Genomic DNA, 66,973 nt, shown 5'->3' with positions numbered 1-66,973 from the left:
TTTTAGGTATAAAGAAAGGCTAACAACTTTAAATGTATATTTTGATAAATAATTGAATTAAGAAAATAAAAGAGTTTGTTTGGTTATGTTTTTTATACTTGTTTTTAAAAATTGTTTTATGTTAAAAAACATCAAATTTTTTTTAAAAATATTTTAAGTCAAGTTTTTCATTATATGCCCACATTTAGTACTCAATTACAAGCACAATATTCTAAAATACTTTGATTAACTTGAAATTAATTGGATCAATTTTTTGAATTTCAAATTATTCTTAAAAATTAAAATATTTATTAAGTAATTTAAATTATTAATTATGTTAGACTTAATTTAGAATCTATTTACATAGTAAGAAAAATTTTAAAATATAGTTCTGTGTATAGGAGATGTGAAATATGGCTAATTAAGTTAAGCAAATCACTAGGGGAGAGGGTTAAACAGATATAAAGAGGCAAGTAAGATGATAAAAAGAGTTAATAGTAGAGAGTAAATATATCCATAAAAAGAAAAAAACAAAAAAAAGAAATAAGAAACATGTCTAGGACATATATCTAGCAAAATGGCATATCAAGCTAACCATCATATAACAAACAACCATGTCCAAGATATCCTTATCCAAAATGCTCCTAACTCCCTAGATATGCCTTTGTAAATATATCCTCATCCCCTCCCCTCCCCTCCCCTCAAGAACAATAAAACAAAAAAAAAAAAAAAAAAAGAGAAAATACAATATGACACTTAAGGTTGAGAAGATGGAGGTGGAAATATTGAATGGAGATATGTCATCATCTCCTCATGTTGTGAGGTGGATGCGGCATGATACTAATCAAGTTTGGTGGCGAGTTCATCATATTGACTAGTAAAGTCGATTTGATACTAGTCTATATGGTCCTTGATAGAGTAAAAACGACGATCACTGACCATTGCAAGCCCCTTAAAGTAAAAATACCTCAATTGCACAAAATTGATATCGTGATTCAAAACCATTTTTCAGGTGGAGATCAGCCGATGATACCTTTGGTATTCCTCAGTAGTGGCAAAATTCTAGATTTCATACTAGCTTTTCTCTATGCCTTAGCTTTAAAAGCTTTTTTTTGGATGCTTTCCTTATGCCTTATAGAGGTAGTCACTCATTGAGGTGCCATGGAACTAGCTAAACAATCACATAGAAGAGAGAAAACCAATGAGTAGAGAGAGAGCGCGAAGGTAGGAAGGAGATTGAAGATTTCCAAGGGAAGATCACTAAAAAGTGCTTGCACAATCATTAAAGAGCAAAATTCTAAAGAGAACAAGTGATTTGGAGCTAAAACGAACCATTGTAGGAGGGTTTTAGACTTTAGCCTTAATGAACCGACTTAATTGGTTGAACTCTAGCTCAATTAGTTGAGTCAACATCTATTAAACTTCCCTAAATCTTGGAATTTTACTCCTAATGCCTCATCATGCCTATTTTCAAGCATTTCCTATTTTTTTTTTATGTCCATTGCCTTGGGGATTTTGAATTTTAGTAAAAAAATGTTCTTTCAAAGATATGACTAAGTGATATGCAATGTTTTGAAGATTAAAGACATCAAAATGCACTATATGACATGTAATAAATATGACATGAGACATTATAAATCACATGACATATGAGCACAAACAATATCATTTCAAAGCAAAATTATCCTTAATTCTCTTTCTATTTTAATAAAGCAATCTTCATTAAGGGGTTTTGTGAAAATATTGCCTAGTTGATCTTTAGTGCCTACAAATTCTAGTGTAATGTGTCCATTTTGTGCATGGTCTCTAAGAAAATGATGCCTAATTTCAATATGTTTAATCCTAAAGTGTTGTACTAGATTTTTAGAGATAATAATATCACTTGTATTATCATGTTTAATTAGTACATGTTTAAAAGACAAACCAAAATCATTCAAACTTTGTTTCATTTAAAGAATTTACATAAATTGATGACAATGTATTTGTCTTTTGTAGTAGTCAATGCAACCAAATTTTGCTTCTTACCATGCCATGAAATTAATGAGTGTCCTAGAAAGTGACAAGTACCACTAGTGCTTTATCTATCAATTTTACATTCAACAAAGTTGGCATCCAAAAAAACTAATCAAATCAAAATCTCACACTTTAGATACCATAAGCTTAGGTCAATTGTTCCTTTTAAGTATCTTAAAATTCTTTTTACTGCACTTTAGTATGATTCCTTAAGAGAAGACTAAAATCTAACACACAACCATACGCTTAATATGATATTTGGTCTACTAGCAGTTAAGTAGAGTAAAGAACCCATCATGCCTTTACACATAGTTGTGTTAATGGATTTACCTTGCTCCTCATTAATAAGCTTGATCGATGAACTCATTAGCATAGCCATGGTCTTTGCATCCTCCATTTTGAATCTTTTAAGTAAGTCTTTAATGTACTTGTCTTGATTAATGAAGATGTCATCCTTTAATTGTTTGATTTGAAGTCTAAGGAAATAGTTGAACTCTCCCATCATGCTCATCTCAAACTCACTATGCATACATTTAGCAGATTCAATATATAGAGAAATATTAATAGCACCAAATATAATGTCATTACTATATATTTGTACAATAAGCATATCCTTGTCCTTGGTTTTAATATATAAAAAAAAAGTAATATCAATATTTCCTATTTTAAAACCATTTTCTAGAATAAATTTGTTTAATCTTTCATATCAAGTTTTAGGTGCTTGCTTTAAATCATAAATGTCTTTTTGAGTTTAAAAACATAGTTAGGAAAATTGTAAACATTAAAACCGAGTAGTTGTTCAACATAAACTTCTCCGAAATATAACCATTTAAGAAAACACTCTTTACATCCATTTGATATAAAATAAAGTTCTTAAAACAAACAAAAGTATGTGGCATTCTAATAGCTTCCAATCTAGCAACAAGTGTAAAAGTTTATTCATAATCAATTCCTTCTTCTTGATTAAATCCTTAGACTATTAACTTAACTTTGTTTCTAAAAATCCATTTAGTTTCAATTATGGTTTGCTTTGTGGGCCTTGGAACTAATTCTCAAACTTCATTTATTTCAAGTTGATTTAATTTGTTTTGCATGATAATCATCTAATTTTCATCATTTTTTCCTTTATGAATATTTTTAGGTTCAAATTGAGAAATGAGGGCCAAATTATTACAAATAATTTGGTCTTGTGGATGATTGATAACAAACTTTCAATCTCTTGGAAGATCTTGGTTTGATTCTCTTTGCTATTGTTGAGGAGATGGAAGTGCCAAGCAATAGCATGACTATAATATATAGTTGCATAATAAAGTGATTTGTCACAAAGTGTGACCATAGGTGATGTAGCTATATCTTATAGTCATAGTTGTTTTTATTTTTGTGACTATAGGTTCTCTTATAGCCACAATAAATGTTGACTGTAACCACAAGTGATAAGGAATATGGTAGTAATTAAGTACTGGTCATGACTAAATGCATGTTTTGAACATTGTAACTTCCTTTCCATGACCAAAAGTCATTTTAGGCTTTTTTCCCTTTTTTTTTTTAAAAAAAAATTCTTAAATATAAATTTTGATTTTCTTTTAAATACTCTCAATCATTTTTTTTTATATACCTACGATTCCATTAACACTTTTGATATTATCTCTAATAAAAATTCTTGTAATTTATATTTCATATTTTGTAATTTATAAAAGATTTATCTAATTATTTATATTTTTTATCCAATCTAAAAAAAATAAAATTATCTACAAGTCAAAAGACATTTTCTCTTATATCAAATATAAAACACAATTTCCTTCTTTGTGTATCTTCATTAAGTTGTTTTATATATTGATATTTATAGTAAAACCTTGATAAAAGTTGTTTGTCTTTTCTTTGTGTCAACTTTATTCTTAATAACCCTACTTAAATAATAAAATCTTTTGTCCTAATTCAAGCTACCCTAATTTAGGCTATTATTTACCTCACTAAAATTTTAAGATAAGAGTTTTATTTTTAGAAATCCTTAGGAAATATAAATTAATAACTAAATTAATAAGTGAGGAAGTACATAAAAAAAAATAACAAACAAGATTTCACAATAGTAATTTTTTACAACTTCTATTTTCTCAAAATATGCATATAAAATTTGTTTGTCTTTTAATTTTGTTTCCATTGTCGAGCATTGAACCTGGGTCTCCTAGGTGAAAGCTAGACATCCCAATCACCGGACGACAATGAACTTTTGGTATTACTCTCTCTCTCTCTCTCTCTCTCTCTCTCTCTCTCTCTCTCTCTTTTTCTGTTCCTTGTATATATTCAATCATCTATAGTGAAATTTAGTAAAATTTTTATTAAGCAAAAATACTAGAATTTGATCTTTTGATATTGAAAAAAAAAATCATGAAAATGTACTTACCTTGAAGCTTCTAATGATGAATTTTGGAATTCTTATTTGATCCTCATGACACTTCAAGAACATAAGTTTTATAGGAAACTAGTTTAAAGCTCCACTTTAGAGATTTTCTTGTATACATCATTACCATGGATCTATGTAAATAAGTTGTAGCTACATTTAGAAAATATATATATATAAAGTCCTTCTAGGATTACTACATAAATGAGTTATTACAAGAGCTAATACATGGTTTCTTCTAGAACCTCCATGCTATAAGTTATGTTTAATGTCTCATGATCTCATTTTTCATATCACTTTAATACAAATACTCATTTTATCCAACAAAATTTAGACTTCAAATTCTTTTATTTGTACGTCTTCAAGCGTTGGATTTCAAGTCCTAATATTTCTCATTTTGTTAACGAGTTTAGATCTATTTGGATTACTTTTTTCCATTTTGACTTATGGTTTTGTACCTTTTTTTTTTCAGTTGGGATCTTCATCATTTTTAATGATGTTAAGTCACTTTGGAAAGAAGACATTATTTTGATCCGATTTTATATGACATATGGAGACCTTGCTATTTTTAGATACCTATGCCTCTTTAGAGGCATTGCCTTTTTAGGAACCATCTTCCATTTTAAAGGATGTTGTATAACTTGTTAATTTTTTTCAGGGCTATTTATTTATGCTTCTTCAATGGCTATTTATTTATAATAATTTTGGATTGATCAACCATTTTATTACCCTTTTTATGATTGTACTCTCTTCAGTATGACTAATTATAGTCTTTTTAGGAGTAACCCCTATTTCAATGTGATTTTCCTTATGTCAGTCTCTTTTGGAGGATTACGACCCTTTGAATATACAGATCTATCATGCTTCAAGACTTTGAACATAAAGATCTATCATGTTTCAGACATGTTTTAGATTCATTTACCACTATAATCACTGATTATCTTACTAGGACATCAATCTATCACACTTTGATGAGTTTTAGATTTATTTGTTGTAGGATCAGTTAATTATCCTTCAAGGACATTAACTCATATTCAAAATTTCATGTCATTCTTCTGAAGGGATACTAACTCATATTCAAAATTTCATGTCATTCTTTTAGAATTAGCTTGTCTCTCCCTAATGGTAGGAAAATTATGTCATGAAATTAGAAATTTGCATTACATGTAACAATACCTTTTAAGGATTTAAATATACTAGTCACTAGTTGAGAAAACTTCTTGTTCTTTAATGGATATCCATATGACATTCCAAGAGTTAATGCATCATTGTTCACCCCAAGGAACCAAGTTGGTCATATCAATTTTTTCTGAATTTGATAGAACGTTGAATATCATTCATATGAATTTGTGTGCCACTAGTGACAGTATGAGCTCTTTTGGAGCTTTCAATCAGATCTCCATAACTTGATATACATAGTAATAACATTAGTTATTACCAATGTTATACAATTAATGAGACAAACATCTTGAAATATATTTATTAAGCAACTGATAAAACATAGACATGTATTTGCAAATATGATACGTACTATATTATTAAATAAAAAGCCACAACATAATAAAGTAAATATCCTACATGAGAATTTACTAATATTTTTCTTCTAATTTTATTAAAAGTCAGTGAAACATTTGATCGTACGACTGGTACACATCAAGTGTCATTATATGTTACATCTTTAACAATCATTTTCTTATCAACTAGGGTAGGTTTATTCTACAAACCTAACTTTCTTTTTTATCATTTCACCACTTCTGGTGGTAAGGCATGAACTTTTTTTTCTTGGGAAAACAGTTACCCTCGTAGATTAAGAAGTTATTGTATACTAGATTTAGATCATATCCTAGCCTATGATCTCATTTCTAATCGATTACATTCACTTTAGGGAATGATTCTGATATGATTAATAAGATTGATGATTATTCATGAAAAAATTACTATTCCCAATTACATCTAGTTATAGTGAACTTAGAGGAGGATCATAGTCTTTTAGTGGGCATATCTTTCTTTTACATTATTCTAAATAATTAAACAACTATTATATTTTAATTACATAGAAATTAAATACGGTAACAAGCTAAATAGAGAATTAAAAATATTTAAGTAAATTTATAAATGTGAAACACTTATAACTATGTCTTTTCATGAAATATGAACACTATTATAGAAATAAAGCATGAAATTTATAATTCTAGATATTTCAACTATTACACTTAATAGAAAAAAAATACTATTCATATAAATCCAAATCATAGAAAATTAAGGATTTCAATAATTCGATTCTTAAAAATGAGAAAAATTCATATTTCAAAACTTTAGGCTACAAAAATATATAAAAATCTTATAGCTTTAGGTTAGAAGTGAAACAACAATTTTTATATCACAATACTTATAATAATCTCTATTTATTTATAATATATTTTGTTTCACATATATGACTTTAGGCCATAAATTTTATATATGGCTTCTAGCCATGAAAGATTATAAAATTACTTGTTTTACATAGTTCCTAGCTATGAGAAATTATACATTATTATTATTATTATTATTATTATTATTATTATTATTATTATTATTATTATTATTATATAGCTTTAGATTGTAATAATATACAATTTATTTTTCATGTAGCTTCAGGCCACCAAAATAGATATTATACAACTTTTAATTATAAGATGTAGAAATATATACTTTCCTTCTCTATATAGATTGATCATGATAAACAATATTTTTTGATTATCATAAAATAAAATAATTACCATAAACTCAAGAAACTAACATAATAAGTAGGTGACATTAACTAAATAGTAAAAATGAAAGAATGAATTTGTCATAACTTCTAACCATGAATAATTTTATTATGATAAAACAAAATTTTTTTGCATAGCATCAGCCTATGAAATATTTTCTATATAGCTTCTGGCTTTAAAATTTTCTATATAGCTTCCAACTATATATTTTATTTAACAATTTAATCATAACAAAAATGTGCAAATTTTTAGCCTAGTGTGAAGATCAAGTATGTGTTTGGGCTTTGTAATGTTGTTTCTTATTATAGTGTTATAAGGGTGAGGCTCGACTATGATAGGTAAGGAAGAAGATAGTGAAGGTGAGAGACTTACCTATGAAGGATTGGATGCATTTCGAGATTGAGACTTGGAAGTTGAGAGTAAGATGTCTTGGTTCAAAAACTCAAACCTGTAAAAGGAAGATTACCAATGCGAATTAAACTAATGTCTATAAGGGGGAAGTGACAAATTCTTAACGTAGGATGTAAAAGTGATGGGCAAATTGGTAGTATTTGGAGTACCCAAAATTAATAGTGAAGAACTAGTAGTGATAGCAGGAGAAGATATGGAGTTTGAGAATTTGGAAGATGTAGGAATTGGTTTGTGCAACCAAGTGCTTAAAGACGGAAAGATGTAAGAGAACTTGTTATGGGAAGTTTTGTTATAAAAGGTAAGGATGTTTTCCACAAAATCACGTGTCTAGAAGTAAAGATTTTATTTATGGAGAGATCAAGACAAATATATGCATGAAGAGTAGTTGTATAGCCAATGAACACACAAGGGACAAGATTGTGGTTCGAGTTTGTGAGAAGTGAAGGGTTGTACCCATGAATAACAAAGACAATAAAATATTTTAAGGGATAAGTAATTTGGTGATTGCTTAAAGATGCAAGAGAAAGGAGATTTGTTACGTGTAATAGGAGAAAACATCCAGTTGATGGGATAAACTGGAACTTTAAAGGCGAAGGGCCAATATTTGAGTGGCATGGAAGCATGATGAAGCAAAGTAAGAGTAGTTTCATTAATATGACAGTGTTTCACTCAGTCGTACCAACATGTTCAAGAGCATTTTTGAAGCCTAGCCAACTGGGAGCGGTGCTTCTCCCTTCTTCCCTACCAAAGATGTCAGAACAGGTTGTCCGGACACACCCTCCGAAGCCCAAGTCAGATGATTAATTTCAACTCGAGAGATTGCCCCATTTTTTTAGCTAAAGAAGGAGTCTGTATTGCGTGCATACCTTGATTTTGGGTTGGAGGAGGGCTTTTATAGTGTCTAGAATGGTGTCACATCTGTGCTGAGATGGCTTCTTGGCTTTCACAGTCATGATGACAACACAGTTGATGACAAAGCAATCATCACCCTTTAGGCGATTGACAGGGATTGCTAGTGGGGGTGACCTGATGGTTCACTTGTCACTTCAGCCTGTAGGTAGTATGGTGCAGCCTGCGGAGACATGGTGACGTCCCATCGAGCGTACCTCTGGCATGAGGAGAATGATTGCTCATGGGAGTGGGTCAGGAAACCTATTTGAAATGCATCGTGCAGTCTTAGAGGAACACAATGTAACCGACTACTGATATTCATAGGCCGGATTGGACATTCCGATCTGGTTATGCTTGTCCTGTCAGAGATAAAAGGATGCCACGTGTAGCAAAGGTGGCCTGCCACGTGGCCACACGGGGAAACCCCTACAAGTATGAGGAAGGGATTTAAGATGTTGTATTCCAACTCGAGAGAAGAAATGGCCAAGACTGGTGGCTTCGCCACTTCCATTCGTATAGACAGTTTGAATCCTTGTAGAAAAGTAACATTCAACAAGAGATTAAAATTGTTCAAAGATAGAAGTAACATTCAACATAAACATGCATTACAAGAATTAGGAGAAAAGTTAGATTTAGACAATGGTAGTTTGTAAGAAGCAATGATTTGAAGAAGAATTTTAGAGGATGGGTGGCCAAGTTGATTGTGTTAGAGGTTAAAATTTAGAGAAAGAGGACTTTTCATGGTTGTCCTATGAGCTAGGTTGTGGCAAAGAGATTGATCCGCTCACTAAAGTTGGCCATTTATTCACGTTTCCTCTACCCTGGCCTTGCACCAAGGATGCATCTATAGTTAGATCCTTCACAAGAAAGAAATCAAGGAAAAAATTAATGAAGGTGTTATTATGAGAGCAAAATTGAGAAATAGTGAGAAGATTTTTCTTGATGTTAAGAGCACACAAAATATTATTAAGTTTAAAAGTGGAATCACAAGATTTAAGAGTAGTGAATCCTATATGAGTAATGCGGACGTTATTACCATCTCCAACCATGATATCTTCATTATTGCCATACTAAAAATGAATTGAAAGATTTTGTAAGTCCGAAGTGACATGGTGAGAGGCCTTGGAGTCAATTATCTAGTCTGTCTAATTACCTGAATTCTCACGAGTTGTGTAGTTGACTTGTAGCCAAGAGGAAAGTGAAAGGTGTGATTAACACACTTTGGCAACATGACCAGGTTTGTCACATAACTAGCAAACCACTCGAGAATCTTTGTTGAAGGAAGACCATCAATTATGATGTTATTGGTTAGACGAAAATTCTTCTTTGTGTGAGTTGTTGGAGTAATTTTTGTTTCCATAATTTCCATAAGAATTCTCTTGAAATTGATTGTTGTTGTTCTAATTGTAGCCATTGTTGTTTCCTTCATAGTTTGGCCTATTTTGAATGGTATTGACAATGTCGTTTTTGCCTTTCTTGTTGTGTTGTTTATGCAAATATTGAGTCATAATCGGTGTCAACTTTTGTTGGATTTGGGTGCTTGAGACTAGATGCATAGTTTAGGAGCCTCTCAACTAATTCTTTGAACAAGATGGGTGACTCTAGCATGTAAGACGACTTTAAGCTCTTTGTAGTGATTAATTAGACCATTGAGTATGTGAACTATGATTTCTCCATCGCTCAAATTATGCCTAATCATGGCAAGATCATCAATAATGGTTTTAACGAACTACATGAACTCATAAATGTTTTTCCTTTCTTGACTAACCTTGGTGAGAGAGTTAATGAGACCAACCATCCAAGTATTGGATTTGTTGGCATAGGTAGTTTTGACTTTGTTCCATGGCCTCCTTAGTGTTTTTGCACCATGACACAAGTAGCCCCACTAATCCAGTAACAACAATTTAGATGGCAAGGAGTAGTACTTGATCTTGACAAATCCAATTTTTGTACTCTTGGTTGCCAATTGGTGGGCATGGATAAGTTCCATCCATAAATCTGATGAAATCATATTTGATGAAGAGATTCATCATTTATGAGCTCCTAATTGAATGGTTTCCTTATGTTAATAGTTTTTGGGGAATGAGTGTGGTTGTGTCAATCGAGATAACTTGTGAAGAGAAAGGGGTTGAATAAGGATTTGCACTATTGGACATAGCCATGACTTTGCTTGATTCAGTCATGGTTGAGAGTTTAGATGAGATGAGGATGAAGCTTAAAGATTGTTTCCATGTATTCAATGAGGAGATTGTGGCTTAATAGAAGAAGCAATGGAAGGTGTTGACTTACTAGAATTTACCATGGAGTAATCATGAAAATTGTTCAGGATACAGAGTTCTCAATCTACATAACCAAGTTCATCAAGTTCTCATAAGATGCAATATCAACCTAGCTCAGTCAGTCCAAGCTTAATCATCTAACTCATCCTCAAATTTGAAGAGCGTAATTTAGAATCTTATCAAAGAGCAAGGAATATGTAATGAGGGTAAGAGAAGTGTAGAAAAATAGAAGAAGTAGAACGAAGAGTAGTGAAAATTCAATGCTCAAACCTCTCAAGCAACAACACATTGATATCGGACCATATACACTCCTAAAAGCTTAAGATAATTGGGGATGGGGTAAAGATAACTTTTTATATAAAGGCTTAATCAACATTGGTAATTGGTTTATGTACCGACATTGAACTTTCATTTGTTCTACATCAAACAATCGTATTCAATTGTTAATGCCCACCACATCAACAAACAAATGATGGGTTAGGGCAAACCTCACTATTAAATGATGTGCAACCACATACACCCTCAAAATCCAAAATAATAGGGTGTAAAGGTAAACCCACATATAAGGCCTAGTCAATATTAATAATCAACCGATGTGGGATATTAGAATTCCATTCCGTCACAAATATTCAAACTTCACTCAATAAACTGAATAATCAAGAGAAAAGATGGTTCCTTGCTCAACCATACCCAAATCTAAGGGGAGTATGTAAAGTTAAGAAAGGAATGTTTTGGTTGCCAATCCGTCTCGACCCAATCTCGATCCACCTTTGTCATCCCTATTTCTAGGGAAGGCTTTACATACTTCGAAGGTCTTGATATTGGTACCAGTTTTCAATTTTCCTAATGTAGTTTACCAATATTAAAATGTTAAATTAATTTCCTATATATATATATATATATATATATATATATATATATATATATATAATCTCCCAAGAGAGAGAGGAGAGGAGAGGGCAGAGAGAGAGACAGATGATGTTTGTGAGACAAAGGGCAGTGGCAACCCTGCCAACTCTGATGAGAGCTCTGCGGAAGGAGCCTCCAAAACCCACTACTCAGCCGCTGCCTTCCCTCCGACGCGCTTTCTCTCTCTACGATCAGATCAATCTCATCGATAACGTCCCCGAAGATCAACTCCGCTTTCAAGGGTACCTATTCACTTTCTCTATTTCTTTCCTTCCCCCTATTTCTTCATTATCCCATGTGGAGGCTCAAGGCCAAGGCCCTTTGCTGTATTGATTTTCAATTTCCTTCTTCCAATTTCAATCCTTGTATGTCCAGAAATGAAATATCTATGAATATAAGCTGTTTGTTTATATACCGTTGTTGAAGAGATACATTGAATTACGAAAATTTCGTTTTAGGCAAATTGGCCTTTTCTTGGTTTGGGTTTTATCCAAAAATTGTTTTGGGCACCATCTCTGAAATTGAGTTTCGGCCAACTTTGTCTGACTTGCTTTTAACTGGTTTGAATGTTTTCATCTGAGATTGATGGAGGCATCATGCCCAAAATTTGAATTTTCCTGATAACTCGGTTTGAATTTTGAAGCTGAAATTGATTTAGGTACCATTACCAAAGTCGGATTTGACCTGATTGCATGTGAGTAGCTGTTAAGTTGTTTGAAATTTTGAGCTTTAATTCATTTGGGCACCATTTCTAGAACTTAAATCTGGACCGATTATATGTAACTGGCCTGTTAATGTTAAACTGGAATTCAGGTAGGCTCTATGTTAGAATCCGACTTTGGACAGACTATAATTGACTAGTCCATAACTCCTGATTGAATTTGTACGCTCAAACTGATTTAGGCACCATCTCCGAAAATTAAAGTTATCCTGGCTATGTATGACTAGTTGATTGATTCATTTGAATTTCAAAGCTGAAATTGGTTTAGGTAACATGCCAAGAACCAAAACTGGACCAACTATATTTCGTGCATTACTAAGAGTGCATTTGGGAGTGATTCTGAAGGGTTAAAATTGTTTTTAATCCTTAGAAGCGTTTTTTTAATTAAGTGTTTAATTTCCAAAATCACTTTTAAAAATCAAGAGAATGACTTTGGTTTGGCACTTGGTAGGTGTTTCTTTTAAAAATTCGCTTTTTGGTCATATATCCTGCTATAAAAAACACTTCCGAAACTTTTTTTAATTTATTTTTTATTTATATCCAAGCACTAACTGATTCTTCATAAAATTGTTTTTGATGGAAGTGCTACCAACAGAGGCACTACTGGCCAAAAGTGTTTTACAAGAATCACTTCCAAGTGGCCTCTAAATCATAAGATAACACTTAGTACATATGTTTCTGGATGCTAATGTTTACATTAAGTTCATCACTTTTGTTTCATAGGTATACTGACACTGGATTCACTGTAAGTGGAGTACAGTATGAAGGGAGCTTGCTTTGTGTTGGAAATGTTTTATTGTCTTGGGGTCCAAAGAAATTATCGGAAATCACTGCAGATAGGTACATTACTATTTTTTTCTTAATATGTATAAATACTTTGTTTTGCAATTTCCATGTCTAATCATAAATAACTACTGTGAAATACATGCATTTGGCTGCTAAAACTTATCCCTGAGGTATATATATATGTTGTATCCTGGATGGCAAGAGTTAGCTGAATCATTTTTACATGAGGTTATATATATTCGAAGACTAATCATCTTTGATTGAATGGCCTTGGTTGATGAGTTTTGGACTATGCATAAGGCATGGAAAATATTTTAACCTTTCACATAAACTTCGCATAGTCAAAATTGGCAAAAAGATATGACAAGAATATTTTAATTTTTCATGGTAGTTTGGAATTTGTTGTGCGTGCAAGCTATTTCTACAAACCAAAACTTTTATGTTATTTTATGTTGGTTATAGTATGTTGTGATTTGTGTTTTTTAAGGCTAATGTTCCAAAAATGTCAAGTGTTTTTGGCATGTGTGTCTGTGTCCATGTGTAAAAATGGAAATCTATTAAAAAATTTGGAGAAATATGAATGTATTAAATCAAAATTCATGAAATATGGAATAATATTACAACAGCAAAAAAGGCTTATAATTGTAAGGAAAGTTGTGGATAACTTGTTGTCTAGCTTAGATGCAAAGATACTCATTGACCTACTTATATATAATATGTTCACTAGTTAAACACAATTGATATATTAATTATGAGGTCAACTATAAACATGATTTATAATGGTGAAGTACAGAGTCAGGTTCTAGATAATTGGAAAGTCAAAGCATAGTGTTGGTCCTTGGCCATTAGGAGACTCAATAGTAATGAAAATTTGCAAGTAAGATACCAACAAAGTTCCTAACCTCTAATTGGTGCATCCTATGTAAGGAGAATAGTAATACCATTAATCATTTTTTTATCATTGCCCTGTTGCTTATCTTTGTGGCAAAGGTTATTTTATATAGGAAATGAGATGGGTTGCATCAGCATATCCAATGGACGTGATGGAGATTTGTCATAGGATCAGGGAGGTGGGAATGAGGTAGGATGCTTTGGGACTTCTCTATTCTTTGCACTTTTTGGACTCTGTGTTTCCATACAATACTAAAATCTTTTAAGGAAAGAATTATGATGTCAGAATTTTTTGGGATAGGGGTCCCTTTCTCTTTTTCATATGGGTTTCAGTTATTTGAAAGTTTGAGCAGTTCCTTTGTTCCTCATAATGTTGGATTAGGTGTAGATAAGGGATAATTCTTGTCCTTGTGGGAGCACCTTTTGAGGGAAAAGCAAACCTCTTCTTTGATGGCTCTTATCTTGGTTACTCAGTCGACATTGCAGATGTTTTGGAGATGCCCACCATTGTACTTTCCTGGCTTATCCTTGGCTAAATGGCAACAACTTATGCTTGCAGATCAAGAAATTGGCAAGTTTGGGGGTTAAAAAAGCTTCCTCAAAGGGGATTACGAATTCACATGTAGAAGGAGATGCCTCCTTGTCCCTTAAAAGCTTGGCTCAAGAGGCAGGGAGTTGTTATGGGGATTTGGGAGGTTCCAGGCTCCATTCCCAATGTGAAAAAAAAAATAGTTACCTCTGAACAAAAAGGAAAAAAGAAAAGAAAAGAAAAAACAAGCAAACAAACAAACAAACAAACAAAAGAACTAAAATACAAAAACAAAAATAAAAGTAAAAAGGAAGGTGATTTCTCCTTGTCACTAATTGGATAAAAAGGTGAAGCATAGTCTCCTAGGACTACAGTTAGAGTAAGGACATTATACTTCCTTGGAGTTAGAGATTAGGTGGCTGTGGAGGATGCAAAAAGGAGACCGACTACTGGCTAAAAAAATAAGTGCTTTAGAAGCTTTTTGGGTTCACTATTTCTCTTCCTTTTGGGATGTTTGTATTTTGGGAGTGATTGGTTCCTCCTTATTTATGCTGGATGTTTCTTCTGGTTTCCTTCCTTCTGAAGGACGTCTCATTCCACTTGAATTTGATTTCTCATTCTAATAAAATTTTAATTAGTCATTTCTTCTTAAAATAAATCCTGTAGAAAACTTTGCTGCATCTTGATCAATACTGTAGAAAAAATTTCTCTTGATTTTATTTTAAATTAGGGAAAAATTGTTTTCTATACTTTCAATAAGTTTTTTTTTAATGAGTAAAGCAAGCATGTATTATCAATAAAAAAGCACCAAAACAGTGCTCTGAAGTACATAGGAAGTATATAATGACCTGCTTAAAAGCACAAACAAGAGGAGAGGGACCAACAAAAAACTACACCCCCCTAATAAAGAACCCACCCAATCCACAAGATCTACAATCGAAGAAGGACCATAACTTAAAAACAACCTAGACCAATCCCATAGGTCACAAAGGAAAGTGTATTTTAGTCCTAGAACGGATTGTTCCTCATTCTTGAAAGCTCTTTTGTTTTTTATCTTCCTTATAGTCCAAAATAAGCAAAGAGGAGCTGCCCTCCACACCTTTTTTCTGCCTTTTACCCACAAAAGAACCACGTCATCCGAAGAGCATGTCTCTAACTAAAGAAGGAAGAACCTAAAGCACACTAAACAGGGAGAACAAAAGATTCCATGACACCCTTGTCTTGACACAATGGATAAGATTGTGGTTAATGGTCTTTTCCTCTTCAAGCCAAAGGAAACGTCTGTTTGCCAAAAAACACCCTCTCCTCTTTAAATAGTCCAACGTGCCCAAGAAGCCTCCTAAATGAAAAAGCCTACCTTCGGCGGAACCCACAATTTAAAAATCATAGTAGCAAGAAATGGCATTGTACTTTCTATCTCCAAAGTCGAGTATAGGGCTTTAATAGAGAACTTTCCATTCTTCGATCCTGTCCAAATCACTTTATCTTCCTCTTCCCCACACACGCTCCTCCCTTGCAAACTTTAAAAAAACTATTCCACCAAATCTACCTCCCAATCATTTAAGGCCCCAGAAAAACGAGGGGCCTAACATCCCCCTTCGACTATTGGGTGCCAAACATACACCACCCAATCCTCTCTGATCCAAAAAAAAAAAAAAAATCCTCCTTAAAATTAGCAATAGCATAAACAATAAGGAAAGAAGTACATAGTGACACATCACCACACCAATTGTCCTTCCAAAATTTCACTCCCCGCCCATTACCTACTAAGAAAGTAACCCTATTTGCTAAGAGTTCCCAATCCTTTCTAATGGCTTTCCATAACCCTACCCCATAACTTTCTCTCACCACCTTGGAGCACCACCCTCCCTCTTCTATCGCGTTCTTACCACTTATAACTTGCTTCCATAAAGCTCCTCTATCCTCTACAAACCGCCAATTCCATTTACCTAGAAGGACTTTGTTTAGCTTTGCAAGATTCCTTATCCCCTAGTCCACCCTTGCTTTTGTCTGTACAAACAATAGACCACCTTACTAAGTGTGGCTTCTGCTCAAGAGCTCCTCCTCTTCAAAGGAAATCTCTTTGAATTTATTTGAACCTCATCCTAATTGTCCTTGGAATATTGAACAAAGACCTGAAATAGATGAGCATGCTAGATAGAGTACTCCGGATTAGGGTAATCCTCCCACCCTTTGATAAGTATTGCCTTTTCCACATGGCTAACTTTCTGTGAGACCTTTCCTCCACCCCATCCCATACCGCCACAGACTTGAAAGGAGCACCTAGGGGGAGACCCAAGTAAGGTGACGAAAGCTTGAAAAGTAATAACAAGCATATGTAATGTTTAAATTTACAAAGAGAGTAATCTAAGCTGTTCCTAGTTTAAACTCAGAAAGTTTCAGAGAAGTGATTAATAACAAGGTATATGCAAACCCTTATCATGTCGGAACATTAACCCATAAATTCCATATCAAATCTTTGACAAATCATTTGTTTTCCTTTAAATTTCCAGAATTAGGTTTTGAAATTATGAATTTCCTGAGCTTAATAGGTTGACTCTTTGCATTTAAGCAAATTCCTTGCCTTCTTCTTCCCCTCAGTAGTTTCTCCTTACAGCTCCCGAGTAGCTGCATTCCTTCTCCTGGAGAAACTGCACTGAAACAACCCAAACAAAACTCAAATACCTGATTTCATCGTTTTAGATGGTACTGCCAGTTCACTCCACTGACCGAATTTTAGGTATTTATCTTTGATCCCACAGTTCTCTATAATTTTTCATCTAACCCAAACTGACATGCAATTTTATTTCACAACAGATCCAATTTCAAACTAGCCCCGTTCTTTACATAACTCCATTGCCTAATGATTAATAATCTCAAAGGATGTCCTAAGGCCCCTTTAAATTCACTTATTCAACTATTAACTTTGTAAATATTATAAACATCCTTCTAAAAAACAAAACATATACAGAGAAAAAGTAATGTACAAAGCATTGACCATAAGGCTCAAAACACTCAAGAAAGATAGAACTACCTCTCTAAAGACCTGGCAACCCTTTTAGACAAAACATCAGCCACCTGGTTGACGATCTATATCTCCACGTAAAAGATTATTAAATGCTTCCATTAAGAGCATTAATCCTCCTCATCAAGTGAGAGATTCTTCGTATCTCTCTGCCACCTAAAAGGGCCCATGACATACAAATAGTGGAATCCCCTTCAACATGATGTTTCCTTGCACCCAGGCTAGCATATATTTGAACCTTCCCAAAGGCCTAAAAGCTCAACATCAATGGCAATACTTATAGTTATACCAACTGCTTTGGTATTATTGTTTGCCACCTCCCCTTTATAATCTCTGATAACCCCATTTTTCCCTGTTGATCTAGAACCCCAAAGTGCACCCATCAAAATTAAATTTGGGAGGACCTTGAGATGGAGGAAATCTAGGGCCAATTACTTTCCTTTTCTTTGGTTACTCATTGAAGCAACTTTCTAGTTCAAAGAGATGAGGCTCAAGAAATTGTGAAGTAGCTCATTGAGGATTGATACCAAGATGTGGGGAATGGATTTTTTTAGCAAATAAATTTTCAGTGAAACCAAACCTATTGTTCAAATTTTTTGCACTCTGCTCTAGCCATATTCCCAAATCACATCAGGGTTGACACTCCTACGATTGTATTCCTTTACCCATACAAAACCATTGTATGAGATTATCAATTTGCCCCAAATATTCTTGGGGAAATTCCAAAGTTTATCACTTGATGATAAAAACCTTTGCCACTGCTTCTAAGCATGACAGTAATGGAGAAACATTTAATTAGAACTTTCCAATTTTTTACTAGGTATGAAAAAGAGGAGTGAACTTTTGCAGGTTTCACCAAGCATTCACAATTCTTAGCATTAGGTTGAATATAAGATACTAGTGGAAAATGTAATCAAGAATTTTGAAGTATATGAACTAAACCATCTACATAGAGATGGTTGTGATACTCATCTATGAGTTTATTTGTTTTCTACTTTAATTAATGATTTATTGCTTCTTATGACCTTTTCTCATGCAAATTTAGAAATCTTAAAGTGGAGACCATTAATTGATTAGGGGCAATATAATCTTGGCTTTTGATGTGTCAAGGTTTTGTGGTGTTCTCCATAATCAAAATATCCATGTGTATATGTTCTGCATTATATATGATTGTTGTTATCCATGCCATTCAGATCTGTTACTTTCAATTGCTGGGGATGAGATGATCTTTTCTGTCATGAGATTCACCGAGTCTTGATCTATAGAATCTCCTAGGCTGTTTCACTCTCTACAATATTTTCAATCCCTCAAGATGAAGAGTTTCAATCAATTGTGGTGTTAACAGTTAGGTTATGTATAGTTTTTGGTAATTTAACTAGAATAAATACATTCTTTCATGAAGTCTGCTTGTATTTAACTTATATTTTGTCATTTTTTATGCTAATGCAGCTTATCTATCTTTCGAATTGTGCGTCCTATACCAGGTAAGATTTCAATTTGAATTCATTAAGAGCAGAAATTTGATGCTATATTGGAACATTAAGAATGATGCCCCCTAATGCAATATTGCACATGATAACACCTGCTCAAGCTCTAATATGTTTCAATCATGGTATTACTTGTAATCTGATAGACTGCATGTTATACAAGCCCACCACAAATTACTTCAAATTTCAGGTCAAAGATGCAACCATTTTGCATACTTTTTCCTTACATTTTTTGCTTACTGTTTGCTTTCCATCTAGGTAAATGCAACTAACTAAATGGTTAAAAAAATCATCTGGATTTTTCCTGCTCTGATCATTAACAAATAATTGAATGATTAAATGTCAACAGACCATGTGTGGGGTGGTTGTTCTTTGTTCTTGTACCCAGAGATGATCTTCTACTGGTTTTTCTTCTTTTATATCAGTATTTAGCTTCCTTGAGAACCAGATACTTGTGTCTGGAATTATGGTTAGATCACATCTGGTTGTTAGATACTTGAAGTGTTTCTTACGAGAACACCTCAAGGTCCATCCTCATGGCCTCCACATAAGAACCTATTTGAATGTATACTATCAACTCTCTTATCTGTATTTAGCTTTCTGTATAGCCATTCACTTCTTGTTGTTCATTTCAGAAATTTTGATTCTTGGCTGTGGAAGACATATTGAACAAGTAGATCCTGAGCTTCGACGCTACATCCAATCTACTGGCATGAAACTAGAAGCAGTTGACTCGGTATTTATCATAATATAATTTCTTCCTCGTCCCCACTTTTTCCCCTTTTGGAATTGGATTTATTTAAGCCTAAATTAAGTGGAGGTAATATCAGTCAAGATTATTAACACATTTAATGTGAGCAAGGTTGTTTGCCTGTAAGGTAACATATTTATAAGTCTTCACAATTTATCTCAAAGGGGCGCTCATAATTCAAAACTCATTATATTTGATTCTTAAAGCCATATCTATTTCTCAGATTTTAAAATTTAAATTTAGCATTAATTTTTGAATGGACAAATCAAAATGAATCAGAAAAATTTTTAAAACTCTTTTTGAGATAAAGCTTGTTTTATTCAATTTTGAAATGTGGAGAATTTCCAAATTGCTTGAAACTAAAAAAAAAAAAAATTGGAAAAAGTCAACAGCTGTTCTGGTTGAAAATTTTTAGAACCTTGCAGTTTAGCATGCTTTAGATTCTGAATGTTAATAGTTTAGTTCGCCCATATCTATTTGATATTGTCTTTATAACCCACCAAAACGGTGCGCACTCAAACTGGACACACAAGACGGTTCCAATCCACAACTAGATAATCGTTCAAAAATAAGTTGTGTATGCCATCAATATCACTCTTAGCCATTAAAAACATAATGGATTGTTGTCATAGATTGTTCTACAGGTATTAAAAATATTGTGCCCCTTGAATTCTTAGGGACTTTATCATTTCATAGAAAACGTTTTAAGCCTGGTACCTATATATTCGTATGGGCAGTTCTACTAACCGAGCACCTGTTGTACAAGTGGTAGTAAAGGTGTAATTAATCTTAATGATCATATTCTCCTCCACACTAGGGGCCCTATTGTGTCCTTTTCTCATTATTGTGTTTGCTACTATACTCAATAGTGCCTAACTGCTGTTGGTTGCCATCAATTTTCTTCTCACTGTTTTCCCTTTTTGAAATAGTTTTTGATACCTTTTCATTGGCAGGCAATAATAGAACTTGATTCCTATAAAAATACTTGTATTTAAAAATGTGAACTTCTGATTTATTTACTGATGCATATCTCATCTATTTATTCGATATCGGCAATAAGCCTTCCTATTAATCGCAGCATGATAGATTTCTGTTGTGTAAAATGTGCGGGCAGTAGCAAACCAAGTAATGGCATCTATAAATTCCCCTTACTCTAATAACTGCTATGGTCTTCAGAACTTCATAATTGTTCCTTCTTGTCTCAGAGAAATGCTGCATCAACATACAACATACTAAATGAGGAAGGCAGGATTGTGGCTGCTGCACTTCTCCCCTATGGAGTTTCTCGTGACGCCTAATTGCTGCTAGCTTCTCCTCTGAGGTTGTGATCTTCAAAATGCGTTTCATTTCTTTTGTTTGGGAAGCTGCTAAAAAATGTCTTAAGGTATGTTTTGGTGGATGTAATGTAGCTTGAGTTAGCTAACTTTTTAATTTATTTGTTTAATAAAGGTGGCCCTTTAGATTGTGAATTAAGAGGCATTCAATGTCTGGTATGTTTCTATACCATCTTTTCTTCCAGAGACCTGCAAAAACATTAAGAATGAAAACCCAAGAAAACCTTTTTCCTCTTATCATTTGAATGTTATGTAAACTCAGAATCCTTCCCAAGAAAAAGTCTAGGAATGATTGAATGGGTTCAAATGAGTTATCATGAAATGTAAATCCTTACAATAAGATTAAGGAATAATCTGCATGGCTTACCCATGAAGAAGTCATACTTAGCTTATGAATTTGGAGTTGCAAAATTAGGACTTGTTTGTAGCTGTGGTAGTTGTTTCTTCTGTTGCAGTTTTTATTTATTTCATTTTAGGTGAGATTCTTGGTTGAACATGACTAGCCACATGGGATGGAATGGAATGGAATGTTGCATGTCTAAATTTGAGAGGGAGTCTAGTGGAGTGACAAGCAAGAGGAAAAAGTATTAATTACCTAAAGCTATGTTGATTTTCCTTCCTGTGAAGTGTTATGGAAAGAAAAATAAAAGAGAAAAAAAATAGAAGAAAAAAAGGTAAAAAGAAAATTAGTATAACATTTTTCTCTTTTTGATTTTTTTTTATGAAAAAAGGTCAAGGGGGAGAAAATTAAGGGACAATTGGATCATGTTTTCTAGTACTTGTTTTTAAAAACTATTTTTAAGTTCAAGATCAAAAAATGGTTTTTTAGTGTTTTATAAAAATAAGGTTCTTTGGCATGTTGTTTTTAAAAAATAATTTTTAAAAATGAAAGTAAAAAACTTGTTACATAATTGAGCCATTATGAACCATTTTTTATTCATGAATTTATAGGATTAATGAGTTTATTATTTAAGTTTTAAATTATTTTTTAAAATTATTAGATTTGTTAATGAATTAAATGTATTAAGCGGGTATTTGGTACGCGAGAATGGAGAATAGGAATGGATATTTTTTTTTCCTATTCCAATTTATTGTGAAATGGAAATGAATGTGATTCCATTTTTAGTGTTTGGATCAACTTAGGAATTTAAAGTTAAAATGATTATTTGTTTTCCTTCCAATGTTCAATAATAATAGGAATGGAAATGAAAAAGAAATAAATTGATAATAATACCCTTATATTTTATAAGAATAAATTTTGAAAGGTTTTTTTTTGTTACTAAATGATAAGACTAAACAAATAATATGTACTCAATAAATAAATAATTAACCATAAAAAAATCATACAACTCTAATGTACATATATTCAATTATTCTTTTTATAAAAAGAATTGAATAATTTGTCACACCTAAGAAACTATAAAATTATATTTTATCAAAAAATAAAAAATAAAAAATATATTTATTATCATATTTGAATTCTCAAAGCTAGCAAATACATTTCCCATTTCCAAAAGATAAAATAAAAACTTAAACTTCATTCTAATTTTCAATAAGTATTATATCCAATAAAATTCACAACCCCTAAAATATGCAAATATCCATTTATTCTTTTATCAAATTTGAATAATTTGTCATGTAAAAGAAGCTATAGAATTATATTTTACAAAAAATAAAAATAAAAATATACAAGAGCATTTAAATTATCAAGGGTAAAATAGTAATTTTAGGCCATTTTATATTATCTCATTGGGTGAATGAATCAAAATACCTAGGATGAATTAAAATCCCACTCATAAGTGGAATTTGATTTTTGCTATAATAATTTTTTATTTCATTCCTACCTTCATAAAATTTATCCAAACATGGGAATGAGTGAGAAAATGAATGAGATGTCTATTCTCACTCTTCATTCCTATGCACCAAACACCCCTTAAGTATTGCTTAATTTGGAATTTAATTGCCTAATAAAAAAAAATTGTAATATATATATATATATATATATATATATATATATATATATATATATATATATATATATATATATATATATATATATATGTGAAACCATGGTTTGGTTAATTTTGATTTTTATGATAACAAAACAAGGTTTAAAACTAATGATTATATTTCAAGTGTAATTAGGCAAGATGATTTCCAAAGTGGCAATCACAAAGACAAATCAAGTCAATGAGAAATCATGAAGAAGAAGACCATCTCAAAGAGAAGTGTTTTTCAAGACCTAAGCTTCATAAGATCTCTTTGTAAGGTTGTTGGTGCACTAGGATTTTCATGCATTACATTCTTTACTTATGCACCAAAATCATCCAAGAGTTATTTTGTTTTAAATATTTTAAGAATTGGATGATTTCATGTTTTCAACTAAAACCTTGTGTTAAATGTTTTTCAAACTTATTTTAAAAGGTTTTAAGTTGAAAAAGTTGGTTGTTAAGCCAAAAAAATGGCTCAACCGGTTGAACCGGATGAGGAACAGGTCGACCGCAAGCTCAACCGGTTGAGGTCCGAGTCAACCCCCAGCTCAATCGGTCGAGGTCCGGGTAGACCCCCAGCTCAACCAGTCGAGGGTGCAAAAAACTTTTTCTTTCTTCTAGAACGGTTGTTCTACTGGTCAAGGTTGTTCAACCGGTCAAGGTTGAACCTCAACCGATCGAGATCCGATTAAGGGTCGGTCGAGGTCCAACGATCACATGCCAAGCATTAAATGCTAACGGCTAGTCAACTGATCAACCCCTAGCTCGACCAATCGAACCCCCAAACGGCTAGTTTGGCTTTTCTCTTCTATAAAAAGGCTCCAATCTTCATTGTTTAATGAGCTTAACCTTCCCAAACTTTTCTTGAATATATTTGAGCCTTGGGAGAGTGTTTTTGAGTGCACCATTGTTCTAAAACTTGCATATCCTTAGTGCACATTTCAATCATAATTTTTTTGTATCATTTGAGCTTAAAGTTTTTGTACTAGGATTTTGTGAAATCATTTATTTGTAAATCTTTGAGAGGAAGTTTCTCAAGTGTGGGGTATCACTTGAGGGGTTGTTCAAGAGTAGGATATCTCTTGAGAAGTGTAAAGGGTGCTTGGAGCCAAAAGTCCAAGAGAGTGAATTGGAACCATAATCCAATTGTATTGCTTGAAGGCTTGGTTTGGAAGCCTTAAATTAGTGGAACCTCAAGCTTGGGATTGAAGCTAGAGGAGAGTGGATGTAGACCGGGTTGCACCGAACCACTATAAAATCTTGTATTTGCATTCTTTCTTCCCTACTCTTTTAATTTATATGCAATTTTCTTTATATTGTTTATTATATACTTGCATATAATTGTCTCTTACATTCACATAGTTTAAATTAGCAAAAAGAGACCATCACCCTATTCACCCCCTCACCCCCCCCCCCCCCCCTCTCTCTCTCTCTCTCTCTAGGATGATTACCATAGAATGGATTAGCCTAATTTTTCTAAGAATATATATATAACTAACCTAAACATTTAGAATAAAATTTGATCCATGACTTACTAATATTATTGAGTTTCATGACTTTTTAATATTAATTAAATCAATTTTTAAGTTTCAAATTACTTTGAAAATTAATGAATTTTATTTATCAAATACAATTTGATTTGAAATTTATTTGATTAATAAAAAATTTTAGAAATATTAAAATAAATTAAAAAAAGTACGTGTAATTTATAGGAAGACCATATTTTAGGATTTATGGTATTGGTATTAAATCATGGAGAGAAAAAAAAATGATATCATGTTTAATTTTATTTATTTTTTTTATAGTTTTTTAAAAGAAATTTATATTTTCCATTTGTTTTTAAGCACTAGTGAAAACAACTTTGACTTTTTCTTTAAAAATTATTTTTTATTTCACTTTGTTTTTAAAAACTATTTCAAAGAAGAATGACCAAACAGTATTAGAAATTTTTTTAAATAGTTTTTAGTGACACATTTATCGAGGGATATCCAATTCTTTATTTATATATGCGCATAAGAGCATTTTAATAAAAATGTAAGGTTGCATAAGAGCTTTGAGGACCTACATTTTTCACATGTGTCCCCACTCGATGGTGACTCACTTTTTAGTGAAAAAGTAATGTTTGAAAAAAGTTGGAGTTGCCATTTATTTTTATTTATTGGGGAAAATAAAATAAAAAATAAAGCCCTAAGTGACTTCTTTTTTAAGGAAACTTATATTTACGAAAATCGAGTCTAAATTTGAGGGTCAAGTTATTTATTGAGAAGGTATCATATGGGTAACATCCCTCTAAGCCGCCCTAAAGAGATCTCTACTAAACAAGTGAAGAAAACTAAGGTAATTGACTAATAAACCAATGGATACTAAGAGACAACACTAAAAATATACAATAAAGCAATGATGATGTAAAGCAATGGACAAAGAACATTCATGTATGTATATGAAAGGTATCAAACAAGTAAAGAATGAAGGAAGCGTACTTCAATAATGCCCAAAATACGATAGCTCACTTACATAAGGAAAATAGTACACAAGCAAAATAAGGGATATAATATCAAAGCTAGAGACATGCAATATATACAAGGTGTATACAATCAAAATCAAGAACTAAAGATGGCTAAACTGATGTGAAAAACTCGGATTTCTCTATTTCCCAAGCCTAGATCAAGTTAGGAACATGCATAACTATCCTAGGCCTTTTTTAAACCGTATGCACAATGAAAAAATAACATTTTTAAACTTTAAAGGGATTCAAAAAGTGCTAACAAAAACCATACTTCATATTCGGATATTCTCAAATCAAATCCAGGTAGTGAAGATGAAGAACGAAATCGCAGAAGTCTCGTAAACCTGAAGTCTTCCACCCAATGACTCAAACATTGATCTTGACACACTTCCAATGGGGATGAAAAAGATGGTAGAGGTTATGACTCTTTCTCTCTCTTTTTGGAGATGGAAGACGACTCTTTAGCAAAAACTATGGGAACCCTAACCCCTAAGGGGGTATTTATAGGGTTTCCTATTGGGCTTAAGTGACTCAAGCCCACTAAGGGTTTATGTCACTTAATCTAGCCCAAAACAGGTCCTAATTGATTAATTAACCCAATATGGCCGACTAATTAATCAATTAGCCCAATCTAGAGACCTTGTTCACTTATCCCTATGCAACCTTGCGTAATTACCAAAATGCCCTTATGCATAGAAGTGAATCTAGAGTCAATCCAACCCTCATAACCCATGCCAACAAGGTATATGAGCTCAAAGCAAGGACCATTGAGACCTATAGAAATATTTACTCTCTTCTAAAGTTGATTCAACACCCCACTATAGATAATCAACTGAACTCTAATATCCTATGTCAATAACAATGAGACGCCAAGTGTTTGGGTCTATAACTTGCTATCCATTGTGTTCAGTCTCCCCATGAACTGGTGTTGGTAGTCTAATAAGGTGAAAGTGATCATCCTTTCAAAACTACCTCTATCATCTTTGAGTTACAAATCCTCCTACTATGTGTTCAATTGACATAGTTTAGCTCTCAAAGAGCCTATGTCAAGTTCCACTTAAGGAACTACTATAACCATAGTTTCCATGAACGCACCTCCTTAGGATCACCCAATAAGACACACTACCTCAATCCCAAGAGATATCACGGTGTCTCTATTAAGAATACCTATTGCTACCAGTTTTCATCAACAGTGACTTAATTCATAGGGAATATATGATTGGCTTATGATCTCACTTGTAGGTCAAAGTCACTGCTAATTTCAGCATAGACTCAATATTCTCTCAAGGTTGAGAGACAACACAATAAAGCAACTTGTTGGAGTCATGACTACTTGATAGCCTTAAGTCATAACTTACCATTGGTCCTATCCAATGTGCAACCATACACACTAGTGCACTCACCATGGGAAATTCATCCCAATAACCAAGACCAACCATCTCTTCAATTAGAAGGTGGTGCACTATAATCTCTAATAGGTTGTCTAGGCTATGAATCGACCGCGAACAAGTTATCTATTTGTAAGAAACCCATGACTTAGATCTTCTGTGTAACTCCTAATACACCTAAGTCATGTACGATGCAAAAGATGTAGACAAAAATGCTCATAAAGTATAATACATGGAATAAGGATAAATAAAAGTGAAACTAGAACATCATTAAATAAATAATGGCGTCCAAATTTATTACTTCTTGTCATGATTTTAAGGACTCTATCTAAACATAAACTAGTTGCAAAGTGGACTAATATGCACTAGTCATGCACAAGAATCAAAATAGGATAACAAGTATGTAGTTGCAAAATAAATCCAAATAAAATTGTCAAAATGTGATAATACTAGAAGAGAAGGCTTGGCTAACATATATAAGATGTCTAGATTACAAATCAAAAATCAAAGAAGGTTAAAAACATGTCAAAAATAATAAATTAACAAGTTATTCAAATGATACAAAACTAGAACAAAAAAACAAACATTTACAAAATAAATATAATTAAATAGTTAGAAATAAGATAAAATAAGAAAAAAAAAAATGTGAAACCAAGGTTTGTAACTAATGATTATTTTTCAAGTGTGATTAGGTAAGAAAATTTCCAAAGTGGCAATCATAAAGACAAAATCAAGTTAAAGAGAAATCAATAAGAAGAAGAAGACCTCAAAGAGAAGTGTTTTTCAAGACCTAAGCTTTATAATATCTCTTTGTAAGGTTGTTGGTGCATTAGATCTTTCATGCATTACATTATTAATTTATACACCAAAATCGTCCAAAAATAATTTTGCTTTAAATCCTTTAAAATTAGATGATTTCATGTTTTCAACTAAAACCTTGTGTCAAATGTTTTCCAAACTTGTTTAAAAGGTTTTAAGTTGAAAATGATGGTTGTTAAGCAAAAAAACGACTCAACAAGTTGAATTGAATGAGGAACCGGTCGACTAGTTCAACTTAACTAGTTGAATAGTGCAAAAATATTCTCTTTCTTTTAGAACGCTTGTTCAACCGGTCGAGGTTTGGTTAAAGGGCAATTGAGGTCCAATAGTCACCTGTTAAGCATTAAATGCTAACAAATAGTCAACCGGTTGACTCCCAACTCAACCGATCGAACCCACAAAGGCTAATTTGGTCATTTTCCTTTATAAAAAGGCTTTAATCTTCATTGTTTCAAGAGCTTAACCTTCCTAAATATTTCTTGAATATATTTGAGCCTTATGAGAGTGTTTTTAAGTGTACTATTGTTCTTAAACTTGCATATCTTTAGTGCACTATCCAATCCTAGTTTTTCTTATACATTTGTGTCTAAAGTTTTGTACTAAGATTTTTTGAGAATATTTCTTATCCTCATTTGTAAATCTTTGAGAAGAAAAGTCTAAGTGTGAGGTATCACTTGAGGGGTTGTTCAAGAATAAGGTATCTTTTGAGAATTGTAAAGGGTGCTTGGATCCAAAAGTCGAAAAAATTGGATTGGAACCATAATCCAATTATATTACTTCAAGGCTTGTGTTGGGAGTCTTGAATTAGTGGAACTGCAAACTTGGGATTGAAGCTAAAGGAGAGTGGACGTAGGCCAGATTGCGTCGAACCACTATAAAAATCTTGTGTTTACATTCTCTCTTCCCTACTCTCTTACATTATATATTCGCATATAATTGTCTGTTGTATTCATATAATTTAAATTTTCAAAAAAAGACCATCACCCTATTCACCCCCCCTTTAGGGTGATTACCTTAGGTTGGATTAGCCTAATTTTTCTAACAAATTCTATAACATATTCAAGGTGTTTAGAATACAAATAAAAGCCTCAAAGAGCCTAAACATTTGCCAATTAGTCCAAATTTCAAATAACATTTCACAACTATAGATCAAGCCAACATAACAAGCATGAAAATATGAAATTAATTCACAAACTTAGAAAATAATTTTTGAGCAAAACCAAAGTCTACAAGAAGATTAGTTAAGAAGTATATAATATATTAAAAGTATAAAAAATTATTAAAAACCCATAAGGTAAGATTGATTTGCAAAAACTTTCGGGGACAAAAAAACAGGACAATATCTATATACTTAGAAATCAATTTATGAAACAAGTTTGGAGAATGTTTTTTTAACAAAACAAAAATTGTTTGATACATCTAAGAAGTATAAAACACATTACAAATCTAAAACATATTTTAAAACAAGCCAAAAGGTCTAGATTTGGAAAAACACTATAAGGGTCATAAATAAGGTAACAAACGAGTGAGGTTTAAAAATCAAAGAATGTAAAGCTTTGTCATAAGCTCAAAATAATTTCCATGGACAAACTTACATCCCAACCCTCTAATGATCATGGAAAGAAGCTCACAAATGCTAGAAATAATCTCATTAAATTAAGATTTGCAAGATTAATCCATGTTTCCAAAAATTAAGAAAATTTGAAAATCATAAGTTATAAAAATAAGCAATATAGGTTAAAGAAATGAGTCATTGATTAATTACAGAGCATTCACTCTTTCACAACCCTCAAATGGGTATGAATTTAAGCTCATAAGAGGCATGGAGGACGAAGTTAGCACTCAAGCTTGGAAAAAAGTGTTTGAATGCACATGAGAACATCCATGGAAAGGTATGTTTCCATGTGAAATCAAACCATGAATGCTAAGAACTAGTGGCAACTATTATTAACCATAAAATAACCATAATCTAAAGCCTCAAATGGCTATGAAAGGAGGTTCAAAGGATTAAAAATGATCTTCTAAAAATCAATTTAAAAGAACCTTTCAAATATCATAAAAATAAAGAGAACAACTATCATCTCAAACATGAAAGTAATACCGAAACTCATTGAAGGAGGCTTGACCTTGGGCCATGAAATCGACCGTTGAAATATGCTTGAAACTCAACCAAAGGGAGTTTGAAAATGGATTGTATAACTAGATTTGTAAAGTAAACTGTGGACTCGCATTTTTCATGATGTGTTCCCATTTGAATGGCGAGATTCACTTTTTATTGGTGAAAATTTTATTTCGTGAAAAGACTTGGAGTCACCACTTATTTTTGTTTTATTTTTTAAAAGGAAAACAAAATAAGGAACAAAACCTTAAGTGTGACTCCTAAAAGAAAAATACGGTCTGTGAAAACTAAGTCTAGATTTGAGGATTAGGTTACCTATTAGGAAGGTACGATGGTGAGCCGTAGCATCCCTCTAAGCACCTAAAAATGGGTCTTTACTAAATAGGGTTAAGGCAAATATGACGATTGATAAGGAAATCAATTAATACCAATGAATAGTCATACAATGGAAACAAGTCATGCATAGAGAATAAATAAACAAAATAGAAGTGAGAGTGTACCTTAGCAACAAATAATAATATGTTATCATGAAAACAAGGTTACCTCAAGCATAAAATAATCAAGTGGGGTAAAGATCAAACAATGTTCACTAAATCGAGCTCCACCAAAGCCTGATTTATTTTTACATGAATTAATTCCATAAATCCCTTGATCTTTGGGGTTATAGAATTTATTTATGTTTGTTTAAAAATCAAGAAAATTGAAAATTTATTTAAAAAAAAAATTGTGAAAGATGGTTGTCGAAGAGAAAATGGAAGCAAATTTATTAAAATAGGAAAATGATTTAAAATCAGAGAAAAAAAAGGTTGAAAAGACCTAAAGATGGCTAAGGAAGAATAATAATAAAAAAAAAAAGTTGAAGAGTTAAAATTATTTAAAAATTGGACTTTTGAAAATCAATTTTTGAAAGCAAGGATGAAGAATTAAGGAGATGAGACAAAAGAGTTTTAAAAAGATGCCTAAGAGGAGGCCATGCATGTAGGGATTTTCATCAATGAAATCTTTCATGCACATACACTTTGTCTCATAAATGCCTTGAATATTCAGCCTTGAATTTCCAAAAACCAAAGAAAAAGACACCAACTACTCACCACATGCACCCATTTGAACCATAGATTTCCATATGAATATTCAACTAATGAAACTTGAACCCCATGGATTTCACTTGGAATTTTTAGCCATTAACTTCTCCATATACAACCACTTGAACTTATTGATCTATCTTTAAAATATTCAGCCATAGAACAACCACAAAACCCATCCCTATGTAGCCACTAAAACACCATTAATCTCATCATATACTTAGCCACCAAAACTTCAACCCATTTTTATGGAAATTTCAACAATAAACCCAATTCAATGGCACCAAACTTCATGCATTAATCCCTTGAAATTCCAAATGCAATTCTTCCATTAACAACCGCATGTGAGTTATCTCATTAAAAAAAAAAAACATAAATTGAGTCTTTCATTAAGGCATATCAAAATCAAAGGCATCAAGTTTCATGGTTGCATCTTACACATCATTCAACTGTGCAATTCTCTTCAAAAATCTCATGGTTCCCATAGTTGCTACTTTCTTCCATTAATATCTTCCTCCTCCTTCCAGTTTCTCAAACCTTACTATCCAAAAGAAAGTACACTACCCTCCACGAGCCAATAAACTAGAAACTCCCATGAAGCAAAACAGAGCAGTTTGAAGAAAGCATAGTAAATGATAATGAACATAGATGAAGTTTAAAATACCTGATGCAAAGAAATGAAAAGTCCCAAGAAATCCAAAAGAACAAACAAAAGACCCATTAAATAGAAACCCATTTCATGTTGAAATCAATGAGCTCCATTATCAGTAGCAAAACTGAAAACCATATCCGGATTTATCTTCAGGTGAATATCAAAAGAAAATGAGAAAAAAAAAACAGAGAAATATTGCACCCAAGTAACAAATGAAAGCTAGAAACCACAAGAAAAATATATGAAGAGCAATGTAATAAAAAATATTAAAAAAAAAAAAATCCACAGTGTTTGCACCTAGGAGTGCTTCTTTCCAACAAAAATTGGCAAAGTAGTTCCCTAAGCTCTTCTTGACTTCTTGCTCTTCAAGCCTCTTTGCACTTCTCTCGAAATCTAGCCAACTCTCTCTCTATCTTGCTTGAATTTGTTTCCCACAACTTCCACTAGTTTTCTTCTCCTCTCAAAAATAACTTTCTCATAGCTTGCTCATTCTCTCTGTTTCATAGTTTTCTCTTTATTTTTGCTTCATGCTCACAGTTTAGTTCTCTCTTTCTCTCTCAATTTTTTCTTCCCCAAGACATTTTCTCTCTTCTTTCTCAAAAACCATTAAAAGAATAGTAGTCTCCCTACTAACACTCCTAAAAACCATCAACAACAGAGTGTTTTCCCTTATAGCTCGGAATTCTCTCTGTTTCTTTTCTTTTCTCTATTGAATCTCTACGTCCCTTCACTTTTCCTCTCTTCTCACTCAGAGTATCCTAAGTAACCTAACCACCACACCATGCTAAAGCAGTAGTGTCTCTTGCAACCCACTCCCTGATAAAGATTGTCTCACACTCTCCTCTTTGTTCCCTTAACAAAAAAAAAAAAAACTCCAAAAGGTGGGGAAAATGCCTCACAAAAGGCCAAAAATGGCAAAAAAAAAAAAAAACAGATGGCCAGGATGAAGACATGTGTCCTCATCCTAACCAGGTTGCCTAAAAGAGCTTTAAAGCTCTGAAAACACAAAGTCTAAAAAAAAACAGAATCAATCCTAAGAGGCCTCTTGTAATCATGTTTGGACCCAAAATAATCATTTAATGGTCTCCAAAATGTAGCTCAAAAATCATTAGAGCCAAGTAGACATGGACCACTAATAGACAATGAAAAATTGAGCAAAAGAAATCCTAAACATGTGCTAAAAAGAATGGGGTGGGAGAAAAAAATAAAAATAAAAATATGTGTATGCTAAGGACAAAATAGAGGGTCAAGATAAACCCGAAAAGGCAAAAATAAGCTCTAAATGGCTTTTTCTAGAGAAAATCTCTTTGGTAAAAAAACAAACATTTGTGGCTCTCAAATTTTATTTTTAATCGACTGTGCAACAAATTAAACCAAATATTAAAATAAGTAAACAAAATAAAATATTAGAATAAGAAAATCTCAATGGGCTTAAAAAATGAGTAAAATACCTAAAAAAAATATTAAAATAAAACTAAACAAAACCTCAAAGACCACTATCCAACAAATTAAACCAAATATTAGACAACTTCCTAAGCAATCAAGATAAATAAAGTGAAGAAAATAAGAAAAAAAACCACAAATAAAGAACAAAATATCCAAGAATCAAATGTGTAGCCTTCAATATCCACACTCAATACACAAATCAACATAAAAATCAAGAGAATGAAAATGAATTGTAGATAAGATGAAGACAAAGTCAAAGTGACTTACCAATAAATCTCTACATAAGTGAATCACTTGTCTTCTTGCAATTTCCAAATCCTCTTCCAAGCAAGCTTTCCTTCTCCTTCTCTCTGTGAAATTTGGTAGAGTTTTTTCTCCAAAATCACCAAAAGAATCCTCCTAAAATTAAGCTCCTAAGGCCTTTTTTATAGTGCAAGAAAATGTGGGGATCTTGATACTTGTCATGATCTCCACCAAAGCTCAATTCTCTTTAAATTCAAAACCAAACCCAAAGAGCCATTAACCCAATACTAAAGCTCGCAAAAACCAACACAAAACACCCTTAAGAACCTCCAAAGAAAAAAAAAACAAAAGACAAGACTATAAAAGGAATCGAAACAAGCTCAAAAACCCAATCAACCAATTGCAACCAATCGAATTGGTTAAACCAATTGAATCAGTTCCCTAGGCCGATTATCCAATTCAACCAGTTTTCCTTTACTAGTTTGACCCCGAAAGGATCTTAGGTGATGGAAAAATGGGATAAATAGGCTCCAATTGCGTCAAAATTTTAAGGAAGCCTAAGGTGCTTCAAGTCACGTTATAGATCCAAAAACTCCCTTCAAAAGGTCTAAAAAAACTAGCTTAAGTGTCAGTAAAGTTAAGTAAAAGGTGGACCATCAAGAAGCACGATGAACAACTAAGTAGAAAAGGATTCTACACGTGTACTACATGAAGACACAAAGCGATGGATAACAAATATGAGGAATAGTATGTGCTATGAGAACAAAATCTATATAAGCTTATGAATAGATTTTTTGGATTAGGCTAATTAGTCAATTAAGACCCAATGGATTATATGAAGTGACTCAAGCCCAAGATGGTCTCAAGTCATTTAAGGTCATAAGGAAACCTATATAAATCTCATAAGGGGTTTAGGGCCTTTGACTCTTACTCTTGACATTCAATCTTTCAAAGAAGAACCATAGCATTCACCCTCTTAAAAAAGGATTCCACCAGCTCCTTGTGTGTTAGGATCTAGGAAAGAGAGTTATCAAGTGGAAGATCTATTGGTTTTCAAGATCCACAACACCCCTTTATTGACTAAAATCAATATTGGAATATCCAAATCGCATGTATAACATACAAACTATAGATCTAATGTTTTTAATGTTTTATTTGCTTATGTTGCTTAAATCTAGATAAGCTTAGGATAGATCTTGCATGCACCTACAATACAAGGGTTATCCTACCTTTTTATCGACTGGAATCAATGTAAGAATATCTAGATTGCATATATAACATCTAAACTCTATATCTAAAGTTGTTAATGTTCTATTTGCTTATGTTGCTTAAATTTAGAGAGGCTTAGGATAGATCTTGCATACATATATGATACAAGGGTTATCCTAACAACCTAAAGGTTGGTTACAATAAGATGAAGGAGAATTCAATGGAAAATTGTAACAATCCGTCATTAATTGTGAAAACTTGGCATTGAGATGATCTTAAACCAATTAGTTCTCTTGTGTAGGAACGAGTGATGCTCCAAAATAATTGTAACAGTCATCTCACTGGTGCACCATGGAAGCCTTTGTTTGTGAACTATAGTAACCTATCTTGAACAAATATTTCAACATGAAAACAAGTGAAACCCACCAAAAGGAAATAAAACAAAGAATAATAAATAAATAAATTAACTAGCTAACCTAACAATAATAAGTATTGATTTAACAAAACAAAATAATTTCAAAACAATGTCAATTCCCTACTAATGATGCCAATTTTTGGCTTGACTTGGGGATTGTGATAAAAAGTTGATTTTTACAAACCAAGGTTGCAGGCTTTTATTTTCCAAGCAAAAAATAAAAAAAATAAAAAGAAACCAACAACCATATTAATTGTCATAGAGAATCAAGGAATTGTTTTTGCTAAACTAAAAAATTATCGTTGTAACCTAACAAAATTAAATTAATGATTAATAATTAACAAAAGCAAATAAAACGTCTAAAGATAAATATATTCCTAAGTTCATATTGTAATTGAAATAGGATATTAGTTTTTAATAATGATCGTACTCTTTTGTATTCAATTCTTAAAATAATGGATACCTAATCCATCTTAAGATATACTCAAGGAGTTCGCACATAAATTATCATATTCAAAACCTCATGCAGTGTACCACGATTGTGCACATTTCTCTCTTTTATTTTCAACTAGAAAAATATATAAAAGAAAATGAGAAGAGGGAAAAAAACTTATTATTATAATTTAATAGAGATATTCCGATGTGAAAATAAAGACAATTAAGAATGAAAGCATTTTTGTCTTTTCACATAAAATCCTTTTAAGAAGGGAAAAGAAAAAAAAAAAAAAAAAAAGACATACTCAAAAAGCATTTAGGTAATGAGACCATGACTATTTTAAGTTAAACTAATAAGTGTAATTGAAAGAAAAAAAGAGTAAACTGTCTAAATAGTGAGTAGTCTTTGACGAAAACTAATTGCCTAATTTTGAAAAATGTCTATTCCTATAAGAAAATATCTTAATGAAAATTATGAGTGTCTTTCAAATTAACTACAGAGAATTGAAGGACTTGATGACATAAGAATTGTAGGGGTGAGATATTTTATTGACTCATGGACCAGCTGGATAATAATATTGGGCAATGCTCACTCTAAGATGCCCACTTACCACATCATCCCAATAGGCCTCTCCTCATCATAGCACATTAAACAGTAGTTGATGAACCTCACCATTACAATGTAAGGATATTCTCATTATTGTAGCAATGTCCTCTCATTCATATGAAAACAAACTCCTCCATTCTAAAAAATGACATCACATCATGATGGAGTTAATTGTTGGAGAGGTTTAGCCTAAATGATGCTCCTCTTCTCGACTTGTTCTACATGTCAGCGAAAGCAATATCCAAATGGTGTCTAAAGCGTAGAGCAAAAAGAGAACAAAACAAGAATATTCTATATAAGAAACTAAATTGCCTAATTATTAATGAATGTTGTCTATTCTTATAAAAAAAAATATTTAAAATGATATTTTGTAGAATTTCAATAGGTTATTTAAATGATTTTTTTTAAAAGAATATATTTTAATAGAAAAATATAAAAAGGTTATTCAATATATGGATTGAGGATTTTTTTTTTTATAGGGAAAATTACCAAGTAGGATGAGCTAGTGATGATAATTCTTCCAAGGGGTCACCAACTTTAAGTTCTCTAATGGGCGATGGAAAAAGTGAAAAATTCCTCCAAAAGCCTTGTAGAAAAAGTAGATGTAAAAATATAAAAAATAACCTTCAACTACTAAGATCAGGATTATGTTGGTATATTGATCGATTAGATTATAATTACAATAGAAATGCACTAAAGTTACAAAGTAAAAACACTATAAAAATGATGCATTACAACATGATGAAATTTTAAATTATTTAATTTTTTTTTTCTTTCAAATGGACAATTGAAAGAAAATTAATAGTTATGGATATGCCTTATATAACAAACCAACCTTAGAAGCCAAATAAAATATCAATTTGAATTTGCAATGCTTATATTTTTTTTGTTCTTTTTATAAAAATAATTAAGTAATTTCAATACATTGCGTAATACATTTATGATGTGTTAACACCCAATGAGGTTTAAAAATGGGCTTGTAACATTGATACTTTTATTATAAAGTTTGGTTACGATACAAGTACACTACACTTATAACACAAATATATTAACATTACAATGTATTACAATATAACATAATTTAGAAATTTATGAACTTTTTTTTTTAGAAAACTGAGAGTTGTGGGTTTCTTAGTGGGTGAGGGGTGGGGAGTGGAGGTGGAGGGATCCTAACTACATAAAAGGTTGATTATGGAGAACCAGATATACCTCATGTTTATACAAACCAAACCCATAGGAACTGAAACCAATCCTTGGGCTTATCTGATCTTTGTTGTTGCTATTGTTGATATTTACCCTTAATCCATGAATGTGTCATCATCTATGAGAAATTGAGTAGAAGAAATGTTTTTTTTTTTTCCTTTTTTCTAAAAATAAGAAAGAGAAAGAAACCTTGGTGAAAGGGATGAAAGGAAGGATGTTTTGGGGCATGGCAGTAAGGAAGTAAGTAGTGACCGCATCTTTCCTCCCCACACACCACTACTACATATTTGTATAGGAGATTGCAATATCCTCACACTCTCTTCTCTTCACTACTACCCTCTTCTACATGTGTTCTTTGCTTCATTCCCTATTACCATTAACCACCATCCCCACAATCACTATCCCACAATTTTCAAGTTGAAATCATTTTCCCACCACTCCCAATTCAACAACCAAGAGACCCATTGGTAATAAAGAAAATAAACTAGGAATATTGCATTTAGGATGTTCATCGCAATGGATTGCTATTCCTAATTAAAGATACGGGGAATAAAATAAGGTATGACTTAATTATAATTACTTATAATATTTCTTATCCAACTCTCCTTATGAGATTGAGTTGTTCAATCACTCTTTACAGATAAGATAAAGAAGGCGTAACAATGAAGGATGTCTTTTTAATTTAGATGCTTTTGAAACAACCTTGGCTAGATGAAATTAGTTTGGCATGGTTGAAGAATGGTTTCATGGCCTACATGGGTTTATGCGAAGAGGTAGGTCCCTAAAGAAAGCGAAGCCAAGCAAAAGCATAGGGAGAGGATTTATAAGAACGGAAAAATCCATTCAAAGGATAAAATTGTCCTATTCTAAATTGAGTCATTGGTAGGAGTTCAAAAAGTAAATAATCTTTTGAAGGAATTGTTATCACGGGTCCACTCTATTTGGTAATTTTCTTTCTTTTTTTTTAGAAAAAAAGTTTACAATACTTTATATTATATATATGAATTTATAGTTCGGGGAAATCTACGATCAAATTTAATGTTAAGATTTTATAACTTTTCATATATTTATATATATGGATTAAATTTAATGTTAAGATTATGTATGTATGTATGTATTTATGTATTTTTTTTATTTACGATTTTTATTCCATCTAAACCTAGAAATATTTTTCTTTTTATTATTAATTTTCACGAATTGGGAAGTTGGAGTGGATGTTTAGGTGGGAAATATCTGGCGGCGCTGTGAACCGACAGGAACCCGCGCCCAACAGTGGAGTCCCTGCTGGGAGTCTCACCTCCGCCACAGCCAGTGAAATGAAAGAAGAAGCAGCCTGAAACGCTAACCCTAATTCCCTTCCTTTGATTTCGATCTCCGCTACTAATGGCTTTACCTCTGTTTCACTCCACTTCCTCCTCCATTGCTTTCTCTTCTTCTTCTCCTTATTCTCCTTCTTCTCCCTTCGCTATTCCTTTCCCAACTCACCGCCTCTCACCTCGAAGCACCGTAGTAAGTTCTACTCCTCTTTTTCTTCATGCTTATTCTTGTTTCTTTTGTTCCGAAACACTGAGGAAAAAGGAAAGAATAGAGGAACCAGAATTTGACTTTTATGTCTTATGTTGTTTGGGTAAGAATTTTGATTTTGTTGAGGCTTTTGATTTTCTCTGGTTTTGGCTTATGAAGAGAATCTAAAATTTGATTTTTTTTCATTCTTTTGTTGTCTTTCCATTCTCAGCAAACAAACGGACGCTAGGCTTTGTTATTTTCCATGGAAAATAGTAACTAATAAAATCCAAAACCCACTTTTCCTTTTCCTGAATTTTTTTTTCTCCCCCTTGAATATCTAATACATACCAACTGCAATTTTGCTTTTTTTGTTGTTTAGTTGAAGTTTGTAAAGATTATAATGGATTTTTGTTTTGTTTTTAAATTTCCCCTGACTTGTGGAAATTGAACAAAGAGATTATATTTAGTTTCTTATTCTTATTTGGACTGGGAAGGACTTGAATTCGAAACACTTACCTATTGGAATCTTAAATGATTTTCTCTCTAATGATTTTTGAATTTTAAATCGTGATCAAGAATTTGAAAAAAATATGTAGGATTATAAATAATCGTCATTATATTTGGTTTTCCCTTTGTACTTTATAATACAAATCAAAGAAGGGAATTTGAAATTCCTTTTTTTTTTTTTTCAAATACTTTTTGAAATTCAAATGGAGCCCTAGTAAACAATCAACAAGGCAGTACACTGTATGTTGTAGAATTCCAGCTATGTCAAAATAATGAGATATATTTTGATTAACTTATAATAATGATTACTTTCATCTTTATGGCTGTCACCCGATACACGGTGCCATTAGCATATTCCATTTATGGATTATTAGTTTTTTGCATGAAACAGCATTTGTAACTATTGAGTTCATGGATTCACCTAGGTCAATTTATGGATCAATAAAGGATTTTTATCTTTAAAACCCATTAACATTAGAAGGGGTAATGTATGAGAAATCAAGTCATAAAGTAGTTGAATAGGAGGATCACTATGACTATAGCTGTCGGTAAATTCACCAAAGACAAAAGCAATTTATTTGATATTATGGATGACTAGTTATGGAGGGAACATTTCATTTTTGTTGGTTGGTCCAGTCTATTGCTCTTTTCTTGTACCTATTTTGCTTTGGGGGGTTGGTTCACAAGTACAACCCTTGTAACTTCATGGTATACCCATGGATTGGCTAGTTCCTATTTGGAAGGTTGCGATTTCTTAACCGCCATAGTTTCTACCCTTGCTAATAGTTTAGCACATTCTTTATTGTTTCTATAGGGTCCTAAAGCACAAGGAGATTTTAGTCATTGGTGTCAATGCAAAAGTATCCTTATTCTCATTTGGTCATAATCTGAGACAAAGCCCATTTGATGGGCTCCCCATAAAAGAAGGAAAAAAGAAAAAAAAAAAATATAGGCCAATTCCAATAACTATGTCAGTCAAGACATTGAGGTTTAGATTAGGATTCTAGAGATGAAGTTGAACAGTCAGTAACATTCTTCTACACAGCCTTTCTGAAGAATGGTGAAGTTGTACTCAGCGTGCAATGCAGAGAGCTGGTTCATATAAGCATATCAAAGGGGTTTTCTTTTTTCCTCCTTTTTCTTTCCCTTTTTTTGCCGCTGAATTTGAAACCTATTTTTTTTTTTTTTAAAAAAAAAAAAAAACTATCTAGGTTTCAATATCTTTCATTGCACTTAACCGTTTTTGTTGTCACATATTTAAAGCTTATTTTGTTATTTTGGTCTTTTTGTTTTCTATTTTCATTTCTATTAACATTGATGTTCTATTTTAGAGGTGTAACCTGGTTGAGCCAGTGAAGTTTAATAATGGAAGGCCATTCATTCCAGTCCTTAGAGAACCAACATTACCCAATTTCTTGTCATCAAAAGATATGGACGCAACAATCAACAAGAATGATACCAGGCTGCGAATATTTTCTGGCACTGCAAATCCTGCTCTTTCTCAGGTAAATATGTTTGTCTTTACTATCTCTTTTACCTGCCTCCTCCTTGAAAGCATTGCAGAAGCTAATCCTTTGTGTTGGAATATATTAAAAGTTGGAAGGGGACCTCCATATTATCACTAAGTGGGGGTCTTCCAAGTGGTTAGGCTTGTGGAGGACTATCACTTCAGGGAAAATGGAGGTGGGGTTGCTAGGCTTGTGAATAAGATGGATCTTTTGGCTAGGAGAGGGAATTTTTCTTGAAGAGTTTAGGAGATGGATCTTTTGACTAGGAGAGGGAAATTTTTCTTGAAGAGTTAAGGAGGCATTTTTAATGCCTTTGAGAATTGGTTGGCCCTTTTTCAGTTTCTTATAAATCTTGTAATTTGCATCAGCAGGTTGTTCTGGTGCTTACAGTTGGTTGATCAATTAATCCTCTTACATGCCCCACACTCGCATTTGTGAATGTATATTCTGTATTTGTAAAATCTTATAATAAAAACATGGAAAGCATGTGCATTACTCCTATCTTTACTTCTCTGTTCACAGATTTGGGTTTGGTTTTGGCAGTTTTTGTTGGGAGGATTGGGTTTGTGTTGCTGGCGAGAATGGTGTATTTTTTACTTGTTTTAGAATAAAAATTGGTGCTTCTCCTTACTTCTCTGTTCATTTATTTGGCGTTTGGTTTGGATTGGTTTTTGTCACTGGTGTTCAAATGCCTTGTCTTCTGTTTTCAACAAATTAGTACACGATTTTGTCTTTATATGTTTGTGTTTCGTAAACTCTGGACCATAACTTGGTAGTTAAGATTTTTCCTCGGGCTTATTAGCTGAGTCAATTGTAGGTTCCATATGTGCACTTTTGCATGTTTTATGATTTTGAGCATTACACAGATAGTTGTGTAAATATTTTTATTTAGCATTTTGGCTGCTAATTGTCTAGGAGAAATTTAAGGCAAAAATCTAACCCTGCTATAAGCTTCATTGGCTTTCCTTGCACAAATGATTCAGAATTGTCTATGATTTTTGTTATCTCGTCCCCTTCTCTCTCCTTCCCTCCAAAAGCAACACCTCCAAAGAAGAAAGCATGGAATAACAAAATTGTTGTGTTTCAACAAATTTCCTTTATGCTATAAATTTATAGCTAATGATAATGTTGATTCACATGTCCTTATGCCTAGGGGGCTCACCCTTATCTTCAATTACTTTGATTAAATGGTTATACCCTGTTAAGGATGATGGCAACATTATCTTCCTTTCAATTACTTTTTCTGAATGTATTTGTATACTCTCTATTTTCTCACTTTTTGTGCATGTTTTTTTTTTTTTTTTTTTTTTTCATACAAGTGTTACTCCCATGACCTTTTGTATGTGTCATTCCTGATGCATAATTATGTTTGTTGTAGGAAATTGCATGCTACATGGGCCTGGAGCTGGGAAAAATAAACATAAAACGCTTTGCTGATGGAGAGATCTATGTTCAGTTGCAAGAGAGTGTTAGAGGGTGTGATGTATATCTTGTGCAACCCACATGCCCCCCTGCAAACGAGAATCTAATGGAGCTTTTGATAATGATAGATGCCTGTCGGAGAGCATCAGCCAAAAATATCACTGCTGTGATTCCATATTTTGGATATGCCAGAGCTGATAGAAAGGTAACTCCTTCATTTGTGGTATAAGAGGAACTCGTTCAGATTTCAAAATTGATGCCTGAAAAAAAAGGGGGGGACAGATTTGGACAAATTTGAGGTGATTCAGTACAGGCCAGAGGATAAGTTGTGTCATTTTCTAGGGTATCAGCTGGTTGCTTACCTCTAACCTTCGCTATAAATGACTTTGTGAACAACCATCATATCACACTGCATCCTTTTGGACTTGACCATTTCCTTCCTGTGGTGGATTTGAGCTTCCCATCATACTGTTATCTTTGCCATTTGTTTGCATTGTTCATAATATGCAATTGGATCATTCTTATTACACACTTTCTGAAGTGATTGCCTGAATTTGAATTTACCTTCTCCCCTCATTGAGATAATGACTAATTATTCTAGATTTCTGAATTTTTTTTATTGTTATTGATATTGAAGTTATATTTCTAGCTTAGTATATATACTTGCTTGATAGATGTCTCTCCATAGTAATCATTTCTGAAACTACAATTTAAAATGAAGTAATTCATTCTATGAGAAAAGATGATCGGCTAGCATGTAGTAGCTCCATAGTTGATGGGAAATTTCGCCACAATCAAATATTCATGTGGATTATTAGATATTTTTGGCCTAGGCTAAGTGTCATGGAAAAATAGGATTCTTGCAATCAATGTTAAATAGTTAGGAAAACTAAATTGAATTCATTTTATTCATTAGCTTCATCTGGACCCTAATGCAATGTTATATTTTCCTGTGAAAAAAAAAAATTATAATTTGGACTACTGTTTTCAGACTCAAGGGCGAGAATCAATCGCTGCCAAACTTGTTGCAAATCTCATTACAGAAGCGGGTGCAAACCGAGTTCTTGCTTGTGATCTTCATTCTGGGCAGTCTATGGGTTATTTTGATATTCCAGTTGATCATGTGTATGGACAGGTAATAAGGTGATAGCTTCTAGTGGTCAATGTGTATGATCAGATTTCAAACTCATGCTATTGGGGTTCTTCCATGTTATACATCAGCATGACTTTGGTGTATGCATGGATATGAGGTGTGTGACAAATAGACTTGAGCAGAATTTAGTGGATTTTTTTTATAAACTGTAAAAATTAATGAATTAAATACTGTGGAAGAGAAGGCTAAACGTAGAAGTTTTCTTGTTAATCAGGATTTTTTCTTCTATAACTGGATTTATACTTTACAGATATATTGTTTTCTGCCATGACTTGTTTAACCTTAATTTGGTTTATTGATCCATGAACTTTTGTTTGTTTGTCCACGCTAGCCTGTGATACTCGATTATCTTGCAAGCAAAACTATTTGTTCTGATGATTTGATAGTGGTCTCACCGGATGTTGGTGGAGTTGCTAGAGCGCGTGCTTTTGCCAAAAAATTGTCAGATGCACCTCTAGCCATTGTGGATAAAAGGCGCCATGGGCACAATGTTGCAGAGGTAACACATATTTGAACAAATCTAACAATGGTTTACAATATTGGTAAAAAGCCTAGTTGTTTGTTGATTTCTCCATCCTTCATTTTGGCTTATTACATCTTTTTTCTCTGGAGGAAAATGGTCTTGGCTTGTGTGGATGTTCTAAGATAACTTTTAAGTAGATATAGAAAAAATTTTCCAAGGACCCATATGTGGGAGATATAGGTGATGGAAAAATGTTGATATAGTTGCTGATTTAAATTCCTATTGACATGCTGATATACCCATTGATATATCCAATATTAGTGGAAATCAATAGAAAATTCTAATAATGCATCAAAGTGTCATAATACCTTTTCATATATAACCTCAATTCAATATCATTCATACTGTTGATAATATTGACCTATTGACCAAGCTGTTGCTATCTTTGTGGACATGAATGAGGATATAGATTCTTATAAAAAATTGATTCTGATTAATATTGCCAATAATTTTGTTCCCTTTTGTTTTATTTATTTTGATAGGTATTCTATCTTCTGCTTTTAGCTCTATAGCAGTTACTAATTTTTAGCACAGTATTTATAGCCATACAGGTGTAGGTGCCTATGTGCACAGAGACTTTCTTTATGCATTCTTTTACTGGAATAGAGATCCTGTTGTTAGCCACTTTTTTGTTATATTTCTTGTATTTTCTTCTGGAAGGGTCTTTCATCCTTTTTTGTGTGTTTTTTTCCGTTTACTTATGATCCTATTTCTGTTTCTTATTTTAAAAAATGAGCAAATGTGTGTACGAGTTTAAGTATGGGAAAGGATCTTTCATGAATATGGCTATTTTGTATGTGATTCACAAGTGTACTGGAGTACGTTATGACACTTATTTTTGTCTTAACAGTTCATGACATGGGAAATGAGTCTATTGATTTTGATAGCTGTAGATGCTTGGACCTAAAGTAACTTCCCCTATTCAGTTGCTTATTCTTTAGGTTGATCACCTATCAAGTAACCTTATTTATAAAAGTTCAATGCTTTTAGGAATGGAATTAATTCTCACTAGGTACTCAAAATTTATTTTTATTATAAATTATAATAAATTTTGGTGTTAGTGTTATTATCGTTTTGATAAGAAACAAGCTTCTATTTAAGAATAAAAGAAATACAGATAAAGGAGGGTGAAGGATCGTTCACACAAAGAGAAAGAACAGAAAGAAGAAGGAAAGTAATATGCTGATGAAAGCTGTATAAGACCCTAAACAAAATTGCAGGTCCAAATCAACTGGGTTTAATATCTCTAAACTTCCTGTCTTATTATTGCTCTCCTAGCTAGGGATTTTGTTTCCTAGTTGCTCTTTCTAGGTATCCACTGATCCACCTAATTTGCTTTCCACAACTCAGGTAAATATTCTTACAACTCTCTTGCCAAATACCCATGCCTGTTGTGGCAGTCAGCAGCCCCTGTCACATTCATGAAATGATCACTGAAGCATTACTAATAACCCTGCAAAATGCTTCTTGCAAATCCTTCCAGTTGCCCCAGTCTCAGACGTCAAGGGATAATGACTCCCAGTTAGGTTTAAGAAAGTGAAGATAGCAGTACCTTGATGATTTATCCTAATTGGTTCAGAAGATAACACCTGTTGAACTTTATTTTTTATTATTCTTCTGATGAAGTTCACTGGTTGACGTGTGTCCTCTTCGAGCAACATTGATCCTATCAAATAAAATAACATTCAAAGGAATGCTTCCAAACACTCTGGTGAATGACGCCTAGAGGGAAGCATGGTCAATCACTCTTCATGACTCCTCCCTGAAGGACTCCATACCCTGCGAGATCCTAAGAATTTGTTCCTTCTTAGGTCATCCAAAACAAGGCAGTGGAAAACACAAGCCACAACAGTCTCTCCTTCCTGCCACCAACTTGCTTTGACAATCTAGTCACCATCCTGATTTGAATTACCATTAGACACTCTGTAAGTGTTCTTGGGGCTTTATAAATCTTTTAAATAGAGTTTAACAAATGAAATTACTAAGGAGTTCAATGAAATTTTTAGTTAATTGTATGACATGATTCGCTCCCCCTTGTTTTCTTCCTCCCCTTTCCTATCTTCTCCTCTCTTCTCCACTACTATTTGTTTGTCCTGTATCAAAGACCATTTTGTATCCTCAAGGCGCTCTCTGTCCAATCATCTTTCTTCTCCTAGTCCTAATGTCTTTATTGCGCACAATACCAATGAAGAGTTTTCATTATTTCTTACCTTTAAGAAAGCTGAAGATGTTGTGATCACTGGAAAATTCCATGTCACTTGGTTGTTTCTTTAACTGTAAGCATTGACCTTGTTCTTTAATCATCAATAATTACTAAATAGAATTATTTTGTTATCCTATCAAAAAAGTGTAGGCATATCATTTGGTAAATGTCCTACAAGCTCCATTCTTTTAAAACCATAAGAAGAGAGTGCTTCCAAACCTTGAGCCCACTTGCATTTTTGCTTCTGCTTCATGGTTTTGTGAGTGGAGTAATTCAAAGAACAGACAAGCATGTTTGCTCTCTTTGATTCCAGATTGAAACATCTCCCTTCATATACTTCAATGTTGTCTCGCAGGTCATGAATTTGATTGGTGATGTTAAGGGTAAAGTGGCTGTTATGGTGGATGACATGATTGACACAGCTGGTGAGTCTAATACTTGAACTGCATTTTGTTACTTTTTTTCTTCTTTTGCAAACAAATATTAATCTTCTAAAAAGATGATCTTGGAAAAGTACATCCAATAGATGTTGCTTTCCATGTTGAAGTTGTGAATTACATATTTCATCATCAATGTTTTTTTTTTTTTTTAATATGTTAAAGAAAAATAAAAAATAAATTTAAAGTCAATAAATTTATTTCATCATCGGAGTTATTAAATTTGGAAATGCAGATATCAGTTTTAAAAAAATAGTACAAAGGTGTAAAAATGAGAATTGGAGTGTGTTTAATTATAGGTTTGTCTAAGAAAAGGATTAAATTGTTGTGGGGTTTTCCACGATTGGTTATTTTGTCTTTAATCTCAAAAAGTAAGTAATTCCAAATATTTGATTCCCATGCAGTAGGCTTGGGGCAGTACACAGACTGTGTCATGGTCCTGGAAAATGCCTTTAAACATCACTTGCATTTTGTATCTAAGCTTGTTTATGGCTATCATTTGAGTAATTAGCAACTACAAAATTCAACTGTAAATCTTCAAGTTAGTATTTTTAGTCATTTAGTCCGTAAGTTACCACGTTACTATGGTTTATAGTTATCCTTGTTCCCTCTATTCATTTTGTTTTTCCTCTACACTTTGCAGTCATGTAAATATGTTATCTGATGGAACTGTTAAGTCTGTGGATCATCATTGCCCTAGTCTATCATGTAAATCTTTTGAACCACGGTTGTTCTTGGGTTATATATATATATTATATTCTAGGAAGTGAGCTTAATTGATTGTTCCTGCAATACCAAACCTTGATCTTGTGGATGGAAGTTAGTGATTGGCTGGTGGTTACAGGAACTATTGCTAAAGGAGCAGCTCTGTTGCATCAAGAGGGTGCCCGAGAAGTCTATGCATGCAGCACTCATGCTGTTTTTAGGTATGTGGATGATTTCTACAGGATGTTTTTTCTCTTTGATTCCAGTATGTATCATCTTCTTCTTAGGAGGAACAAGAAAAAAAAAACTTACATCGTGAATTTCTTTTCTTCCAGTAAGAAATATAACTCTATTGGATGAAAGAAAACAATTGAGGATGACATAATCCTTCTGAAATGAGAACATAAAGAAAAAGAAAGAAAAATAACAATATAAAGCATTCACCCTAAGTGCCTCAAAATGGTTGAGGGTAGGTATCCCTAACAAAATCCCTAAAATCCTTTCCCTCTTAGCCAAACCATCGGCTAAAAAACTGACCAATATAGATCTCTATCCAAAAGAATTGACCAATATAGATCTCTATCCAAAAGAAAATACATCTCTAGCAAGAGCTTGGACCTGTACCTCTCAAAGAAGCCCATGAAATAATCACTGTTGTTTCCCTTCAACATGAAGGTCCCAAACCTGCAACTGCTGCATTGGAGAAAATATGTACCAGCTTCTCTTCTATAATCTCTAATAACTCCTCCGATGCCCAATTGACCTGACAACTCTGAAGCGCAACCATCAAAACTTAAGTTAAAAAACCTTTAAGGAGGAAACCTAGTTACCTTTTATTCTTGTGTCACTGGGCAAACAGCTTTTGGAAACTCCTTGGTAATTGATCTTTCAAGATGATGTGAGGAACAGATTTTATCCCCACACAAACCTGTTCTAAAAATTCCTTGCATTTTGATCCAACTTTAAAACCTTAATCATAGCAAGGGTTAACACCTCCATAGGGCCCCTACTCCTTTGCTCTCTAACCAAATTATCAACTTGCCTCAACTATCTTGAGGACAACTCATAAGGAAATGGACAGTGGAAAAACAAAAGGTCAGCTGATTCAGCGGTAGTGATGTGCCTGTATACTGGGACTATTCGTTTTATAAGGCCTTCTGATCTGAAGCAGACATTACTATTGAACCTCTTGTGGGTAACCATCTCTGACAAAGCTTTGACCTTTGTAGGGCTAATGTTCACAGAAGAAAAATATACCATTTTCAAAGGACAGGGGAGAAAATATAGGGCCCCTAATTTCCTATCATTAAGTTTCCTCAGAAATTTGAAATTCTAGGAAGGAGAGAGATTCAAACTGGAGAAAACAATGGACAAAAGGGTGTTTTGCCATCCTGATATTCTAAATGAACAAGGAAAAAAATACTTTTTGCTTTCCTAACATAGATCCTCTAGAAACAAATTTTTGAACTGTCATGGAAAATGAATCTGATGAGAGGGTGGGGACCACTAATATTCTGGGGGATCCATTCCAATGACAGCAAGTCACTTTGAATTAGTAACCGAACTACCATGGTTAATCTACCAATTTATGACTGTGATAATCCAAAAACAACCAATTGAATGATCATAAGAGTCCTAATTTTAGGATTTTTGACCTAATCTTTGAAAAAATATGTAATTGGTGCAAAGGGTCCAAAAAAAAGATTTGCAGATTTAATGATTGAATATCCTAACGAACAGCTCCTTGGAAAAACCATTTTTGACCAATCCCTCTTCCAAGAATATGATTAATAAGAGATTTATTTCTTTTATAAACAATTGTTATGATATATAACAGGATATTGTGACTCATTTAGAAAACCAGTTATGCCTTTCAAGAGGAGGTTTTGGAATCTAGATTCATGGATCTGTTTGATGTTCACTCAAATTCTTTTGTTTCCGTTTTTCTATATTTGCAGCCCTCCTGCTATACAGAGGTTGTCGAGTGGTTTGTTTCAAGAGGTGATCATTACTAATACCATTCCAGTGTTGGAGCAAAACTATTTTCCACAGCTGACAGTCCTGTCAGTAGCAAACCTCCTGGGGGAGACTATATGGCGTGTTCATGATGACTGCTCAGTGAGTAGTATTTTTCAGTAAACTGGTTTAATGAGAGAATCAACAAAAAAGTTGGTTCATTTTTGTTACTTGCATGGCGTTTTGGTATGTTGAAGTTGTCACTTATTTCCTCAACAACACATCCTTTGACCCAGAAGAATAATTAAATTATCATAGTGAAATAGAATATATAGCCCCTTTCCAGTAGAAAACTTGATTCTAACAAAAAGAGAAAATCATGAAGTATGCTCTTCCAATTCTTTTACCGACTTCTCATTTCTCCTCATGTTCCATGCTCTCATGCTTGTCCAAATCTAAATTTTAAACTTTCTTCCATCAGAACCACGTTTTTTTTTTTTTTTCAACTCAGTCAAGTGAGGGGAGTTAGATATCATCCTTATACAGCTGTATCATTCATTTTGGGAATCATAGCAGTAAGAGTAAATTTATCTGTGGCTTTTTTTTCTGATTGTCAGAGTGGCTTTGAACCCTATTCCAGCTTGGGCATTGATTAATCAATTCTCGTCTCGGTGGTGTCCTTCCCAGCTTCTATTGTTGCTGTTTAGCTCTGGTTTTGTAAACAGGATCGTCTCATATCACAGCAGTATCAAAATTTTGCCTGGCTTCTTAACTTGTATTCTGGTCGCTGAACAACTTAGCTCTTCAGTTGATCATTTGAGTCCTCAAAATTGCCATTTCCTCATATATATTTGTTACAATACAAATGTGTATTGTCTATGTGACATTGATTTGTTTATACAGTTCCAACTGCTTTAGATTTCCTTCTGTGGTTAGGACTTCAATGTTCCATCAAATATTCTCTCTTGTAAATGTATTTAGCTTTGTCCATTTATAAATGAAGTGAAGAAAGACCAAAGCTACTGGTGGAGGCTCGGCTCAGGTGAGAAGGGGGTTGAATGGAAGGGATGGAGCAAATCCTTTTGCTGGAAAATCAAGCTGTGAGTTAAATTTATTAGGAAATGAAGCGTTACACTTGGCCTCCATTTGAATCATGGGAAATAACAGGGAAAGAAGAAAAAGGTCAATAAGAAAAGAATTCAATTCTTTTATTTAGACCACCTTAAAATCAAATATATTTCATTATTAAAAAGTTTGTATGTTTTAAATTTTTTTTTTTTCTTAAGAGAGTATCATGTACCTTTATTGTATCTTGTAGGGATGTCATTAAAGGAAGGCATCCCTACGAGATTAAATGTATCATGTACCTTCATTTTTTTTTAGAGATATTAAGGTTATGTTTGGTTTTCGAAAAGTATTAAATATATATATATATATATATATATATATATATATATATATATATATATATATATATATATATATATATATATATATATATATATATATATTGTTAAGGAAAATGATTTTTTTAATGTTTGGTTGTTTTATAAAAAAATTCTAAATAAAATTAAATATCATTAAAATTAGTTAAAAATTTTATGTATTTTTAAATTATTTATCTTTATATTGATGAGTTAAAATAAATTTGAAATTGAAAATAAAAATAATTCCATTAAGTCTAATTCTATTTTTTTCTTTTTTCACTTTTTCTTTCATTCTTTCTTTCCATTTTCTCTCAAATTTTTTGGAACCATATATATTGCAAAATAAAGCAAGTAACATACATAAATGATCTATCCACCTCTCAATGATAGTGAATGTCATCTCACTTCATCTTATTTGAAGATAAGGATTTATCCTTCATAAAATTCAATTTAAAATTTGACTGATAAAAATTTTAATAAAATCTCAGTCTAAAAATTGATTGAGAAATATAACTTAGAAAAAGAGAAAAGAAAAAAGTTTCCTCATAAAAATATATTTGAAAAAGTAATTAAATAAACAAAATTTATTTAAATTATTTTTATTTAAATGTGAATGGTGAAAAGTCTAAACAATTTCAAAGAATAGATAGAAAGATTAATTCAAAAAGATTGAAAGAAGGAAGACTTTATAATATTGTCAACTATAGCAAGTCCCCTATTGTCAGCCCCTTACACCCTTGACCCTCTCTGAGTCTTGTAAGTGTTAAGACACTTGAGATAGTTTTGTAATTTTGTAGTTGTTGATTGAATAACACAAGTTGGGAAAAGGTTTTCGTAATTTGATTTGGCCTTTTTACGTTGCTTTGTTGCTTTGTGAGGTATTCAGAGAAGGTTGGCTAAGAAATGGTTCTTAGCACCACACACTCGAAGAGAAAAATTTGGGGTGAATCTAAGAGGTGTGACACCTACCAATGGCAACACACAGTCATGTGACACCTTTTACCTTTCTTTAAGCAAAATATGTTGTCATAAGTAGTTTGATCATCACTGCTTATGACTAACTAATTTAGCATATCAATTATATGCTCAACAGATAGACAAACAACTTTATGGATTGATACCAAATTGGTGGATAGCAAAAATTAGAGAAGATATAGGAACCAACTAAATACATGAAAGGCAAATGTAATATTTTTAGATAAGAATGACATAGGCCTTGTCCCTAGGATATTTAGGAATTGATGTCATATGTTTTTTTGTCACAACCTATATTTATGATCTGTCCACCATAAAAGAAAAAGGGAAGCAATGGGAAATTGAACCATATAACTTTATTAAAAATCTATTTATCTCCTACTCTGCTATTGCTTTTTGAAAGATATTAAGAGGAGTAATTGCTGAAATTATATATCTATTAAACACATTGAATGGGGTTTATATAACATAAACATCCCAAATGGTTACAGAAAATATCCCACAAAACGTGGTCAAATGAAAACAAACATTTGAATACATTTGAATACATTAGAAGTAATCTGTTACAACAAAAAACTAATAGCTAAAGAATAGCTCTTATGATTGGGCTTCAATACACCCCCGCAAAATGGCAATTCCATATGAAATGCCAATCTTGGAGCGAAGAAAAAGGAACCGACCTTTGGAGAGAGGTTTAGTAAGGACATCAGCCAACTAAGAGTGAGTGTTAATGTGAGAAACTTTAAGAGAACCATCAGCAACTTTTCCCTGAACAAAATGGTAATCCAACGCGATGTGCTTCATTCGACTGTGGAATAACGGATTGATACACAAATAGGTGGCACTTAAATTATCACAATAAATAGTAGGAGATGGTTGAAGAGTGATACCAAGCTCAGAAAGGATATGAGAAACCCAAGTGACTTCAGCAGCGGTAGAAGCGACAGCCCGATACTCGGCCTCTGTTGAAGAACGAGCTACTATCTTCTGTTTCTTTGAACACCAAGAGATTGGATTTCCACCAAGAAAAAGAACAAAAACAGTGGTAGACTTGTAAGAATCTTGGTCGTCAGCCCAATCAGCATCGGAATAAGCCCGAAGATCAAGAGGTGGAGTGACATCTGAATAAGCTTGAAGATGGAGAGGTTGTGGTCGTTGAAAAGTGAGACCAAAATGTATTGTATGTTTGAGGTAACGAAGCAACCTCTTAGCTGCAGTCCAATGAGTTTGAGTGGGGGCATGCATGAATTGGGCAAGTTTGTTGATGGTGAAAGCAATATCAGGACGAGTGAGCTGGAGATATTGAAGTCCACCAACCAACCTCCGAAAATGAGTAGCATTAGCTAGAGGAGAACCATCATTGAGAGTTAGATGGCCAGTTGAAGACATTGGGGTGGAAGAATTCTTTACGCCTTCCAAATGAAACTTTGCCAACAAGTCACGAACATATTTATGTTGAGATAAAAACATGCCATCAGAAGTGGAAATGGCCTCAACTCCCAAAAAGTAGCTCAAAGGACCAAGATCCTTTAGGGAAAAACGATGAGCAAGAGCATCAACGAACTTCTGAATGGATGGAGAACAATTTCCTGTTACAAGTAAATCATCCACATATACCAGAAAATAAATTGTGACTGACCAACATTGATAGATGAATAATGAAGTATCAGATTTAGAATTGATAAACCCAAGGTTGAGGAGAAATGTCTTTAACTCTGTGTACCAAGCTCGAGGGGCTTGTTTCAAACCATAAAGAGCCTTTTGCAAGCGGCAAACATAAGTAGGATTATCCTTATCAACATACCCAGGTGGTTGAGCCATGTAGACATCCTCAGTTAAATTTCCATGAAGAAAAGCATTATTAACATCAAGCTGTGAAATAGGCCAACCGTTACTCAAGGCAATGGATAGAACAACTCGAATGGTGGTTGGCTTAACAACTGGGCTAAAAGTGTCATGATAATCGACCCCAGGGCGTTGATGGAATCCTTTAGCAACCAAACGGGCTTTGTATCGAGAAATAGAACCATTTGGATTTCGTTTGATACGAAACACCCATTTACACCCCACAATGTTATGGTTGGAAGGAGAAGGTACAAGAACCCATGTATGGTTGCGAGCAAGAGCAACAAGCTCATCATCCATGGCAGCACACCAGTTGGGATCTTGAAGAGCTTGAGAGGCAGTAGTAGGCTCAAGGGACGCAGGAAGCAGATGTTTGGTGACATGAAAACTTGTCTTAAAGCCAGGAAAATGTTTGGGACAATGGATATTATTTTGAGAACGGGTTACAATTCGATGAGATGGCTCGAGTGGAGGATTGGACCCTTAGGTTTGGGTAGGTGGTGACAAGGACAAAGATGGAGAGGAAGTATTAGAGGAGTCAAAAGACAAAGGGAGAGGGGAAGAGGAGAGATCATACCTTGGAGTAACATCACACACCGAGAGAGGAGCTGAAGTCATAGTAGATGGACTGGAACTAGCAAGAGAACATGATGAGAGCAACTCCTGATTAGGTCGTGTGGTAGTGGAAGAAGATCCTTGGTGCGGGAAAGATTCAGAGGGAGTGGGAACCACAAAAAAAGAAGGTTGGATAGCAACAAGAGCTGGGGAACACGAAGACCAAGTGGAGACAACTTGGTCAAGATCTGTAGGCGAAGTAGTTGAGGCAAGAGGAAATTGATGTTCAATGAATTGGACATGACGAGAGATGTACACACGGTTGGAAGACAAGTCTAAACACTTATAAGCATTGTGAGTGTTGGAATATCCTATAAAGACACAGGGCTTGGAGCGTTTATCAAGTTTATGATCAGAATAAGGACGCAACCAAGGAAAACATAAGCACCCAAAAGCTCGTAACTTATCATAGTTTGACAGTTGTTGAAAGAGAGACTCAAAAGGTGTTTGATGTTTAAGAACTGGAGTGGGCAAACGATTGATTAAGTATGCAGTAGCAAGGAAAGCATGAGACCAATATTTTAAAGGTAGAAAAGCTTTGTGGAGCATGGCCAAACCTGTTTCAACAACGTGACGATGTTTCCTTTTAACAGAGCCTACATGTTCGGGTGTGTAAGGGGGAGACACTTGATGTTGAATACCTTGTGATACAAAGTAAGATCTAAGACTTTTACATTCAGTGCCACCATCTGTGTAAAGAGTTACCAATGATGCTTTAAAGTATTTTTCGACCATAGACTTGAATTTGGGAAAAACTGTGTAAACATCAAACTTGTAAGTCATAGGAAATAACCAAACATATTTTGTAAAATAATCGATAAAAATAAGATAGTACCGAAAGCCATCAATTGATTCAATTGGGGAAGGCCCCCATACATCCGAATAAACTAAATCAAGAGGACCACGACTTTGAAGTGAAAAAACTCCAAAAGGCAACTTGTGGCTCTTATTACATAAACATGACTCACAAAAGAAACTGTGGAATGACTCAATGGGATAAATTGGAAGATTATGTTTGCGAATTAAAAACTGAAAAATATGAGATGATGGATGTCCTAAACGATGATGCCAATTGGCAAATGATGTCTTGACACTAACACAGGCTTGATTAGGAGAGGTACTGTGGACCCGCATTTTTCACGTGCGCCCCCACTCGATCAGCGAGACTCGCTTTTTATTATTTGTGAAAAATTAATTTTTGGAAAAAGTTGGAGTCGCCACTTATTTTATTTTTATTTTAAAGGGAAAATAAAACAAGAAAGAAAAACCCTAAAATGTGACTCCATAATTTTGGAAAAAGCATGTCTTTGAAAAACCCGAGTCTTAGTCCGGGGATCAGGTTACCTATTGGGAAGGTACCTTTAAAAGGTAGCACCCCTCTAAGCCCTTTAAAGGTCTCTACTGACAAAATTAAGGGAAGTGTGGCAATTAATCAGTTAATTATAGACATCTAGATAAGCTAGGGTGATTTCAAATATTGCATGCCTAACGAGAAAACAAACCATAAGACAGAGTCGAAGTGCGTACCTGAACGGCTTCTCAAGCGCTATCATGAAACATAAGAGTTAGTGTAGAAATCTATCACACAACATGTGTCTTATCCAAGCAAATCTAGTATATATTTAAACACCCAAGAATCACATCATGCATGGATATAGTCACCAATAGCGTACATGTCCATAGAATTCTCGAAAAAAAGATGAGAAGGAGCGTACCTAGACAGCAAGCTAAAGCGCCTTTATGGGAAGCAAGGTTAACCCAATAACAAATATGAAACATATTCAAGCATATCCCCAAGAGGAATCAAAATCAATTAAATACCAAACGATCATCTTTAAAATCAATATTAGTGAAGATATCAGGAATGTAGGACCCCCCACCAAGGTCCATATTACTCTCGCATGAGTTGATTCCATAAATTCCATGACTTGGAATTATGGAGTTTGTTCATGCTTGTTGAAAATCAAGAAAAACATGAAAATAGTTAAAAATCAAATAAAACAGTGGAAGTGCATGCCCGAAGGAAAATGGCAGCAAATAGCATGTTAAAATTGGGATTTTATACCTAGATGCTCCTAAGATGGATTTTTCAAAGCTGGGAATATTCAGTTGAACAATGGTTTCAAAATTCAATTTAAAACAGTAAGTTCCCAATCAAAGAAGTAAATAGAGGAGAAGGTGTATGTAGTAAGGTTGCCATGATGGAGTGGATTCTGGAGGTGTGATTGGGACTGCAGTGCTGGCGTTGAACCCCAAAATGCATTCTGCCCTCTTTTGGCACGTTCCGAAGCTCCCTGTTATTCAAAGTTTTGGTGACTTCCAGTGAGGGATGAAGAATTCCAGCAAACTTGGGTTGCTGTTGAGAAATACGAACCCTGGCGTAACCAACTTTCCCTATCCATGTTTTCCTTGGAGTGGTTTAATGCAGCTTGAGTGACATAGTTGACATATGGGTCCAGTATCATCTGATCTAATTGGGGATGATCTATGAATTCTTTAAATGATACAAACAAACTGCTCTTCCCCAGCATATTTCAGGTACTTCTCAACGACATTGCTGCTGTACTTCCACATGGAGAGGTGCCTATATTGACCCTCTAATTGGTTGAGCATTTCTGTTCTTGCCCCTGAGCCCTCAAGTTCAAATACATATTGCACAACATAATTCCCAAATGGATCTTGGGACAGGATAAGAGCATTGGCAATAATTGTAGATAGCAAGCGGCATCTATGCTCACCATCAGAATGGCCAAGGCATTTTTAAAATACAAGCAGCCATAACAATCTGCTGCAGGTTCAACACAGTGAGCACTCTTAGCTTCAAGAAGGAACTCAGTATATCCAGGCATCAAGTACTGCGAGCAACATTCTTGTAATCCCCATCTGAGCACAAATTCCCATTCCCAATGTCGTTAAGGTTAACAGCAGTAGCCTTCATTTTCTCAACATCCGTTTCAACTTGAACATTCATTCTCTCCTTGTTATAAAAAAAATTCTATTTCAAAGTTCTTCGCGGACTCCTTTTCCGAAGTCTGAATGTGTGGTGGGATCACTATGCACAAATCTCAAATTACCATGTTCCCCCTTCTTTGATTGATCACCCTTCCTTTTGTAGTAATCTCATCAGGAACTGATTTTTCCAAGCTATAATTCATGGTGTTTTGGTCCAGATTTTAGTCCAAGAGATGCAGGCCTTTGATGGTCGAACTTCCTTTTTATCTCAAGCAATTCACGAACATAAATTATGGGAATATCACCAGGCTGAACCATAGTACCAGTTTCGCTGTCTTGTCAGACTGAATATAGTAAAATTGGTTCCTAAATAGGATCTCTTCTCTTTTCTATGCCTATTTTAGGTAGACATGGCATTTTGATTCCTCGATGCGGCACAAAGCGGAGGAGGGGGATATATTGGTTTGAATTTTGACTGATTCAACCCATTGTGTTTCTGGAATCCTGTTAGAGGAACTGAAGATTATCATATCTTGTCATTCTTTCAGATTCAAGGATGCAATCTTTACTGCCAGCACCAGAAGCAACAGCAACAACCACAACTACAAGTTCGGCTTGAACTGTTTCAAGTATTGTATCATCTAAGATCTAAAGACCTTTTGGAATTAGACAATTTCGATTATTGGATGGAATATCCTCTTCACTATTAGCACCAATAGCATTGTCACAGATCTGCTGATGGGTTAGTGAAGAATTAGAATTTTCCAGAAGCTGATTTAAGACCCCCATCTGGTGAGAAACTCGAAGATAATCAGCATGGTTATTAACTTCTCGATGAGGATGTACATAAGGCTGCAAATAAATTGTGATTGCTGGAATATCCATCCAGCATTGCTGTGAATCAAACTCCACTTGTTGTGGTTGTACAGCAAAGGGGTACAATTCTCCCAAACTGATAGTTCTTTACGAAAATATTGTGCAACTTTATATAGCCAATAACCTAACAGAATCTTGATCATCTTGTATCAGATCCTCAAATATTGACATGGTGTCAGCCTTTGAATGAGCAGCTTCAACAGTAGCAGCAAACTTTCCCAGATTTGATGCAGCAGATCTCTTCACCATTGGCATGTCATCTTGACAAAGCTGGCTATATATTGCTATATTGAAGTAGATGACGTATTCTAGAAAACTGTGCTTGTCACTGAATTAATTTCTCACGACATTCAGAGGAACCACGTACTTCTTCATTTGAATCTTCCCACCAAGCATTTAATTGAATTCTGGATTCTTATATTACCAATAGGATAAACAAACTAATTCCTGTAGCTTCACTTACAAGATCGTAAATACCTTGCTGCCATTCGTTCTTAAGTTTCAAACCTTTGCTCACAAACTCATCTGATTTGTCAATTTTCTCACAATTTCCTCATAGATTTTTCTGTAGCTCAGAATCTATGTTTTGTAGTTCATCATAAACTTCATCTTTTACCTCTTCAGTAATACTAACTGATCATCGATAGCTGGCAGGAGGAAATTTCACTGATTAGCATTTATATGACCCATTTCTATTGTTCAAAGATATAGCTATGGCAAAGACTTCAGTTTCTGAATCGGAATACTGTTGTGTTTGAAGTAGTCTTTCGTTTCTATTTGGTATTGTTGATGTAGCCATTAAAATTGTCTCGACGACAGCGAGGATCTACTAAAGATCACTTTCTTGGCGTCCCTAGCTCTGTGAGATATCTTAAGGTGTAGCTCGAAAGACTCATATTCTGAGATTCTTATCACCAGTGGTGTTTGCTTGGCTTGCTTCTTTTAACTATTTACATGGACAAAACTGAAGTCTAATGCAGTGTTTCAATCTACAGATGGTTGTTTCACCTCCGACTTCTCGCCTGCTGATGTCAATAATAACGACAGTGTCTTGACTTCAACCATTTCGAGTCCCAGTAAAGACTTTATTCTGAAGAACTCCAATCTGAAATTCTGAAGTACTGATGCCCTGCAACCCCTGACTCATGAACGCAGCTTCGACTTGTGTTGCCTGTCACATGCTCTTTTTTATTCATAGAAATTCTGAAATGGTCAGAGTCACTTAAGAATTTTGAAATTTACCAAGGTACGTCCAGCTAATAGTCCCATAAACGAGTCAATATCTCTTTACAAAAGCTAAAGAGGTTGGTAAGCTTCACGGATCTTTTCAGTGCATTCTGCCTCGTTGATTAAGAAACATTCTGTACAATGATTGATCTGTCTGCTATATCAGTCTGAACCTCAGATGTATTGAAGGATGAACCATCAAGGTTACGTGTGTCCTGGTCATCCAAAACTGAAGCACCTTGATTGTGGACTAAAACTGAAGTAAAACCAAGGAGAGCAACACAGACTGTTTCTGGTTCACTGATCTCGAAGTCTGGTTGATCGTTATAGGCTCTCAAATATACATTGATAATCATAAAGTTCTGTTGTAAGTATAATCGATCAACGCCGCGTCTTGAGTTTATAGTCAATGATTTGTTGAATTATCACTTGCTCTGGTTGAACCAATATTATCATGTGCCTCTATGCAGCCTCTTTGCTAAGAGCTTCGCACCTAGATTACGGAATTACTGTAATGCATGAGATGGAATGAGTAAGACTGTTGAGACACTTCGATGATCACAAGAGATAATAGGTTTTTAGAGTAATTCAGCGATAGAATCGCCACCGGATCGTCGTGGACATCACTGAATTGAGCAAAGCAATGAATGCAAGAATGCAGCTTCTGCTACATAGATTGTAGATTTTGAGAGAGCTGAAGGCACGAGCATGTCTGATTCTAGTCAGGCTTTAATTTCCGTTCTTCACAGCCCTCCTGGGCAATAAATTATGTCTTAGTCATTGCCTAATGTGGAGATGGCTTCAAAACCAGTGATCCATCTGCTGTCTGAACGCTGCTTCTATCCACTGAGGCACTTGATGCTACTCCCGAAAGGGTCCTATAGAGAATATTCATGCAAATCAACATCACCATTGTGCATGGCCTGACTATACACGCAACATCCTCATTGCAAATGATTGGGTCGTCGAAGCCAGTATTCCCATTTCAGATGGGCTGACTGTTGATTCCGGGGCTGCCATTAACAAAGGTTTGGCTGTAGGAGCTAGTGCCATTCATGTCGAAGTTATCCTCCATCAAGGGTCCAGTCTGACCTGTCCCATTTTGAGCCATACATATGCATTGGACTAGTGATGAAGTAATTTTCTATGGCTTTTGTCCTCATGAGCAAATGTTTGGATACTGGCAGGAATTCCCTCAAGTTCTGGAACAAAAGCAACTACAGGGAACCGGGTACCTTGGGAAGCTTTTCGAAATCTGGGCGAATCCATGTATGAACTGTCCAAGTATTCTCTATTCATGCGGTGCTGTACTGGATACATGACAATAATCTCGATAATCATTCCAACAACAATACATCAAATACACAAATTACCACAGGCAGTGAGGATCTTCTATAAGTGCCTAATTAAATTGATGCTATCCACCAAACGAGCAACCTTACCAAAGAAGGTGTGCACATCTGTCATTGTAGTCAGTTTTCGAAACATTACTGCTACTTGCATCATTGTTAGAGTCGTGGAATGACAGCAGATTCACAAACTCCAATGTGCTCTCCTTCATCTAACCATTATAAAGAAGAAGCCTTAAATCAGCCACAAACATCCTATATTCTGCAAAACGTGGTGAAATTCTGGGGCGTTGACATTCATCAATTATGACAGCTTCCCATTTTGATTTTCATATTTCCATTCACTCTATCTTTGACATTAAAAATTGGGTGTGTAATCTTTACAAGGGTAGTAGGTGGCACATTGGTAAAATGGTCATTCGTATTCATGTTAATAGGCATCTGGGATTTGCACTCCCCTTGGTTTCTGAATCTTTTACAGTGCATTATAAAGACTTTTGGCCACTTGTATCTGCATCATCATTTTCTTTTCTTCTCACATTCAAACGGACAACAAAAGTTCTTCTCCTTCAGTTCTGTCTTTCAATAGAGCAAATACGATAATTATTCCCAAAAGTCTGATGACCAGCAAACGTCTTCAGAATTCCCGCTTTCGTCTTGCTTTGAATCCACATCATCAGTCTCTTCTTCAGACAATGGCTCATTTGAATCTGGTTGCACAAAAAAATCATAACTTGTAGTTTTCTCCTTGAGTTCAATGATCTAAGAAAGAGAAACCCCTGAATGCTTCCTGGACTCTATTGCTGAAGGGTTTCTAGTTCTTACTCTCTTCGGGGATTCAATTGCATTGAAATGAAAAGAAAGAATCAGTGCCTTCTTTCTTTAATTCATTTTCCCCTTCGTCAGGGTTGTCATCCACCCTGTGTGAATCTAGAGAAGAATTCCATCTTGGCTTGGCAGGTGATTCCTTGCTAGGTCTATTCTCTTATCATTATCATCTGTTGCCTCTGAATTTGACTTCTGAACCCACACTCACTTCTCATGAGTTTCTAGACATGCTGAATAATCTTCATAACCTCATCTCATCTGTCTACTTTGTTCGAGGGAGTAATGGAGAAGCACCGAAGTAGTCATACATGTGAAGAGGAGAACCAACAGCAAGTTAATCTTGAACTTGACCAGAAGAGGGATAGCCATAGGGTTGTCCACATGTAGGTCCAGAAGGATGGCTAACTTGTGGAGGAACTGGCTGTTCTGCATGTGGCATCTGCTGAATAGGATGTATTGTCGTTGCTGGTTGAGCGAGGGACTGCCAGTCATCCAAATTAAATGAGATCTTCTCATAAGCAATGGCAGCATCCAGAGAATATATGCAGAGGGCAAGGGAAGAAACAATAGAAGTCTTAGCAGCAGCAGAGAGTGATGACCAATACCACCATCCGTTCATCAAATATTCAATCTTAATCATGTCCTCGAGCATGATCGTTGCTTGAACCATCTCAAAGATTGTCTCTGCAGATTTAACAAAAGCGCGCCATGCCAATTTCTTTTCTAAGTCAGGCCTTGATGGCCTTAGAGCCTCCTCAGGGAGTGCAGCATCCACATCAAGTGAGTTAATCTTGAATTGCCTCAAAATCTGGTGGACTTTGCCGACTAATGGTCTTAGTGAAGACTAAAGGACCACACAACAGTGACCAATCTCCACTTCTGGACCATTATTATTTAAAGAGTACTTTTTATCTCTTTGCTCCAAAGCTGGTTTGTCGGTTCTAAATGCTACACTGGTTTCATTTGCAACAGAATCTCTGGAAGAATTATCAGAAAGGCTTCCACTACCTCCAGCAGAAATCCTATTCCCCTCCAAGCACAAATCAGAAGACCAAACCTTCAGTTCTCTCCTTAACATCGCTTTCAGTTCTGCAAGATGGTGTCTTGAATCAATGCTTTCATGTGAATCATCAACGAACTGCGTAAAACCGGGTTTGTTTGCTCATTTACCACGAGAATTTTCCTTATGTTCTTGTCTTCTAGATGTGAATGACCGGGAGCCATGGTAACAGCATATGCAGGAGCAAAATGGACTACTTGTTGTGAGATGGTGATCGTAATCAGATTTAGGAACCTGTGCCTGATTCATGGCATCAACAGGAGAAGAGATCTTCACAGGTTTGTGGTGCTTTCCCTTATTTTCTGAAGGAAAATTGATCCAGTGAAGAAATAGAGACTAATGCTTCTTCAACTGGAATACGATCCATCACCTCACCATCAGATGGCTCCTTCACTAGCACACTTGATTCCTGAATTTGCGAGCCAATATATGACTGCCCTTCAGCATAGCCTTCTTGTCGAGTCATCAGCCTATGAACTGAGTGTGTTACATGATCTTGACAAAGAAGCTGGAGCAAAAACAGAGCTCCAGCAGATCTAAGAAGCAACTGCCTGATGCATTTCGCGGCTCTCACCTCCGTAGTGGCCAATTCTGCAGGACAATATGGAAGTCGTTGCCTTTTATTTGATGTTCCTCCATCTCCAAATTCAATATTCCAATAGTAAGCACCATCATCTAGCCAAAAGGCATTGAGTCGTTCAAAGGGAACCTTGACTAGAATCAAGGCGAACAAAGCCTCAGATATTATTTTGACAGGTTCTCCCATCCACTTCAAATTCTTGTGGTAATTAGGATCAACAGCCTCTATGTCATTTTAAGTCATCTTCACACCAAGAATATGCTTGTAAAAGGATTGAGTGAAATAAACATCCAAAAGCTGACCATCAAATAGCACATTTGCAACCACTCGACCCACGAATTTAAAGTAGGAAAGATGTTCAGTCTAGTAGACTGAACTGGGGTTTGGCTGGATTGCTGGAATGTTGAATTATTTCCCACAGTGGTGGAAAGCAAAGCTCCTTTGTCAAATATGATTCTTGACAGCAATTGATACCATTCTCTCGTCAGACCACCAGCATTAATATCCTGTTCATCTTGGAACTACACATTCAAACGCCCCTTTAATACTACTCCTGTGCACTTCAGCATTTATTCTTCAGTTATACCGTCCCCTTAGATAGCATCTATCCCACACCATGAAGCAAGCAAGGTTCACTATAATAGGATCCAATAGTAGCAACAAAAGGGTGATCCTGGAGATATTTTAAACTCAACTTCATCAGTATCTTCAGCGCGCACTTCTGTTGGAACACAAGCGGCAGTAGCAGTGAGAAGGGGTGTTGTACTGATCCCGTTTGGATTCCAGCCCAGAATACCACGAACAGAGAGCCCCAAAAATTGAAGCAACTTCTGCATCCAACTAAATCACATCCGAAACCCGGTTTAACGACTTTCTCGCCTTGAAGAAGAAATACCCAATTTGATTCAACAATCTACAATCACGTGCCAAACCTCACAAACAGCCCATATTCTACACAGCCTCTATAAAGTTTCCACCTTTCATGGAATACTCATGTTGTCATGGTCTCCATAGTCCAAAACGCCAAAGAAGGGGGGAGAAAGAAATACATAGGAATAGAAGACAAGAAAAAAAGTAAAAAATAAAAAACATAATCCAAAGAAAGGTAGCAGAGTTAAAGACAACTGAACAAGCAAGCCACAATTCATTGTTTTCAAAAGGGCTTAAAAAAAAAAGGTGGAGATTCTGGAGAGCAAGAGAACGGTTCTCGGATATCAATATCAACGGCAATCCCACACATCAGCCATTAACAATAGAGATTAAAAAGACTAAAAATCAGAAACCAAAACATAGCATGCTCACGCCTAAATATATTCAGCAAGAGAAAAAATCAGTCCTAATTCTCCACAACAATCAATAAGATGACATCGGGCTTGCAGAATAACATTCAGGATCATATAAAGATGAGAGTATGCGAATTTCCCGTGACCGTACCTGGAAGAGCCAATCTTTGAGGAGAATTGCTCAGCTTCAAACGAGAAGGATGCGTGCTGTCAGTCCCTCTCTCTATCTTTCCCTCAAGACGATCTCCAAAAATCTTCAGAATTTCCCCCCCAATCCTCCAATGCGTCTTCTCCAATGCGTGCCCTTTCTCTATGCCCCCCCTTTCTTCTCTTTTAAAATTTTTCTTTATATATGGCAGCCCCTTCTTGCAGAATATTTTGTTTCTTAGTCTTCTCCTTCAAAAGCAAATCTTCCCAATTTCGAATTCCCCTCCAAAACCTTCCAAGGGGAGTCCCACTTTCTTTAAACTCCAATGGTAAGTTTCCTTGCAAAAGCATGAAATTTTTTTTGAAAGTAAATAATTGAATGAGTAACTAAATAAGTAAACAAACTAGAGGACAATAATAAAAAAATAGAATGAATAATCAAGTTAAGAAAAATAATATAAAGAGGAAGAAAACAAATAAAAATAAGAGTGATTAATAATCATAAAACTAAAACTAAGAAATTAAAATAAACAAATTAACAAAAACTGGGCCCCACGAGTCATGCAACCGTGTAAGTCATACAATAAGTGAGTCTAAAAGTGCCTAATGGGTCAAGTGTGCCTAAGTAGGCCTAGAGCGGTGCCTAAAGGCCAAGTGTATCTAAAAGCTATCCTAAAAATGAATGAAAAGTCTAAGTCTAAAATAGGGCTGCCAGGGGTCACAATAAGGGATCAAATAATCCCTCAACCAAAGTCTCCAAGGTGACTCAGAAAAAGGTAAGTGGTGAGTAGTACTGGGCCACCAAGGAACTACTGTGGAGCACTGAAAACGAACTTAAAGACATGTGTTAAAGGGACAAAATTGAGGGTCTACAAATATGCCCCTCTTTGGTATAGATCACGAGTGTAGAGAATGTGAGTAGAAATACGAGTAATGAGCAGAATGAAGTGAACTATACCGAAGAATTAAAGAAGGACCAGAGATTTTGTCCTAACACATGAAGAGGTAAGATCAAAAGATGGGGTCTCAACGACATGAATGAGACAACTCTATGTGGGGGAAATGACAATAAAGAGAGAAGGCATGTGACGAATAGCACAAAGATGGAAAGAGGTGAAAAGGATGATTCAAAGTCATGGACGATATGAATGACTCTGGATCATGGACAAAGTGAACGACTCTGGATCTAAAATAGGATAAAAGACTCTGGGTCATGAGTTCGGGGCTCTAAATGGAAAAGAAATGACTCTGGGTCAGGATGGAAAATGACTCTAGGTCGAGAGCTTTGGGCTCTAACTAGGAAAGAATGACTCTGGGTCAAGATGGAAAATGACTCTGGGTCGAGAGCTCTGGGCTCTAAAAAGAATGACTCTAGGTCAGAATGGAAAATGACTCTGGGTCGAGAGCTCCGGGCTCTAAATAGGAAAGAATGACTCTGGGTCAGGATGGAAAATGACTCTGGGTCGAGAGCTCTGGGCTCTAACTAGGAAAGAATGACTCTGGGTCAAAATGGAAAATGACTCTGGGTCGAGAGCTCTAAGCTCTAAATAGGAAAGAATGACTCTGGGTCAGGATGGAAAATGACTCTGGGTCGAGAGCTCTGGGCTCTAACTAGGAAAGAATGACTCTGGGTCAAAATGGAAAATGACTCTGGGTCGAGAGCTCTAAGCTCTAAATAGGAAAGAATGACTCTGGGTCAAGATGGAAAATGACTCTGGGTCGAGAGCTCTGGGCTCTAAATAGATAGCCGATCAAGATACTTTCCGACTCAAGGTGTCGGGTCGAGGCCACTCACAAGTGGCTAGAATGATGAAAACGAAACATCGCAGGGATGTGAGTGATGCAAATGACTCCGGGTCGTGAGCTCAGGGCTCGGGGTGCTATGAATGACTCTGGGTCGAGATGGAAAATGACTCTGGGTCAATGAATAGCTCAGGGCTATGAGCTCTAGGCTCTATGACTGATCGGCTAGAAGGAGAATGCGATACGCAAACTCCAGGTCAAACCACTCATGGGCGACCAAATGATGAAAGCTCAGCTAAGAGCTGGAAAGACTCCGGGTCTATAGGAAATGATAGCTCAGGGCTAGCGGGCTCAGGGCCTAAGGGAAAAAGGATAGCTCAGGGCTATAAGACTCAGGGTCTAGAAGGAATGGATAGCTCAGGGCTACGAGGCTCAAGGCCTAGAAGGGAATAATAGAGAAGACCAGTTCGAAAGTGGACATGAAATAAATGGGCGCAAAAGCAAATACTCAAAAATGTCAAGGGTCGGACTACTGAAACCAAGAAGGGAAATATGCCTCAGTATCCAGGGCGCTCACACTGCTGAAACGACCAGTAGACCAATCATCTGCTAGAATCAATGGGTCAAGAACCAATACATCATGACAAACCTCTGAAAAGTCAAAACTGAAAGAACTCTCTATGTCTGAAAAGCTGCTCTGTCAACGAATCTCAAAAGGTAAATCTCAAAGTGTGTATATCGTGGCTCATCTAAAAGCAAATCTCAAAGTACACAAAATGGTGCTCATCTGGATAACCCAATCGACAAGATCACAATGATGATCGAAAACAGATCCATCTCATGAACATCTGACTAAAGGATCCACCCACGCTCCTCG

At 34.5% G+C, this 66,973-nt stretch overlaps 2 protein-coding genes across 2 annotated transcripts; both read left to right on the top strand.

Annotated features, from left to right (window-relative positions):
* The first annotated feature begins 11,655 nt into the window (after positions 1-11,655).
* On the top strand, positions 11,656-21,494 carry LOC117932776 (NADH dehydrogenase [ubiquinone] 1 alpha subcomplex assembly factor 3). The gene is made up of 5 exons (XM_034854100.1): positions 11,656-11,872; positions 13,075-13,191; positions 19,032-19,066; positions 19,705-19,805; positions 21,026-21,494. Exons 1-5 carry the CDS (start codon positions 11,697-11,699, stop codon positions 21,116-21,118), a joined length of 522 nt encoding a protein of 173 aa, XP_034709991.1. The 5' UTR covers positions 11,656-11,696; the 3' UTR covers positions 21,119-21,494.
* Positions 21,495-38,483: 16,989 nt separating this feature from the next.
* LOC117932453 (ribose-phosphate pyrophosphokinase 1) lies at positions 38,484-50,253 on the top strand. The gene is made up of 9 exons (XM_034853709.1): positions 38,484-38,778; positions 40,614-40,787; positions 42,169-42,417; positions 43,204-43,347; positions 43,697-43,864; positions 46,447-46,516; positions 47,373-47,454; positions 49,192-49,351; positions 49,807-50,253. The coding sequence occupies exons 1-9, from the start codon at positions 38,653-38,655 to the stop codon at positions 49,843-49,845; spliced, it is 1,212 nt and encodes a 403-aa protein (XP_034709600.1). The 5' UTR covers positions 38,484-38,652; the 3' UTR covers positions 49,846-50,253.
* Positions 50,254-66,973: the final 16,720 nt, after the last annotated feature.

Source organism: Vitis riparia, chromosome 15 (assembly GCF_004353265.1).
Source record: "Vitis riparia cultivar Riparia Gloire de Montpellier isolate 1030 chromosome 15, EGFV_Vit.rip_1.0, whole genome shotgun sequence".
In the NCBI taxonomy this organism is placed as follows: domain Eukaryota; kingdom Viridiplantae; phylum Streptophyta; class Magnoliopsida; order Vitales; family Vitaceae; genus Vitis; species Vitis riparia.
The sequence above is the reverse complement of the archived record's forward strand: the minus strand, read 5'-3'. Positions and strand labels throughout refer to the sequence as shown.

What these genes read in the sequence shown, in the direction of transcription:
- LOC117932776 (XM_034854100.1), top strand. Translation starts at nt 11,697, where the DNA reads ATGATGTTTGTGAGACAAAGGGCAGTGGCAACCCTGCCAACTCTGATG. An exon ending in GATCAACTCCGCTTTCAAGG is followed by an intron (nt 11,873 to 13,074) that starts GTACCTATTCAC and finishes TTTGTTTCATAG; the next exon opens with GTATACTGACACTGGATTCA. An exon ending in AATTGTGCGTCCTATACCAG is followed by an intron (nt 19,067 to 19,704) that starts GTAAGATTTCAA and finishes TGTTCATTTCAG; the next exon opens with AAATTTTGATTCTTGGCTGT.
- LOC117932453 (XM_034853709.1), top strand. Translation starts at nt 38,653, where the DNA reads ATGGCTTTACCTCTGTTTCACTCCACTTCCTCCTCCATTGCTTTCTCT. An exon ending in TCTCACCTCGAAGCACCGTA is followed by an intron (nt 38,779 to 40,613) that starts GTAAGTTCTACT and finishes GTTCTATTTTAG; the next exon opens with AGGTGTAACCTGGTTGAGCC. An exon ending in ATGCCAGAGCTGATAGAAAG is followed by an intron (nt 42,418 to 43,203) that starts GTAACTCCTTCA and finishes TACTGTTTTCAG; the next exon opens with ACTCAAGGGCGAGAATCAAT.